The following is a 72,089-nucleotide window of genomic DNA, read 5'->3' on the forward strand; positions in this document are numbered from 1 at the left end:
AGTGCACGAATCAAGATGTGTAGGTTCGAAGGAGCCCAAGAACAACATCGCCCTCAAAGCATCGAGAGACGAGCCTGAGTCGGAATCTTCTCTCGACGACGAGGAAATGGTAATGATGGTAAGATGATTTAAGAAGTTATACACTTCTAGAAAAACTAACCATCCACAGGGTAGAAAGAAAAGAACGATCCGCTGCTACCATTGCGACGAAGAAGGGCACGTCAAGGACAACTGCCCCAAGCTAAAGAACAAGGATAAAGATAAAGGGAAAAAGCCTGTTCAAAAGCGCAATGCCCTAAAAGCGACGTAGGACGATACATCGTCCGAATCGGAAGTCGAAGCATTCTCCGGACTCCCACTGATGGCGAGTCATCAAGACGACGATTGCGATTCAAGTTCCTCCGAGATGAGCATCGAAAGCATCGATGAAGGGGGAGCTTCGTCGGAAGAAAGCAGCAGCTCAGGAGGAGAAACGGATAACGAGATCGACAAGGTAAGTCAGGTACGATCTCTTCCTCCGGATAAAATGTTTAAGTTCGTTAAACTTTTAACAAAAGATTGCTGCAAATTAGAAAATGAAAATAAAAATTAAAAAGTAATTCTAGCTAAGTCTTGTCCCTTAGAAGAATTAGATAAATTAAAACTAGCAAATGAAAAATTGAAATTTGAAAATGATAATTTGAAAATTCAAGTAGATAACTTGAAAAACTATGCATGTTCATCTAAAACCAATGTTAGAAGATTTAATAATTTAAATTGGTATTATAGATATCACCAGGGACAAATTAGGAATATCTCTAGAAAATATGTCCCTAAGAAATTTTTAATCAACCCAGTAGGCTGGAACCTTTATTGGGTTCCTAAATCTTGCTTAATCTAAATATTAATAAAAGTTAGCACTTTCAGTGAGAAAATTAAACAATGAATTTCTTTATGAGGCTTTATCTAAGGAAATGGTTGTTGCTCCAATAACCAAGAAGGCCTAGTGCCTCGCCACGACCTGGAAGCCAAAATATTGAAATAAATGTTTAATTAACTTTCTGTCAAAGCATTAAAATTAGAATTAATTAATGCTTTCAAAGTTTTTCAAACATTTTTTCAAAATTTTTTTTACTTAGATTTTTTTTGAAAATTCTCTTTAACACTTAGAAAAATTCTCAGAAGATTTCTTTAGTTAAAGGTTATAATGAAATTGAAAATTTCTGCTTCAAGTTTTTTAGAAAATATATTTTTTTTTGCATAAATGCCTAAGTTAGAATTTTTTTTCTTATAATTTCCCTTAGAAAATTTTACTTATTTTTTTCAGAAACTCTTTGTGTGAAAATTATTGCAAATTTTTAAAGATCTCAAAATTTTCTAAGTCTTTAACCCTTAGATTTTTTTTCTTGAAACCCCATTTTTTTTGTGATCAAAGGGGGAGAAGGATTAGTATAAGTCTAGGGGAGGTAGACCAAAATATTAACTTATTTTATTTTTGCACTTAAATTGCAAATTAAGTTAATTTACTTAATTCTATTTAATGTCTATTTTACCCTATCTTAACTTGGGTTGATCACACCAAAAAGGGAGAGATTGTTGGAATCCCAAGGTTGTTTTGTTGTGATCAACAAGTTAAGTTAGGTCCTGTGTGTTTCTAACCTTGTGTCTAAGTGTGCAGGAGCTTAGGAGCACAAGTAGTCGAGTGGAAGACGCAGCTAGCGAGAACGACGGCAGTCCGAGGGACGAGGTGTTGCGGAAGAGTACATCGGTTGACGGGAAGGAAGCGCGCGTTGGTTCCGAGGGACGAAAGCCGGAGCGGAAGATTGCTCGGGGAGCAAGAGACGCAGCTAGCGAGAAGGACGACACATGGTGCGTCCGAGGGACGAAGACTGCGGATGAGTATGTCGACGGACGAGAAGGGAACACACGGCGATTCCGAGGGACGAGAAGCCGGAAGGAAGCCCGCTCGAGAAGACCAGAAGTTGGGTTCAGGTGAGCCCTTTTTCGGATGGCAGAGATCACCTAATCAAGCGGATCCGGAGCAGAGGACCCGAACGAAAGTCAACTAGAGTTGACTCAGCATCCGGGGCGCCCAGAGCAGTCCGAGGCGCCCTGAGCAGCCCGGGGCGCCCGGAACCTGAATTTTGACCGAATTGAGCTTTGACTCGATCTGAACGTTGGGGGATAAAATTTATCCCCCCCAGGGCGCCCGGAACTCTTCCAAGCGCCCCGACCAAGGCTATAAATATAGCCTTGGTCCAGAAGCTTTCAATCAACTCAGAAATTTACATTCCAAACACTTGTGCGCTCCTGTTCTAGTTTAGCTTCTGTCTTTTGTGCTTTCACTGCTGTAAGAGGCTTCTCCGCCTGAAGGAAATATTTTAGTGCACGTTCATTTCTTTGATTAACAACCTCCTTGGTTGTAACCAAGTCAAGTTGTGAGCCTCTTCTTTCTGTTTTATTTACTGCCAATTTACTTTATGCAAGTGTTAGCTTAAGTGTTCGAGAAGGGTTGTTCGTTTTGATTTTACAGGCTATCCAACCCCCCCTTCTAGTCGGCCGCAATGGTCCAACATATTCATCTCCTTCTAGCCGACCACCAAGGGTCCTACAATTGGTATCAGAGCAAGATTGCCTCAGAATGACTAATCGCCGACTGAAGCAAACAAGAAATGGCCGGAGCTAGCATCTACCCACCAACGTTCGAGGGGGAGTTCACGTTTTGGAAGCGATGATTGGTGATATTTCTTAAAACATATTTTAATATTTTATTAATAATGAAATATAGTTATAAAGCACCAAAGAACACGAATGGAGAAGAACTCAAAGAACACCTCTGGAACAAAAAGTAGTGCGACGATTTTACGTCAAATAGTAAGGCTGAATTTCATCTTATAAGCGTACTACCAGTTGAGGATCTCGACAGAATCGATAACTACCAAAGTACAAAAGAACTTTGGGAAAATTTCTTGAAGCTCCACAAAGAATCGAAAGAAGTCGAATCCAACTCCTTGATGAACATCGAGTCGTCATCAGAAGAATCCGAGACTGAGGAAATTATCGGAACAACTCTTATAGCCGAGTACCTACCTGAAGATAATGAAAGCTCATCCAAGATGAGCATCGATGAAGGGGGAGAGTCTTCGAAGGAAAGCTACGATGAAGGAGGAGCATCAGAATACGAGGTAAGTCAGGTACGTGCCTTATCTCCTGAAAAGTCGTTTAAATTTATTAAGATTCTTTCCAAGGATTTAGTAAAATTAGAAAAAGAAAATATAGACTTGAAGAGATAATTAGCTAATGTATGCCCCTTAGATTTGTTTGATAATTTTAAAATAAATTAAAAATATAAATCGAAAGTTTGAAAAATGAACATGCATGTTTGAAACTGAAAAACTTTCAAAAATCAAAATTTAGAAAGTATGGAAGGCTAAACTGGTACATTAGAAAACACCAAGAATAAATTACAAAAGCCCCCAGAAGTTATGTACCTCCCAAATTTTTAATGAATCCAGTAAGTAGGTACCTATACTGGGTTCTAAAATCATATTTAGGTTAACTACTTTTCTAGACTTAGGAATTTTCAGAAAGAATATTAAATGTTTTAATTCTTTAAGAGACTTTGTCTAGAAGTGGTTGATGATCCAATAACCAAGAAGGCCTAGTACCTCACCACAACCTGGAAGTCAATTACTGAATTGAATGTTTAATTGACTTACTATGAAACATTCAACTAATGCTTCAAATTTTTGTTAGAAAAATTAATTTAAAAATGTCTAATCATTAAAATTTATTTAAGTTTTTTTAAAAAAAGCTAATCTAAACCATCTTTTGAAATTTTTATGAACTAGTGATCAAAATGAAAATTTTTAAATTTTGCCAAAAAAATTTTATTTTTCCCTTAGACCTTTTAGACCTTCCAAGTTCTATATGTAACGTACCCCACCTTTAATGTGATCAAACAGGGGAGTAGTAAAGATTAAGTCTAGGGGGAGGGTAGTACAATTTTATTTTTTTTAAAAAAAATTGCACTTAATTTAATTTTTGTACTTGTAATTTTTTGTATAAATTATAACTGCTATTTGTTTATGGTTTACCCTAACTTAACTTGGGTTTGATCATATCAAAAAGGAGGAGATTGTTAGTACCCCAAGGTAATTTTGATGTGATCAACCAAGTCAGGTTAGGTCCTATTGATTTTTTAACTCTGTGTCTAAGTGTACAGGAACTTAGAAGCACAAAAAATCGAGGAAAAGACATAGCTAGTGAGAATGACAGCACGGGAGAGAGCCGACTGGCTCGGTGCGTCCGAGGTATGAGATGCTGCAAAAGAGTATGCGGGCGGACGAGGAGGGAGCGTGCGGTGTTTCTAAGGGACTAGAAGCCAGAGTGGAAGATTGCTCGAGGAGACAAGCAAAAGATGTAACTAGCGAGAAGGACAACACGGGAGAGACTCGACAGGATCGGTGCATTCGAGGGACAAGGCGCGACGGAAGAGTACGCTAGTGGACGAGAAGGAAGAACGCGGCGATTCCGAGGGACGAGAAGCCGGAGCAGAAGTTTGTTCGAGAAGGTTGGAAGTTGGGTTCGGGTGAGCCCTATTCCGGATGGCCAAAATCACCCAAGTAAGTGGAACCAGAACTAGAGCGGAAGACCCGAACCCAAGCGAGTGGAGCCAGAGTAAGAACCTGGACCAAACAAGTTACTTCCACACCCAAGCGAGCTGAGCCGGAGCAAGAGCCCGGACCAAACAAATTAACTTGGTCCAGGCGCTCAGACCATGAAGTTTATCTAAATCATGATAATCGTGATCTGTTGTGACGGGGATAAAGTCTTATCTCCCTAGAGGCGCCTAGGGGTCTCGACTAGGATTATAATACAGCCCTGGTCCAAATGGTTGAATAGAACACTTGTAATTGATTCTACTTGATTCCAGCCTTGTTATTGTGAGCCATCAATGTTGTAAGAGGCTTCTCCGCTTGAAGGAGAATTTGGCAATGAGCTTCAACTTCCTTGGATTAACAATCTCCCCGGTTGTAACCAAGTAATTTCTTTGTGCCTCTTCTTTTTAATTTTTCGTCTTTAATTATTTTTATGCAAGTGTTAATTCTTATTAAGCCGTAAAAGTTCGAGGAAGGTTCACTTTGTGTTGCAGGGATATTCATCTCCCTCTAGTCGGCCGCCAAGGGTCTTACAATTTTTACTTAAAAAGGAAAGTAATTAACTTAACGATCTTAACTCAAATCAAGACGCGGATCAAAACAAATCCTCTCTAAAAAATATCAAAAATATGAAAATTACCCTAAATGCCTAAAAAAATAAAATTGACCAAAAATAGCAAAAAGGATTTAAAATTAAAATTTAGGGCTAAAAATTGATAGTTACAGTTACACCTGTAACAAATATAGGTTTTCAAATTCTGATGTGTGACGACAAACAGAGTCTGATTCCGAGTCCCGAGTCAAAAGTTATGCTCGTTTGAAGTTTAAAGACTCATATTGGACTTCAACACAGGTTGATCCTGCATCAAAAATCCTCTTAGGTTATTGGCACGTTAATTTTTGCCTAGCAATCAATTGTTAGTCTTTGGCAATTGATTGCTACACTGTGATTTTTATCTTTGCTCTAACATGTCAGTTTAATGACTCATTTACCTCAACATTAGTCGATTGCTACTCAAACCAATCAATTGTTGTGTCTACTAATCAATTGCTAATTCATAACAATCGATTGGTAACCCTGAATGTGACTTCTACTACAGCGGGACTCAATTAATCAATCGATTATGGAACCTACTGTATGTTGCTACAGTTCCATCAATCGATTGATAGCCAGCTAGTTGAACCCCATAGTTGAGTTCCAACCTCTCTGTTAGCTGCTATAGCTCCAGCATCGATTGGTAGTCAGCCAGTTGAACCCCGCAGTTGAGTTCTAACCTCTCTGTTAGCTGCTATAATACCAGCAATCGATTAGTAGTCGGCCAGTTGAACCCCACAATTGAGTTCCAACCTCTTTGTTCACTATTACAGTGCCAACAATCAATTGTTGGGTTCCAACAATCGATTGGTAGTCGATCAATTACTCCCTCAAACTCTAAATTTGGTGTTTAGGGTTCAACAATAAATTGCTACTTCTTAGCGATCAATTACTACCTTTGTTTCGATCTTTCCAAAATTAAATCTCATCTTATCTAGTATCCAGTTGACCACAACATACAAGACTTAACATTGCATAACATCTGTTCAAACTTGACTTATTGGGACTTGGTCATTGGCAAATATCCAGTATTTCTGACCTGTTTGAACTTCTTATCTAATGCCTATCATCCGGTCAATCATGACATGTTAGGTCTTCCCTCATTGCCAAGTGTTCGATCTTCCATGGTCCACTTGGACTTCATTTCTCATGTCAAGTGCTCAGTCCTTCATGACCCACTTAAACTTTCCTTCTCATATCAAGTGTTCGGTCCTCCATGACTCACTTGGATTTTGCTTCTCATGCCAAGTGTCTGATCAATCATAATCCACTTGGACTTTTGATCACCAAGTATCTAGTCAATCATGACTTATTTAGACTTTTGATCACCAAGTGTTAGTCAACCATTACCTACTTAGATTTTTCTCTTGCCAACTCTTAATTAAGCTTTCGACTACCAAGTGTATCACTTCAATGATCCACTTGAACTTTTCTCTTGCCAACTTCATGTTGGACTTCTGAGTATCAAATGTTCGGTCAACTGTGACTCACCTATACTTCTCCACCATCAAATATCTAATCAACCTTGACCTACTTAACTCTTCACTTAATCAACTAACATATTGATCGACTGTCAAGTATTCAATCAACCTTGACCTACTTAACATCTCACTCGACCCACTAATATTGATCAAATATTGAAATTCAACTCGAGTAAACTCAAGCTTGGTCAGCCTAATTAACTTTAACCAAAGGTCAATTGCATTAACAAATATATCAACCAACCTTAAATTCGATCAATTATATTGCTCAAATATGATTGCACCAATATATTGCACAAACATTAAAACACCAATCCTTGGTCTAATAGGACCAAGCTAGGGCATGATTAGACCAATAATCTTCTCCTTTTCGATGTTTAAAATATATTTAAATTTACTCATTCATCAATCAGATTCCATCTTCTATACTGAAATTAAATAGAGATTCCTAACTCAAATGCTTAATTTCTTTCCTTTTAGCGTACAACAAGAAGGTCATTCAATGCTTATATGTCCTTCGAGATTTAATGCCAAACTTGAATGAATATCTATAGCTCTCACTTCTCTCCTTTGACATACAAAAGGTCATCCTTTCATTAAAATTCCATCCCTTTATCCCTTCATCTCATCAGAGTGGGCACCTCCCCTTATTTCAATCTTCTCCTTACAATAATTTTCCTTAGGGAAATTTCACTTCCCCTTAAGAAACATCTCTCTCAACCCCTGGCTAATTCAAGTTCTTTCAAGGTGGTCCTCCTCCTTAAAAGATACTTCTCCTTATACACTATGATTCTCCGCCTTAGTTAATGAGGTTCACACCAACAATTGCTCCTTGAGTTCCTAACCATTAGGAATAACTAATTTTGTGTCAAGAGTTAGGAATCACACATGTATCTAGAATTCAATTTTGAATTTTCTCTAACACATGTTGATACAAGACCACTTAAGTAAAAAAAAACAAACTATCTTTCATTTTGCGTTCCCTTTAATGTCCAAATGCAACAACTTGTATCATTTTGAACAAAATATTAAAATTAGGCCCTAATTCCAAATTTCACCTCTCAAAAATAGCACTAAGGAAAATTCTCCTTCCTCCCCTTTAAGTAATCATTTTCCTTAGTCTAGGTGAACGAACTAAACCTCTCCCCTTATTTCAACCATGTCCCCCATAACAAATCATTTTTCTTAGTCTAGATGAAAAACCACTCTCCCTTATTTCAACTCTATCCCTCTTATTCAAAACATTTCCCCCTTTAGAAATTTGAGTTTTACCAACAACATCTCTTAGAATTCATAAAGTTAAATTAGGACAATTGCCTAAGTGCTTAAGAGGGTTGGGGGTGTAAACATTGATGGAGGAGTTAATAATCTAAAAAAAAATGCAAGGTTTTAGTTGAAACTAAAAATATGGAATGTTTCAATTAGACTCCAGTTGACTGAAATACCCTTCTAGTTGACATTTTACCACGCTACTGGTCAGTTAAATTTTTTTTTACTCAGTTGACTATGTTTTGTATCCTCTATTAGTCAAACTTTGAAAAGTTATGAAAGTCACAAAAGTCATATAAACATTATTTATGTTATTATATTTTAAAAAAATCTATAAAAGAATACTTCTTATTTTTCAAAGAATGTCAAAAAAAAAAAAATCTTCCACCTATAGTGCTCTATTCAATAACTTCTATCAACAAATAGATAATGTTAAAATTTTTAAAAATATTTTTTTTAAAAAAATTAAAAATAATTTTAAAATAATTTTTAATCATGATCTTGGCGGCAAAAAATCACTGACCCAGGTGCTCCACATGATCAGACTCACAGTCATTTACAGAGAGATAAATCACAGTTAAATTTTTTTTTTTTTTTTGCCTTTTGAACAGTGACCATTGCATGGGAGAGAAAAGGAACCTTGCAAGCATTTCGTTGTCAATAATTGACCTATAGACTTCTTTATGGCAATACCCCATGCAATGACCATCTGTCCATCCCATGGAGACATTTTTAATCATGATCTTGAACTATATGCACATGATTTGTAGATATACTTAGCTCAACTAAATACATCACATCAAATATCTTGAACTTAAATTATCATCCTAACATCTCACTTGTTTTTATATTGTTTAAATACACAAGTTAACTCTAGATTGTAATTAGATGGTCTTGAAATTCTTCCTTAACTAAGGTTATCATGCAAGTCTACACTAAGACATATCCAATTGACATTCCTACCTAGGATATCAATTATTGCCATCATCCTTAAGACTAATTACATGATATAACTTGATACATATAACTTGTAATAAGTATGGCATAATTCAAATGCATACAAGTTATGAAATATGATAAGTTAGAACATGCATTAACTACAAGATATAAATTCATTTAAATTGAGAGAATTAAAAAATATGTTGAATTATATCATGTATCCATTCCTCATGTGACAAGATTTCATCAAGCATCATAAACATTTATAAATGTTTTTCCCTAATGCATATGATTTCTTCTAATAATGTGCCATAGATATAAGTTACAACTTAATCCATTTATTGCACCTAAAGATTTATAGATTATCTACCAAATTCTATTCTTCATGCATCTTAGATATGAGCCTCTAGCTAATTATCCATCTTACTACATGAGACAATTCTAATGTGTCAAGTTAACTCAAATTGATCTATTCACTCATCCAAAATTTGTTGACACGCACTAGAACCTTCTAAAGTAGGATTAGGATATTCATCCTATCTTCATTCATTTAAGGGTTCCTAAAGTACCAATAGATTGAGTCAATTACTCTTCCAAATTTAATTGACACATGCTAAACTCATTTAATACGATGGAATACACTCTTGGGGATCCAATACTTGTTACTTGAATTTTTTAAGTATTCACAAAGGATAATCATCCTTGATACCTTTCTAAGGACTCTCTTAGGCCTCCTAGAAGCCTTAAGCTTCTTTCTCCCTCTTCTATGTTTGAGCACCTCCATGAAGCCCTCCACCCTTTATATTGGTTGTTCATGTGCACTAGTCAAGGAGGAGAATGCGTGCACATTCTCCCTAGAGTGCCATATTGTTGCCTTAATCGCTATCATAGCCAGATGAGTGATGTTGGCTATGCTGCATGTGCTTGCTTGAATTGAGTGCTAATCCTACTGATATAGTTCCGAATCTGGTTTACTTCACTCTGAGTGAATTATATTCAGTTGGGATCTTGGGGGAGTTTGCCTGAGTAACAAACCAACTCAACCGGGATGAATAAGGTGGTTTTAGTTGACTGATAACTAGCTGAATGGAACATCGGTCAAAGAGCCAAAGTTGAGTTGAGGTAGCTTTTACAGGTTAAAGGGGAGCATTTGGCTTAGTTTAGTTCAATGCTTTGCGGTGATAGAGGATGCAAGAATCCTAATCCTCCTTTTCGAAGACTGTGGGTGCTGAAGTAGAATGTAAGCGATTTGTGTGCGACGTCCAAAACTGAACTGATAACACAGGCAGCACAAGACTTCGAGTTAATCACATATCAACAACGGCCTCAGCACGTTGAAATTTGAAAATAAAAAATAAAAAATAAAATAAATTCTTGATTACAATTACCATTGCATACTTCATCCAATGTAGGATCTCCAAGCTACGGAAGATCCTACAGAAGGCAATATAGTACAAACTAGGTAGCTGATATATAAACTTTATGTGATTCCAAATTACAAGTAAATAAAACGCGACTCCATATGCAGATATCGTACTAAATTGACTGAATTATAACATGCGTTACTCTATCACGCAAGTTCAAAACAATAAAAGTAACACTCATCAAACTGGAAAATATATTTGCCCGAATATACACTATCTAGCATTTGGCTGGTTTAGCCTGCACTGACATAGCTCGCAAATGGCCGGCAATTTGGGTGAAGGATGGTCTGTGCACTGGATCGGGAGCCCAGCATTGCTCCATTAACCTTCTCCATTCTGGGTCACACGTAGCAGGCACTGGAGGCCTCAACGTGTTATTCACAATGCCTCCTACGGTATCAAATGTGCATATTGCTTTAGCGAAAAGGATGGAAAGAAAAATTTGACAAACAAGACAAGGAATATTCATAATATCCAAATGTGACATTGGTTTGACAAGAAAGCTTTCAAACATTACATACGATGTAATTCTACATGAATTATATGGGATAAAAAACCCCAGCAATAAATACGAGCTATTCTAAAGAACTGAACAAATTAGTATACCTAGTAGAGTTTGCCACTTTAACCAAACACCAAGTCCAGTTTTACATATCCAGAATAAAAATAACTGTATCCAACTGAGAATGTGTATGATATCATAGTACAACTTCAGAAGGTTGGTTAAGGGTGCTTAATGTTTTCATTAAAGATACAATCATGAATCATTTCTACTGCAAAATCTTCATGCAGCCCTTAAATAAAAACTAGAAGGAAGTGTAGTCAGGCTTGGAGGCTCTCCGAAAACAGAGAGAACGCCAAGATGTGCATAGTCAACCCATGCCAGGTGATTTCAATTACCAAGTCTCCTCGGACTTGCACAGTTTTGCTTTTACATGCTTTGGCAAGAATACCATAAAGATAGGGAAATCTCAAAATTATGTTTTGGTTTCAAGATCATTGGTCCACTTTTTGAATCCAACATTTCCAACCAACATGACAAACTTCTAAATTTATTTTACCATTTTCACACGATGTGGTGGCGGGGTAGGGTAAAAATTAAAAATAAAATTCTAGTTTTCTTTTTTTGAGAACTTGTTAAATTCTTCTTATTATTATTCTTTCTATCTATAAAACCTAGTAAAATTTATGCCAACTTTTAACAAATTAAATTTTTGTAATGGCCTAAAAGAGAGAGACCACTAAAGTCCCCATAGTTCTACCTTACAGCCCAACTTTGACACTGATTCAATACCAGAAAACCCTATTTGCCCATAGTAGATCAATAAATCCCTATTTTCTACATGTCACACCTGATAACCACGGTCAGCTCACTTCCCCTGAAATCTAACTCACCCTTGTTCAACAATGAATCCACATGTCTTTCCTCTCCCAGTTACAACAAGAAAGAACTAGTTATGCCTCACCAAGCTGCAAGATCCAATCTTGCCTAGTTTACTTGCATTCTAATTTTAGAGTACCACCTCAGTCTTCTATCCAATATAAACAACCCCAACAGCATCTGTCCACCTAACATTGCAACCCCACTCACAAATAGCAAAGAGGGAGCATCATACAGTATCCTGTCCAATATCCATTATAAAGACAGCTTGATCCAGTTCAAGGTAGAAGTGCAAAAGGTAGAAAGAGAGGTAATTTGCTTCATTTTACCAGTTGAGAGATTGAAACCTGTGGCAACTTCATCAACAAACTAGGTTTGCATATACATCATTTTTTCTGAAAATTACTTTGTTTAGTTTTTTGGTTACTTTATATATAACTAATAAACTCCGCCCATGATGACCAGTCATGGCCGGTCCCAAGCCCGGATAAAGGAGGAGGGTTGCGTTAGGTTGCCAGCCAGCGTCAAACTATGGCAAAATTTCATGAATGAATCCATTAAACTATTGTGCTAATGCTAGGTTGTTCCCCGGAAGGAACGCGTTGCAAGGTCCGACTGTAACGTCTCGGCAAGGACCGCTACATCTCCAGAACTCGGGTGTAGTGATAAATATGCAAGAGTTCGCGTTACAGGGTCCGACTGTAACGTCTCAGCAAGGACCGCTACATCTCCATGAGAACTTGGGTGTAGTGTTAAATAGGCAAGAGTTCTCACACCATAGGTTAGATAAGAACAAATATGATAGGAAGACTAATAATCTAAGATTTGGAACATGGAATATAGGAACTCTCACTGGTAAATCAATGGAGGTAGTAGATATGATGATTAGGAGAAAAATTAATATTTTATGTGTACAAGAGACAAAATGGACAGGTGAGAAGGCAAAGATGATAGAGAACTCGGGTTTTAAGTTATGGTACACTGGAAAAAGTAAAACAAGAAATGGAGTGGGTATTATTGTAGATAGTTTGTTAAAGGATGAAGTTGTAGGAGTAGTTAGAAAAGGGGATAGAATTATAACCCTTAAGATAATAGTGGCGAAAGAAACTATGAACATAATTAACGTATATGCACCACAAGTAGGATTAGATGAAGCTACCAAATTAAGGTTTTGGGAGGACTTAGATGAAATATTACAAAATATTCCACCAAATGAAAGGATTTTAATAGAAGGTGATCTAAATGGCCATGTCGGAGTGAAAAATGAGGAATATGAGAGAGTACATGGGAGTTATGGGTTTGGAACGAGAAATGAGGAAGGGAAAACTATATTAGATTTTGCGATAGCATATGACCTTATATTAGCTAATACGTTTTTTAAGAAAAGAGAAGAACACTTAGTCACATTCAAAAGTGGGAATAATAAATCGCAAATTGACTTTCTTATGGTTAGGAAGAAGGATAGAAAGATTTGTAAAGATTGCAAAGTCATCCCTGGAGAAAGCTTAACTACCCAACATAGGGTAGTAGTATTGGATATACGCCTCAAACATAGTATCAATAGAAAGAAAATATATACAATTCCTAGAATTAAGTGGTGGAAGTTAAAGGATGGGAAGCAACATATATTTAAAGAGAAGGTAGAAGTACAAGCATTAGGTGAAATATACGATGACTCTAATACAACATGGGATAAGATGGTATCAAAGTTGAAAATAATAGCTAAGAGTGTCCTCGGTGAGTCAAAGGGGCATGCACCGCTAAGTAAAGAATCTTGATGGTGGAATGAGAAAGTGAAGGAAAAACGAATAGCTTATAAGGAATTATATATTTGTAAGAACGAGGAAAATTTAAAAAAATATACAATAGCCAAGAAAGAAGCTAAGAAAGTAGTGAGTGAAGCAAAAAATGAAACTTTTGAACGGTTATATCAAAAATTGGATACAAAAGAAGGGAAAAGATATTTATAGAATAGCTAAAGTGAGAGAAAGAAAAACAAGAGATCTTAGCCAAATAAAATGTATTAAAGATGAATGTAATAGGGTATTAGTAAGCGATGGAGAAATAAAAGAGCGGTGGAAGAGGTATTTTCATCAACTTTTTAATGAAGGTTTAGGAGACCAACTTAACTTAGGTAATTTAATTAGGTCAAATGAACATCGAAATTTTAATTTTTATCGTAGAATTCAAACTTCAGAAGTAAAACAAGCTTTAAATGAGATGCACAATGGAAAAGCCATTGGACCAGATGATATTCCGATAGAGGTATGGAAGTGCTTAGGGAAACAAGGTATTGAATGGCTTACAAAATTATTTAACATGATATTGAAAACGAAAAAAATGTCTGATCAATGGAGGATAAGTACTCTAATTCCCTTATATAAGAATAAGGGAGAAGTACAAAATTTGTACAAACTATAGGGGTATTAAACTAATGAGTCATACTATGAAACTTTGGGAAAAAGTAATAGAAAAAAGATTAAGGAAGGAGACCATAGTGACAGAAAATCAATTTGGGTTCATGCCTGGAAGGTCGACAATAGAAGTTATACATCTTCTTAGACAATTAATTGAAAAATATCGAGAGCAAAAACAAGATCTATACATGGTATTCATTGACTTAGAAAAGGCATATGATAGAGTCCAAAGAGAAATTATATGGAGAATTTTAAAAAAGAGAGGTATTAACGTAACATATATTGAACTAATTAAGGATATGTATGAGGATGTAACGACCAGAGTAAAGACTTCAGGCGGAGTAACTGAAGCATTTCCAATAAAGATAGGGTTACATCAAGGATCAGCTCTAAGTCCCTATCTTTTTACATTAATTATGGACGAACTCACTGCACACATTCAAGACACAGTACCGTGGTGCATGTTGTTTGCAGATGATATTATTTTGGTAGATGAGACACGTGAAGGAGTAAATGCTAAGCTAGAATCTTGGAGGGAAACACTAGAAGGGAAAGGTTTTAAGCTTAGTAGATTAAAGACGGAATATATGGAATTTAAGTTTAGCAATATTAGAAGTAATGAAACAATTGTTAAGATAGGAGAGGACGAGTTGCCTGGAACCGAGCGATTTAAATATTTAGGATCATTTTTACAAAATGATGGAGGGATTGAGAGAGATGTCTTACATAGAATACAAGCAGGATGGGTGAAATGGAGGGGAGCGTCGAGTGTTTTATGTGACCGTAAAGTACCTCTTAAACTTAAAGATAAGTTCTATAAAACAGCAGTTAGACCTGCTATGTTATATGGAGCTGAATGTTGGGCTATGACTCGAGCACATGAGCAGAAGATGAGAGTTGCAGAGATGAGGATGTTAAGGTGGATGTGTGGACATACGAGGATGGACAAAATAAGAAATGAGAGCATTAGAGAGAAAGTAGGAGTTGCATCTATTGAGGAAAAACTCAGAGAGACACGTTTAAGATGGTACTGACATGTACTTAGACGACCAATAAATGCTCCAGTTAGGCGATGTGAAACTATGATAAACATACATATAAAACGAGGAAGAGGAAGACCAAAAAAGACTTGGTTAGCAACAATAAAACAAGATAAAATTTATTTAAATATAGATGATGATATAATAGGAGATAGAGCTCAATGGCGTAAAAGGATTCATACAGCCGACCCCACTTAGTGGGAAAAGGCTTGGTTGTTATTGTTGTTGTTGTATATATAACTAATATCTCTAATATACATCCCCAAAAAATACAGCGCAGCTTAGTCCCGCTACCTAAAGTAAATTTCTTTTCTTAATTCTGTATTTTGTTTATTGTGCTACTTAACAAAATAAGGATCATTACTTGTCAACATTCCGAAATGATGAGAAGCAGCATCATCATTCTCATCACTGAGAGATGTAAGGGATATAGATGTCAAGTGTAGGAGTACAAATCTTAGTGTTAAAAAGAAGGATGGCACTAGAGTCATCAGGAAAAAAAAAGTCTAGCAAAGTCACATTAGTTACTAGACAAAGAAAAAGAGTTCTTAATACACATATAACTAGAACAATGCCAACTCAAACCATCGCCTATATGAATTAGTACAAAAAGATGAAAATGAACAAGTTCATGAATAACTGAATAAAAATGAGAAAGAAATTAATAGATTTAACATAGTGAGGTGTCTTCGACTTAAAATAGACAAATATATGGAAGTGCACTAGCATCTTCTATATATTTCGGATGGTGAAGAAAAGATAATAAATGTGAAGTTGCTTGAATGTGATTTTCAACAATGCATTAACTAGAATATAACTTACACCTGAAACCAAACGGGATCCTCTGGTCCACTGATCGTGATTGGTGGACTATGATGGACCCCATCTGTTTAAATGATGGGATCCACCGTGCTCACCTGAAACACACCCTTACATCTATGAAGTTTCCTGGTCAGACAGCCTCTTTATGTATTTTAGAGAGGTTTTTGGTACTCTCGTCCAAATGGGAGATTATATTGACCACATTTGTTGAAATATTCTTTTCCTAGATTGTTCCCCAAAACATCTTTAGACTAAAAGAGGTGAAAGTACATACTCAAAGAAGAACTATTAAGTTGAAATATACTAAACAAAAAAGACAAACAACAAAGGAAATCCCTGAACCCTTACCAGAAAACCAACCTCAAAAGCAAACAAAAAAATTCAAGAATCATGCCAATATTAGTAGGCCCAATAGACAGCAAGAACTCATATTCATTTAGTCATTTATCCCCTAAAATCAAGTCCAAAGATTTAATCCAAAAAGGTCACTTGATGACATCTTTGAATAGACTTGCGGAAAAACTAAAAACAATGACAACCTTGCTATTGTACAAGATAGCTCTTACCTCCCTTAATTAAACTTTTGAGGTCAAAGAACCTAAGTGAACCATAGTATGCAATGCCAAAAGAACCCTCTAATAACTTTACTATTAGAAGAAACATTCAACATGCCACAGATCATGTAATAACTAAAGCTTCTATCTCATTTAGCACCTTTTGAGACTAAGTGTCTTTAAGCAAATCTCCAAAGGATCTACCTAGCAACATGCCTCCTTAAATAACATTCAGCAAAGCCACTAACCATGACTAACACATAATTGTCGCACTACCTTAAGAACCCAAAACAGCAAACTAAAATAAATAAACAAGAAGATAATTAGAAATGAAAGATTCCCTTCTATCAATTTACAAATTTACTTGTATGGTGTAAAATTAGAAATTTTAAATTGAAAGTTTAGATTAGAAGGTTTAAATGTTATAGAAATTATAAGTTTCTATTTTAAACTAGTAAAGATAAAATAGAAAAAAATGTATTTTATGTTTGTAGAATTAGGAGATGTAGATTGAACCTTTAAAAAACCTTAACACTCCACCATCCCTTGTTGAATGATCATCCAATTAATAAAATTTTAAATTAAGTATTGAGATTTATTCTCTACTTGAGATTGTTGGTTTGTGGTGTTACATCAGTTGGTATCAAATTGAATTTCTAAAGGGTGTTTGACACCCTGCCCTTCCCCTACATTGCTTCATCCCAATCACTTGCACATCTTCCAACACACCCATTTACAAATCGAGCACCACAACCAACGACCACATCAAGAAAGTCTTAATTACCTACTAAACCTTGCCTCCCTCAACCCACTTTCCTCTACCCCTCTCCCTCATGGTGATTCTCACCTCCTCTAGTCGAACCCAACACTAGGAAAGTCTTTGCTAGTTTGTTCTTAGATCCTCCTGTTGAACCTCCTCCACCTTTGCACGCCTACCCTTCCTCTAAACCAAACAAGGACAACTTCCAATCATCTTCAAAACCATTGCCCCGTGCTTCTGCCACCACTAAAATGGAAAGATCTCTTCGGCAGCAGATGAGCCAAGCAAACCTTATCACCTCCTCATTCTTCTTAAGAAACAATAATAGAAGAAAATCCCTTAGCTCATCCATAATACCATTTCTCGCAGCATATCACACTCGTGCAATTTTTTGTCTAATTTATAGCCAAGTTTAGTTTGCCAAGGAACAAGTAGGCAAAGCAACATGACCTCTATAGCAATATGATTTAGGACCTTTTGCACACCAACCATGACAAAGAAGCCTCTTTCTCTAGCCCATTGGTTTAGGTGGGCTTACCCACTCAACTCTAACACCCTGTGGAAGAACCGGCCAAAATCACCTAGGAAACCCTCTTATTGACTTTTTGAACACCCAACAAACATAGCTCAAAATCTTCCTACACTGCATGCTGTTCCGAAGGTCTTCTCAATATACAAGGTGAGCCATCTTGCTTCCTCTCACAAACTGCTACAAGACCAAGCCATAACAAGACTTTCAATTCCTCTCTTCAAAACCAAGCAAGTCCATCCATTCTAAAGATCCAATTAGTTACCAAGACTATGTCCACATGCCAACAACAAATGACCAAATATGTTTGTGATAGTTTGGTTTTCATCGAAATTTTATTTCCTGTAAAACTTCCAAGATCATACATAGGACATGATACAAGATTAATTTAACCCAATGCACAATGCATTGCAAGGGGGGAATTATTTTTAAATTCCATCACTTAATTAGACCAATCCTAGTAGCAACTTCAACAATGGATATGTCCGAACAATTTATATTTTGAAAGTTACTTGGTGTTTATTTCTTAATTTGTTGCTAAATTTAAAATTCTACAATTATTTTCTCATAAAATTTGTACATATCATTGACCTATCCATAAAAAAGCATATGCATCTGTCTTTGCTTTTGACCTAAATAACAATCATCCATTAAATTTTAGTACATAGTATAAACTCATCATTCAAGAAAAGAGAAAAAAAAAAGTTGATCGCATTACTTCATAAGTACTTGATACGCTTAGAGTGACACGATGCGAGGAAACAACACTACTTCTATGAAATAAATAAGAGAAACTTTGGCAAAACGGTCACAAACTACATTTATAGGATGTGCTTAGATTCATGATATCTAGATCGAATTATCTAAATAGTTGCAATGAATATTATACTTTTCACAAATAACTCCATGGATAAGATATAGCCTCAATCAAGGTTTAAAATCTCGACCTATACCGAGGTTTTAGTCTTGAATCGGAACAATACGATTCCGATATAGTATTGCACTGTACCGGTATAGTTTGATATTTTTAAAATTTTAAACATAAATGTATATTAATTTTATTAATATTTGATTATTAAATATGCTTTATATTTTGATATATTGAATTTATATTTCAATATTTTCTGATAAGATAATGCCTATTAAATTTTTATAAAAAATATTTTAAAAATAAGTAATTCTCAAAATTCAAAACTAAATTTAAAAGTATAAAATCATTTGAAAGGCTAAAAATAATTATAAAATTATTTGAAAATCTTAAATTATGTTTATTGTCATTGAATATTTTTAATTTTAAAAAAAATATTTGAAATATTTAAGAATTATATTTAAAAAAAATAAATTATTTTAAAATTTATACTTAATTTTAAAATTATTTTAAAAAATAAATTATTTTATAAAATATTTATTAAATTTTAAAATTATTTAAAAATTTTGAAATAATTTTTAATATTTTGTTAGTATTATTAATAATAGTTTATTTATAAAAAAAATACATATTTAAAAAATAAAAAATTAACGAAACCAAAAAAACTAAAACAAATTGCAAATACGATGACACGCCGATGCCATCGCGACACCGCGACTCTTACGAAAGGTTTTAGGAATATATAAAATTTTATTAGAAATTTTTAGAATTTTAAATAAAGTTTTATATATTTTAATAGGATAATTCAATTAGGATTTTAAGAAATATATTTGGCTATTTATTCAAGTTAGGGATTGATCGGATCCATTAAAAAAAATAATAACATAGCTAAGAAATAAATAAATAATTGTTATATATTTTTAAAATTAAAATAAATAAAATATATAATTAATTAAATAATTTTATTAGGGTTTAATTAAGTCTTTTTGAATTATCCCTATTATATCTATGAATTGATTGAGCAAACTAAGTTCAGCTTTAATTTAAAAAGAAAACTCTCAATTTTAATTAAAAACCGGACAACACAACCTCGGCACAGTCGCGAAGGTCATGCAACCCCTATGGAGCGGTCGCTAGATTACACGACCGACTCAACTGTAGTCATGTGACGTCTGCGCAGTTGTTGGTGGCCTGGTGGCAAGTCGTGTCAATGCTAGCTGACGAACGGAACAAAATGCTTTGCCCATTTCAACCGACTTGGCACAAGATTTCAATCCTTGGCGTCAGTTGCATTATCATACGATCAAAATAGGATTAAATCACTCCCCCTAAACAACAAGGAATCAAATAATGTGTTGTGTCGATCAACACTAGCGGAATCTTTCATTTCGCCCATGGACCGACATTTACATGGTGTCGAGGAGATAGTCGCGGTCTTGAGGCATTCACAGTGAGGCCGCAAAGACTAGGGGTGTCAAAAATGAACCAAACCCAACGACCCAACCCAAGTCGAAGTGAAAAAAATCAAGTTCATATTGGAAATTTTCGGATTCAAGTCGACTTCGGGTTGAAGGGTTTCGGGTTGAAAATTTTCAAGTAGGGTTCGGGTCAAGTTCGAATTGAGAGTTTAGTGGATTTTCTGGGGTTAAATCAAATTCTATTTTGAAAATTAAGATGTTTTTATGTATATTAATATCAATGTTAGTATGATAATGATGGAGTATTGAGAAAAAAAGTAAAGAATTATAGAGAAAATAGCAAAAAAAAAGTTGTTTTGAATCGGGTTTTTCAAGTTATTCGAGTCGGATTCGGATTGGTCAAGTTCAGATTTAAGGGTTTCAGGTTTGAATTCGAGTTCGGATTGAGATTTAAAAAAAAAAAAGACCGGAGCCCGACCCACCCGAATTGACATACAATCGCGACATTGCAGCATCCTCTGCGTGATAGTCGAGACCCCACAAGGCCGCAACTTCTCGGAGGCAATCACAAGTTTGCGGCATCGACTAAGGCTTGCGCGATTTTTTTAAAATTCATTTATTATTTTTATTTTAAAAAATTATTTATTTTTATTTTTAACCATTAATTTAATTTTTTTTATTCATTAAAAGATAACTCTTTCATTGTTAATGTTTCTCTTCATCATGTCCACGAGGGTAAACAATGAGAAAAAAATTCTTAACCTCTTTAACAATGTGTTTTTTTTCGCTCTATCCATGAAAAAAATCTCTCATTAATTGTTTTTCTCTGTTAATCTACAAAGTAAACAATAAAAAATAACCTTTTTAAGATAGAATAAATATATTATTAAAAAAACTAAATATAATTTGGATAAAAATCAAAAGATGCCTCAACTTTAATGAATTATCAAATGGGCGTTCCTTTTATAAAAATTATCAAATGGGTGCCCTATTGAACAAGAACTACCTAAAATACCCTTAAGTTGTCTAGCAGGTTCAAATTCTTTATTTCTAAACTGGATTTTAAGATTTAGAGTCTGAACATAATTAATTCATTGTGTAGCAGCTAGCTACATACCTACTACAATAGCTTATTGATCATGTGTTATTTTTATCAATTGAGGATGAAGATCTAAATAATACTATGCTTTCAGATTACAAAACAAACTGAGGGGACCCATAGGACCCACTAGATATAAAATTAATACTATCTGAATATGATCTATTATGCTACAACATATAGCAACTAGTTTTTATCGATTGTTAGCTACTACAACAATGTCATTGTCTTATGTTAATTTCGATCAATTGAGTGTGAACACCGGAATAAACAAGTATTCAATACGGCAAATTAAATAATAAGCGTGATTGGAGAAATAATATTATTTGATGTTTCGGGAATTTTTAAAAATTTTTGAGATTTAAGCGGAATCCGTATGACACGTTTAAGGGGATGAATCGATTTGGTTAAGAAAAAGCCTGTTTAGATATCCAAATTAAAGTGAGAGTTGATTGATTTAATTAACCCAAAGTTAATTAACCCTAAACCCTAAGGTATAAATAAAAAACCCTAAGTTCTAACTCCTTAATTACCCATTCTTCTCCTCTTCTCCCGATCTCCTCCTCCTCCTCTACTCGTCGCCACCGACGACTCGCTTCCCCACCCGATCGTCGGTGTCGCATCCACGGAGTGCTCCGCCATCGCCGCTATCGATGGATTGTCGTCCACCCGCTACCCCTACTGTGAGAGTCTAGCATGGCAACGCCACAGTGTCATCCTTTCTCACAATCGTGCCACCGCCATCACCCGATCCGAAGCTCCTCCTCCACCCCCAACCTTGCCCTCACCGTGACGTTGGGTGTGTGCCACCAGATCTCGACGGCACCCAGGCATCCCCGGCTAAGCAACCACTGGATCCAGCGATCGCCTGAGTCTGTTCGCGGTCGATCTGTTCCCTTGGGCACCGATGTCGTCTCACCTTGCCTTCTCGTTGAGCGATCTGTGGAGAAGCAACTCGAGCTACTACAAGCTAGGGTCCGATCGTGTGCCATCATCGGAGGGTGACCATCCAAGGTGTTCCCCATCCAGATCTTTAGGGATTCATGGATTTAGCATAGTGAGTTATCTTTAGTTGTTCTTCTCTAATCCGGACTAATGAGAGGCATCCAATAGTGTATTATCAGGTTCTTGCTAAACCGATCGTGGATCTCATCGGCGCATACTACTGTTGGGGATCTAGATGGGAGAAGAGTTTGCCGACTGGAGGTAAGTTGTGTTCTTGATTTCTAAAACTTCAAAAGCCTAATTGTTCTACTAGTTGGATGCGGAAGCAACCCATGGATATGGTTGATTAATTTCTAGATTTGGTATCAATAGGATTAAGCTAATCCGGAAGTTGCGGTACCCGATCATTGTTCATACACTCAGGTGAGCTTGTTTCAGTGACTTTTTCTTTGAATTCCTATTGAGAATGATCTGTTCTTTATGAATTTCGTATGGGTTATTAGATTACGTTTAGATGGATTCAATTGGAGTATGTGATAGAATGATGAGATCTAATAAGGTTGAGATAGGTAGTGACTGGGTTGATCCAATTAGAATTCTTCATCGGAATTAGTTTTTGAATTAATTAAAAGGTTGATACATTAAATGTAGATCCTTAGTTTTGCCTCGTATCCTGTATAGGATTCGAGCTGGATGTGATCTTTTGGATTTGAAGACATTTGGCACGATCTACATATAAAGGCGGGTACTTCTTCCTTGGTCTCTTAAATTTGTTGAACTTAGTGCATGGTCGTTTTTGATTGATGGATTAGGTCACTTTACCTTAAATATGTTCGTTTGTTATCCTGCTTGATACTTATCTGCTTGACCTTAGAGATGATCTAGTTATTTTATATACAGTCTTGATTAACTGAGTTAACATGCTGATTATGCATATGATGTTGAGTGTACATATGATTGATATGTGTTGTAGGAGTTTACCTTGATAACTATCCATTTGTATATTGGGTGAGTTATGTGTCTGGTATGACTATTGGAGGTTTCTTGCTTAATATACCTATGTGGTTGTGTGCATGTATCTGGTAAGACTATTGAAGATGTCATGTTGATTATACATACGTTGTAGGGTACATACGTGTATAATGTGTACGTGTCTAGTATTTGTTGTTTAGTAAACACCAGTTGAATTTACCTATATCTATAAATATAGGTGTTGGAGGGATTATTGTACTAGAGGTGTTTATAATGATTGGGATGTTGCATTGATGAGGATCGTGTCGGTATCATGATTATTTATATCATGTTCATCATTGCACTGCATGCAGGTGACCATTAGCTCCCTTGTGGTATGAGCTAGTCGTCGGTCATATATATATATATATATGGCCACCAACTCCCTTACGGTATAAGCTAGTCATCAAACATGTTAGTGCCGCACACTCGGCCACTCATGAGTAGTGATAGCTGGAGCAGTTGCCACTTGTCCTGTCATACCACCCGACCACTAAGGGATAGTGATATCTGACGTTGTGAGGGGGTCGTGGTATCTTAAGAGGTGGGTGGGATGACCATGTTGCATGCACGTGCATTTTGCATATGATGTGCGATGCATCTTTTGGAGATATATCTGCATTTGCTTGTGATTGTTGTGTTGGTACCCCAAGGTTGTTTGATGTGATCAAACAAGTTAGGTCCTGTTGTGTTTAACCCTGTGTCTAAGTGTGCAGGAGCTTAAGAGCACAGGAAATCGAGCAAAAGACGCAGCTAGTGAGAAGGACAACACGGGAGAGAGCTGACTAACTCGGTGCATTCGCGGGACGAGGTGCTGCGGAACAGTACGCGGGCGGACAAGAAGGAGGCACGAGGCGTTTCCAAGGGACGAGAAGCCGGAGCGGAAGGTTGCTCGAGAAGACCGGAAGTTGGGTTCGGGTGAGCCCTATTCCGGATGGCTGAAATCACCCAAGCAAGCGGAGCCGAAGCGGAAGACTCGAACCAAGGAGAGTAACACCGGAGCAAAGGGCCCGGACCGAAAAAAGTCAACATTGTTGACTTTAAGGTTCGGGCGCCCGGAACCCTTCCAAGCGCCCGAAATGTGATATTATCCAGATCGTGTTTGACCGCGATCCGTCACGAAGGGGATAAAGTTTTATCCCCTTCTAAGTGCCTAGAACCCTTCCAGGCGCCCCGACCAAGGCTATAAATACAACCTTGGTCCAGAAGCTAAACAACAACAATCAATTTGAATTTCAACACTTGTGCGCTTCACTTTGTTAGTTTAGCTTCATCTTTTTGTGTTTTCACTGCTGTAAGAGGCTTCTCCGTCTGAAGCAGATACTTAGTGCAATTCATTTCCTTGGATTAACAAGCTCCCCGGTTGTATATAAGTGTATGTTCCAGCCATGTGGGATGTTGATTATTACATGTGCGGCCTTGTGACCTTGTATCCAGATTTCATTGTCACTGTTATAGAGGAGATGCTATCCGTTTTCCAGGCACGGACTTCTCTAGGGCGTCACAACAACAATGTCACTGTCTTATGTTAATTTCGATCAATTGAGTGTGAACACCAGAATAAAACGAGTATTCAAATGCTAAAACAAATAAAATGGACTTCGCACGACCCACTATATGTAAAATTAATATTATCTTAATCTCTATGTAGAAATTAACAAGTAGTTACTACAATATGTAATAGTCACCTAATAGTTACTATAGTAATAGCAACTAGCACATGGCTATTATAACAGTGTCATTATCTTATATTAATTTCAATCAATTGAGAACGAATACTTAAATAAAATAAGTATTAAAATATTAAAACAAATAAAGTGGACTTCATAGGACCCACTAGATGTAAAATTAACACTATCGAAACATGATTCGTTGTATAACAATTAGTAAGTAATTGCTATAACATATAGCAACTAGCTGCTACATCAATATCATTATCTTTTGTTAATTTTAATTAATTGAAGGTGAAAACCCGAATAAAACAATAATTCAAATGCTAAAATAAATGAAGTTGACTCTATAGGAACCATTTAATGTTAAATTAACACTATCTAAACATGATCCATTGTGTAACTAGTAAGTACTACGTGTAACAAGTACGTCGGTTGTGCTTCAAACCCTATATCTTAAAATCTGATTCGAAAACAAACACTTTAGACCGACCATGCAACTTAAAAATATTTTAGGTAGTTCTTAATCGTTAGACATTCATTTAATGATTTTTGCAAAAGAAGTACTCATTTGACAATTTGTTAAAGTTAGAGCACCCTTTTGATTTTTGCCCATATATTGTTAACATTATAAAATATAATACTATGAATTACATTTTTATATATAATTTAGTTTAACTTAAATTGATTAAAAAATTTAAAATTTAATTTAATTTAAATTAAATGTACTTGATCCTGTCATTTTTCACTTGTAGATTTAAACAAATCCTAAATTAACTTTTACTCAACAAGTATTAAATATTTTACCAGATAATATTAAAATTTAAACTCAACTTTTAATATCTCAAACATAATCAAGATTTAAAATCTCGACCCGTACCGAGATTTCAGGCTGAGCTATTGTATTAATTTTATGCAATTTGACAGCATGCCTTTCTCAAAACTTATAAAATAATGAATAGGTAATTTAAAGTATTTTCTAGACGTAAATATCAAACATTTATATCAACAAAAATGTGTTTCGTTTAGAAAAATCTAAAAAGTAGAGATCTATATATGTATATAGATATATAGGTATATATAGCTTATATTGAATTCTAAAATCAAATTTATTTAAAAAATTCATACATTTATTAAAAAAATTAACAAATGTTTTTTTAAGAATTATTTAAAAAAAATAAAAATGATTTTAAATATTTTTATAAAATTAAAAATAATTTAAAGTTTATTTTTAAAATTATTTTAAATTATATAACTCTATATTATATAAATTATCTATTTTTTACATTAATTTTTTTATATTTTAATAAAAATATATATTATAATTATACTAATTAATTAACCTTTTTTTAATTAATTATTATTTTATATAATATATAATTATAATAATTAATTAGAAATGAGATATTATATATGTAATATAATGATGTTAATTAAAACATTTAATAAATCCTAACTTTTCCCCTCCCTCCTAATGATTCTCGCGATTCTGCTGTCGCCTCCCGATTTTTTTCGCCTCGCTGCCGCCACAGGGCTTGCATAACGAGTCTGTCACGACTACAAGGCTCACACAACGAGTCCATCGCGACCGCAGGGCTCGCGCAACGAGTCCATCGCGACCGCAGGGCTCGCGCAACAAGTCCATTGCCACGGTGTTCGGGCAACGAGTTCGCCTCGGCTGTAGGGCTTGCACGACAAGTTCTCCACAGCCGCGGGGCTCGCGCAACCCCTCCTCCGCGGCCACAGGACTCGCGTAATGCCTCGAAGACCAGTCGTGGGCTCGGAACCTATGGAGCATCGATAGTGGTTTCGGTGTGTGGGCGAAATAGTAAGTTTTACCCGTTCCACCCGACACGGAACGAAATTTTAAACACTAAAGGTAACTCAATAATAAATATCTATAATAATCAAATATTAATAAAAATAAATAAATAATATATTTATATTTTGAAAAATATCAAAACTATATCGACACGATACAGTACCGAAACCATATCACTCCGATCGTAAATCGAAACTTCTACACGACTCAAAATTTTAATCCTTGCTTAAAAATAATAATCAAAAGCTAGGCATGTTAAGGCATTGTCTCTACTTTTGACCGGCTAAATGAAATAAATAAGAATTTTGATTGATGTAAAAAATATTTGTTGTCAAATGGTCACAATTTTTCAAAATGAAATTCATTAAGATCCACTAAGAATTTTGGCAAAGTATGTTGGTGCAGGGTACACCAAAATCGAACCTAAGTTTTGGTGTTGTCAAAAGTTCAAGTTAAGTCTTGTTGTGATATGATAAATTAACTAAGTGTGCAAGCTATTTACTCAACCAGTAAAAAGCCCTATCGTGGCTAGGCAGGAAAATCTTAGCAGATCATGGAAGTTGGAGTCGATAGGTCTGGAGGACCTGATATTGAGACGAAGTCCTAGTGAGCCAATCCGATGCTAAGCTGAAGTCCGAAAAGGTCTGGAGGACCCGATGTTTGACAGGTAAGTTGAGGTACGCAATTAGAGTGGATCGACGAGGAGGACATGTTTCGGGAAGGAACAAACCCTAAGTCGCTGATCCAACTAAAAAATCAGTAGGTCTCTAAGTTGAGATCAAGACAAGACTTACTGTCTTTCCTATTCATGCATTATTACTATGCTAACTTTTTGTTACAAAGATATTTTATACTACTACGCAAACTAACTCTGTTTTGCGAATCCAAGTGAATCTGTCGACCGAATAGGAGGATCGGTCGACCGAATAGGAGGATCGGTCGACCGAACCAAGCTGACATGGCACAGAGTCTGGTCGAGCAAAACAGAGCACTTTTGGCATTCAAGCTGAATCGGTCGACCGAACTTATTTTGGAAAATAGGCCAGAAGATCGAATCTCAGCAAACTTGGAATCAGGAGGTTCGATCGATCGAACCCAAGGTTCGGTCGATCAAACCCAAGGTTCGGTCGACCGATCAATAAATGCTCATTAATTGTGTGAAAATCCGATCTTAGAAAAGAAGTGAGCTTGTTCCGTCGACTGGTAGGGTGATCAATCGACCGAACGAGGCTTATAAAAGGACCAATCTGCATCGAGAAGAGATCTTTTTGTGCAATCCTCTGTTACACTTTGCTCATACCTCTGCTTTTCATTGCTTCTACTTCACGTGCAAGCTACTACGCCAAGAAGTGCCGACAAGCTTCAACTTGTATTTCATTGTCAGTAAACTTTATATTTTTTCTTGCATTCTTTACAAGAAGATAGTAGTGTGTTATTATCATTCTTTTCATTGTACGAATTACTTCTTTTCGAAGGTTTCAGAAAGAAAAATTATAATGAATTGCCCAATGGTACAATCAAGGATCGCGGGTTTTGGAGTAAGAGTCGACATAGGCTCCAAACCAAAAAACCACTTGAGTCATCTATATTGTTTTTTCTTTTCCGCTGTTTACTTTGATCCTCTTTTTCATAAAAGAAAATTTTTTTTTTTAATGTGCGATATTCATCTCCCTTCTATCACAAAGTACTCAAGCCAAACCAAACTAGACAAACTAATACCAAAACCTGTCATATAATGACCCCAGCAAAATTAAAGACTTGCTTAAAAAAATTATGTTCCACCGTACTTTACAGATCAACTGCATAGTAATTAAAAATTTTAACAATAATTCTTATGTATGGCAAATATTTTAATTGATTCAAAATCAAACTTAAGCAAAAAAAATTCAAGAAGGAAACTTTTCATCTACTTTCAATGAAGCCCGTTATATAGTCATAGAGATAAAAGATAACATTGAGCATAAAAAACCAAGATGAATAAATAATAGGCTATTTTAATAAATGTCCTGTTACAAAGGGAAAAGTAGTGAATCTAAACATGTCCTGTTACAAAGGGAAAAGTAGTGAATCCTAACCTATGCATAAATTATCATTAACAAAAAAATATATAAACTTAAGTTGAGATTAAAGTAGCTTATCCAAAAGTGGCATTTACTTTAAAAAGGCAACATTTAAAGCCTCTACTTAAATTATTGCTTGCTTAACATAACTCAACTCTAAAAAAATCTATGACAGGACCGAAACCTCGGCACGGATCGAAATTTTAAACCTTGGTTTGTGTGTCATCTTCTAATCTTTTGCTAAGCGAAATAGATTTAAGAAAATCTTTGTGATCCACCAATCGGAGGAGCTTAGAGTTTTTTGGATGAGCTAGTGCAAATTAATGGGAAAAAAACAAAAATGGCACCTCTTTGTTATCAAATCGTAAAGGGAACGCCCCATTTTGATTTTTTATCAAAAGGCACCCCACCAACTCGCCTTGTAAAATGATGCAACTACTCTCCACTATATTGTTCCCATTATTATCTCCTGTCTATATTTTCTGCATAGATCTTGAACCAGGGACGCGTTGTAACAGCTACGAAACCGTAGCTACCATAACTAAGTGGCACACAGTTGTAGTAGCTACAATTTCATAGCTACTATATAGTTGTAGCAGTTACGATTTCACACTTGCTACAATGTGAAAGGTAAATGAACAAAATTGAACTTGCATTATAGATTAAGATTGACTATGCAGATCAAAGTGAGATTTTTCTATATATTTTGCATCCAAATAACAGCTACGGTTTCAGACTTACTACAACGTGAATAGTAGATGAACAAAATTAAACCTGCATTGTCGATTAAGATTGACTATGAAGATCAGAGTGAGATTTTTCTATATATTTTGCATCCAAATAAACACACCATCAGCAAAATTCCAAAAAATAAAGGTAAAAAACTATAATGAACAAAATCAAACACTAAAGTGATAAAGGGCAAAAATTAAAAAGTCGAAGAACTCATCATTCATGCTATAGCAGCTACAAAATCGTAGTTGCTACAGCATGTGTAACAGCTATGATTTCGTAGCTGCTAAAACACGACCAACCAGTTCAAAAATTAGACAGGAGATTTAGTCAGAAGATAACAGTATTGAATAGTATTAGAAGGTATTTGGGTAATTGTACACTGGGATGACGTACCCTTTTAATAAAAAAATCAAAGGGGGTGCCTGTTCTTACTCTCTTGCGTTCATGATCTGAATTGTCTCATAATAACTACTATAGTAGATTATTTAAACCATATTATGAGAAAATTAATTTTAATGTATGTTTATTTTACTAACTTATGTAAACATAAAATCATATTTTTTTAAATTTTAATGCAAGTAGATTTATCTTTAACATTATTATTTCTACAAAATCATGGTAATACAAAGCATGGTTTGAAAAGTCGATTATGAAACGAACGATATTTACGGTTACAATAGTGATACCATTGCGACCTCACTAGGGGTGTAATCAAGTCAAACTCTTGAATGTTTGAGTTTGGCTCGTTTATAATCAAGCCGAGCTCAAGTTTTATTTAACAAATATATTCATGGCTCACAAGCTTATTCGAGCTTTTATCGAGCCTAAACGAGCTTAATAAATATAAATTATAAATTTAAATATTCATTAAAAACTAAACTATATATTTAGAGAAAATTATAATATTCTTATTAAAATTTATAATTTTATTCTAATAAATAAATTTAATATATTTGTCTATATGTTTCATAAGTAGAGTGTAAAATCTATAAATTCAATATCAAAACTATTTTTTATTTAAAAGTTTATTCATAAACTTAACGAACATGTTCACGAGCTAACGAGCCGAATATTGTGAAGCTTGAGCTTGGTTTGTTTATCTTAACGAGCCTCATTAAATAAGCTTTTATAGAATCGAACTTCAAATAGCTTATGAGCGACTTGGTTAATTTACACCCCTAAGCCATGCGAGATCATCGCAATATCCCGAAGGGTGTTGTGACCCTACAGCGACCCTCCACCGGGTCACGACACCTCCGCGGAGTGCACACGACCCTGCAGTGACTTCTGTAGTAACAACTACTATCATGATTTTTTAATATCAAATTTTTTTTTAGATAGATACTTTTATTATAAATAAATTATTATTTATATATAATAGTTATAAACATATTATATAATTAAAAAGAATTATTTTAAATTTTTTAAATAATTTTAAAATTTTTTAAATAAGTTTAAATTTTTATAAAATAATTTAAATTTTTTAATATATATTGAAATTAAATGTGAATTTAAAATAATCAAAAAAAAATTCTAAAATATTTCAAACAAATTTTAAAAATTAAAAATACATTCAAAAGATAATTTAAGCTCATATAGAAAATCACAAAGATCAAATAAAATTATGTAGGAATAAGATAAATAAAGAAAATAATAAATATTTAGTTAATCTTATAATTACTTTATCAATTTAATCATGCATAAGGAAAATATAAAATAAAATTAAGCAGAAATCATCCACTTGAACAAAGAATTGAATTTGCACTAGCTCATCCAAAAAACTCTAAGCTCCTCCGATTGGTGGATCACAAAGATTTTCTTAAATCTATTTCGCTTAGCAAAAGATTAGAAGATGACACACAAACTAAGGTTTAAAATTTCGATCCATGTCGAGGTTTCGGTCGTAGAGAATCAACCAGAGTTAGGGCATGAGTTTGGAAAAAGTGGGATTAATTATATAGGAAAGTTTACAAATAATTCCATAAATTTTTTGAAATTACAATTCAGTCCTTAAGTAAAATTTAATTATAACACTATGTTTCATTTAATTAAATATAATAAAACAACTTTTACTATGGAGATTTCATCTTCCCCCGGAGAAAGTTGGTTGATGAGAGAAAGAGGAGTGGGAATGTCGGGTGTGTATCGTGGAGAATAACAAGAGTTAGGGCGTGAGTTTGGAAAAAGTGGGGTTAATTAAATAGGCAATTTTGCAAATAATTCCATAAATTTTTAGAAATTACAATTCAGTCCTTAGGTAAAATTTAATATTATAACACCTTGTTTTATTCAATTAAATATAATTAAACAACTTTTACTATGGAGTTTCCATCTTCCCCAAGAGAGTTGGTTGATGCGTGCAACCCTCGTATCGGTAATTAATTGGCACACTAATCTATCTAGTGTTCCCTCTTGCGTTGCAAGGTTAACTAACTACTAAAATTTATTCAAATGAAATCAGTAGACACATGTTCTTCAATAGTACACCTTAAGTCTAGCATGCTCTTCATAACAATACAAATGTGATTCTAATGAGCTGGAATAAGTCAAATACTACATTCAGCTAGAATTCATCAAGTACCTGACAATCAATATATTTTCCTAAAACAAATTGGTTGTTTAGTTAAATCACTGGTATCTTGACTGTTTTAGAATAAGTCAGAAACTGATTCAAAGTACCAAAGGAAAGAAAAAACAGTAAAATACAAAAGTAGAAAAAAGTTCACTTGTATTATATTACTTGAATCACATATCTTGTACTATTTTTCACATACCTATGATTGCACCATAATGCATATTGGCATAAGGTTCTTCCCCGGTGAGAATTTCCCACATGACAATGCCAAAGGAGAAAACATCTACCTGCAGCCATCAACAGATTTGATACCAAGGATAGGCGGAAATGCAAGTGAGCAAATTCTAAGCAAATGCATCTCTGGGTAATCTGAAACTCTTTGATTTAGAAGAGCAATCTGACAACCCACACAAGTGAAACAAAAAAAGAATCTTATTGATTGCATTAGATTTAAAGATGAAAATTAGTTAACCAAAGAAAGATATATTTTCTATATCTTGAAGCTGAAGAAAATTTTACATTGTTAAGTGAGGTGTATTTCAAGGTCAGCTCCAAGCAATGTAAGTGTAAAAGATGGCATTTTCTATTCATGATAGAAACTGAATGAATAAAAGAAAACAGGGTTACCTTCTCAGACACCTTATTGCTGCTTCCATTTAATAATTCTGGTGCCATCCATGGTAGTGTGCCTCTAACACCACCAGAGACTAGAGTATTTCGCTTAATTTTTGACAAACCAAAATCACCAACCTAGATAACATGAATTACAAAGTTAGCCAACATTTGAAAAATCATCAGCATGATCAACTTTCCTGTCCATGCAAGGTCATCTTCTCCATGTCCCAACAAATGGATAGCATAACCAAATAAGGATAGAGAATAATATTAAGATTAGGGAGCACACCTTACAAATTGGACGTGATTGATCTTTAAGATTTACAAGTAAGTTATCGCATTTCAAATCAAAATGAACAATGTTTTTAGAATGCAAATATTCCATTCCAAAAGCAGCATCCATTGCTATGATAAGTCTTTTACGACGATCGAGATATCTGTAAGTTAATGCACCCCAAAAAGGAAAAATGATAACTGATATGATACAAAAGAATCCATCAATAAGGAAAGGTCAAAATATCTTACTTGTCCTTTCGTAATAAAACATGTCGAAGAGAACCATTAACCATGAATTCTGTTACAGTTGCCATGGTTCCACCTGGCCCATCTTTTACAACACCATAGAAGGCAACCACATTAGGATGATGAAGTTGGGAAAGAATCTCAGCTTCTCGCCAGAACTCCTTGGTCTGAGAGCAATCACTTATTAGTGTGGCCAAAAATATCCTGTTCTGTGTTTCTTTTGATCGGTCAGTTACTTTAATACAAGTATATTGTCAGTCAGCAAAAACAAAATTGGCGTACCAATCTCTCCTGCTCAGATGATCTACCAGTAAAGCAGCTCTTCTTTATTCGCTTTATAGCAACGTCAGTACCCCTCCATTTTCCATGGTAAACAGTGCCATAAGTACCAGAACCTAGTTCACGTAGCTCTTCAAGATCCTCATTTTTAATTATCTGATAATGTGAAATGTTTAGAATTATATTCTGGCAACAAAAGGTGGTTCCTAACTACAAGAGCAGAAAAAGACAACTAAAGACTCCAATCGTCTTAAGACCAATTTATTTATTCCGAGTTGATTTCATCAACTCTGGCCATAAACTTGCTCACGTCTGCCATATAACCTTCTTCAAAAGCCAAAATGAAGTAGTAGACCATAATATTACCATATATTGAGACCTGGTAGCCTTGGTTATAGCAAGACCACTTTGGCATATGATTACAAAGACAAATAGTATCTATTTTCAAAAATACAGCAGTAAGACAAGAATAGTACCTGCACATTACTAAGGTCCAGATCATAAGCAGAAACATCTAAATCTGGATCAGCAACCTCCCCACCATCATATCTTAATTCCTAAGATCAAAGAATATAAACAAAAAGGAATTATTATACCTAATGCTGTCATAAAAGAGTCTGGACAGATAAAATAAAAACAAATCTACGGAATTTATTGTTCACCATACAAAATGGATACCTCATTTTCCGAAATACAAGTCCTTAATGTCTCTCCAAACTTTGTAAAAGGATTCTCCACCTGCAAACCTTCACCTTTGTGCAAAATGTTGGTATCGTCTATCATTGCACTAGATGATTCTTGCATTTCCTCAATAAATTCAATTTGTGCATTGATCTGACCAAAATCAACTTTCTTATTATCCAATTGTGCAATTTGGGATTGGTAACTAATATGATCTTGATCCATCAAAGAATAGTCTTTATGGTTGAATTCATTCTGAGCCAGATTTCTGAAGAAAGACCAATGCTGAGGGTCATGGTTTTGCATGTTCACAGTCAGTCCAACATCATATTTGTGAAGGGGATTTATATTTGACAAATCCTCTTTGGCCTTACTAAAGATATCAGAGAGAAGATTTGGAGGGAATCGATCATTAATATCGATAAGAATATCTTTCCTCTCGGGAGGTCCAGAAGATTCCTCCAACGAGTGACATCCAATGGTGTTGTCACCATAAGAAAGAGATACAGCCTGTTCACCAACATCAGCACTATGTGTGATCTTAGTATGTGTGTCAACCCAGGGATTCTCAGGAAGAACAGTACCTTCAAGAGGTTTAATGGAAGATCCATCAGCATGCGCATCTTTTATATCAACAATACTTATGGGCTTGTCTGTGTGTTTGCTCATATTGGATTCCTGTAAGATCCTTTCCTCATGAACAGCAGGGTTATCAGACATAGACTTTGAAGGTGCAATTTGAAACTCAGGCTTTTGAACCATCCTCCCTTGTTTATAGCATGGTTCATAGCCTGAATTATGCATATTCTGAGAAAACTTAACAACTTCTGATCCATGTGGAATGGAGACAGATTCCAATTTATTAGCTTGACTAGGTGTACTGACCAATTGTTTATTTTTTTTCAAACTGCATGAAATCATCTTTAATAGTTTCATTACTTTGGCATGGTGGTTTTGCAAATAATAAAGACTTCGCAGAATGTGAGACCAGCTCTCCCTCAATTATGTTATCAGCTCTTTCAGTAATGGGTTCTTGAGCTGCAAGCAAGCACACCTGATTTATTAAATATTGAGAGCCAGGGGAATCATCAGATTTAGATAATCAGTTCAGGAACTCTAACTGCTCCCTGGGATGACTTGCAGATTGGTAACCTCAGAAAGGCTGTGAAGGTGAATTATTGAAACCTACATCAAATGCATCAGCTTCATCAGCAATGTTACTAGGTTCCAAACCGCCATGACAGTAGTGGTCATGATCTTCATTTAGGTCAGAATTGTGACTAGCATTCATAGAGTTCACTGATGATACTGGTGTAGCATCTAATTGCTTCCCTATGTTTGCTACAGGAAGTGTTAAATTCTCTTTTTCAGAAACGATATGCATACTTACTGCATGGATATGACTCAAAAAGGAAACATCATGCTGCTGCATGGTTGAACTAGGTTCATGAATGTGGGAGCTGATATGCTCATCCTCCACTTTTTTATATGAGAAACTATCAGCTGCTGAACTCTGATCTCTTGTTGCAGTCTCTTGATCAAACGTACCTATACCAGAGTAATGATCTTGTGGCACACCTTGATTGAAAGATTGTTGGTCTGGTTGAATAGAAATGCCAAAATCAGTATAATTTCTTGCATATTGATAATCATGGAGCACAGATAGAGGAATGGAGGTGCTGTTATTTGAATTTTGGTATATATCAGGAGGATTGATGGGATTGTCAACATAGTGCTCACCTTCAACATAACTATATCTATGGTTATCAAAACCATGTGAATGACTATGATAGTCAGTAGAAGAGCTTTGCTGCAGTCCTGAAGGAAATGTAGTGGAAGATGCTACAGGGGCAATAACAAAACCAGATGACTGAGTCATACCAGTGTAAGCATTAGATATTTCAGACTCAACATTGAGATTAAGCAACTGGTCTAGATCACTTAGTGAAGTGTTTGCTAATCCATGTCCATATGACGATTTTCCAGAACCAAAATCAATGCCATTGACTGCAGCAACAAACTGGATCTCAGAACCACCCTCCACAGAGCCTAAGCTGAAGCGTCCATTATCAGTATCATCTGAAGCAAATAGAAACATCCTGAGTTTCTGTGATCCCTGACCACCTTCAAGAAGACTATACTCATCAATCATATTTAGCAAATCTTCATCAGATGAAATGGATATAAGAGCATCCAAGTCTTCCCCTGGTAGTTGATACTTAATCATATGAGGTCGACTGTATATTTCCATTGTCTTTAGCACAAGCTCCTCCCACGAAGTATCCCTGCTTATTCGTAGAATACGTGTATCACCTCCAACATACCTCAGTTTTCCATCACTGGGTCTAGGTAAGATCTTACCACCATAACTGCATAGAAATTTCATCCTTTTTGATGAGATGTCAGAAGCTACTGAAGAAGTATATCCAAGTGAAGTTGTTCGGCCACTTCCCTCACCAGATGATATCTGCATCATTGACCTGGATGATGCATAATGACCTCTATGTTCGGTACCAGCTAAATTTTTCTTCTCAAAATCCTTTAGCTGACGGTTATCTAAGGTTGTGGGCACTGAACCATCCAAGGCACTTTCAGACCATGTTTGTGGTATGCTCGACACATTTTTAGTGTCCATGTAAATGGTAGTTATAGTCTGATCTTTAGCTGCATTTTGAGCAGTCGGTTTCTTGGACATTGCTCGTTCTCTCATAAATTCAAGGGCAAACTCCTCACCTGTTTGAATTGAGTAATTCAGAACAGGCCTTGGAACACCTGATATGCTAACCTCTGGCAATCTAACATTAATATCATCAGAATTTGGTGACGATTGTTTAGGTCTCTGGTTTGCAGATCCAACTCCTGTTCTGGCATCCATTTAATAGTGACGATGTATTCAAGAGCTCGCCCAATCAATCTAGTAATTTGATTTCATAGCTGGCTATTGAGTAGCAATTGAATGGGAAGAACCCTCAGACTAGACCGCCATGTAACATGATTGAGCTTACAATTTTTCCATGCTTCCATTTTTGACCAAATACAAAATCTCTTTTGAGGGAAATAATTACAAGAGTTTAGATGTTTGTAAATACAAATGCTACTTACAATGAGAATCCTGTGAATGGAGCAAATCGAACAGTCAAATAGTTTATCCAGTGAACAGATTTAGTAGGAGAAAAAAATAATAAGAATAATTTACATTCTATGTTAATGAAATTAGTAAGAAAGGTAAGAATAAGAAAAATGATCTTTCAAATCTAAAGCAAAGAAAGGTCACATGCAACCAAAAATTGTTCACACTGTAACAAACTTGTTTTCTTTACAAATTGACAGCAAAATAAAGACTCAAAATCTCAGATAAACCTGATTGAAGATACTAAACAATAAGGCAAGGAAACTAATTCCCATCATATATTACAAGCTTATAATGATAAAGAGGATTCTATATAAAAGTTACAATAGGATGATTGAATTGTCTAGAACAAAGGAACATGATTCCTTCAACTCTTGTTTTTCTTTTTTCTTCTCAACATGTATATAAAAGAAAAAAATGTTGTACTTGTGAGAAATTAGATGGATGAAGGATCTTGGTTCTCATAAGTTTATCAGTGTGATGTCAGATTATGCTTCTAGAAGTGATCCCTATCAAGGTTCATAGATATTGTAAGATGCCTCTTTCAATTCTTGTTTCCTACCTATGGATATAATAAAAAAAGGCAGCCCGATGTACGAAACTCCTGCCATGAGGGGTCCCGGGGAAGGATCCATTGTACGTAGCCTTACCCTGCTTTTTGCAAGAGGCTGTTTCTAGGATTCGAACCCGTGACCTTTTGGTCACATGGCAACAACTTTACCGTTGCGCCAAAGCTCCCCTTCTACCTATGGATATAATAGTAAAGAAAAAAATAAGAGAAAGATTATGGAACTTGCATATATGCTAAATCAGATAGGATTTTAAAAAAGGAAATTTTCTTAAATTACATTTTTGTGTGCACAGCACAAATGTGTGACCATATTAACCAAATTTGTAATATAGACTTACAATGTCACAAGTAAGTATTCACACTCACTTCAAGAATCATCTTTACTAAATGCTACCTGTCCTTGTCACGCAACATTGATGAAAACATGCTAAGGGAGCACATCCCACATTCAGGAGTAGGAAGCCACAGCACTGATAAGTGTCAAAGACTTCCCTACATTTTGAGGAGCCTTCTGAGATAGGGAAAAGTCATGAGATGTGCAGGCCACCCATGAGCTAATAAACCTAACCTTAACAAAATGTCAACTATGTCTGCAATGATTCAGCAAAACTTTGATCCCTCAAATTTTAAAGTATAAAGGGCAGCACGAAATTGCAAATATGATGTAGCTCATTGAAGTTTGAACTGTCCAAGTTATTGTTCCCTCACATACTACTAAGAATAATAAGAAAGGATATTATTTACCCAATTGGTGCCGTAGGATATTGGCATCAGTCCACATAATCCCAATATATATATATATATATATATAAAGGGCATCATGAGATCAAACGATACTAGGGCATGGGATCACATTACAAATCAAAGTTACATGCAAACTGAAGAAAAATAATAAATAAATGTTCTTTAAAAGAGATTTTCTATTGAATAACATGACGTCCTGGAAGGTATCCTGATCTACCTGGATTTCAATATGGAAGCTCATTTTAATTGCAAAAAATAAGGTGAGGGGGATAACATGCAGAAAACACACCAAAAAATTCAGCATTTACTGACAAAACTAAACTAAAAACATTTTTTTCCTAACAAGAAGCAGTCGCCCTCAAATTCGCCATCAAAAAGTAGTCCCAATAAAACATCATGTTTCACAAATGTTTCACCATTAGAATCCGATCGCATACCAGATCAATCAGAACCCAGAAGTCTTCAATCGAACAAGGGACAGAACTTAACAAAACTAACAAAGGCGACAAACCTGAAAAATCTAGGGCAAGGTCGATCCACTTCTAGAAATTCGATTTTAGCGGCGAGATGGAAAATCGGATCGCGAAGGGTAGCAGAAATCGGTTAAGGATGGTCCAATTCAACACGATGAGGCATCTTCCAGTGCGCTCCGTCGTTTCAACTCTCTCGTAGTCTTGGAAGAGATCGCAGCAGTGTACTGGGACAAGTGCCCAAATGTAAGTAATGAAAATATATATTTATACATATCACACAAAAAAAAAACCACGGGCCGAGGAGATATAGATCCGGTCCAAGTCCAGCTGAATGGCTTTTCATGCAAATTATCCGAACCGGTGCGGATTTTGGATTGAAATTACTAAACTAGGTATAAAATGTGAACGTGTTCGATTTTCCCGACGTCGATGCATTCTAATACGGTTGTAAAAAGGTAATTACGTTAATTTTATATATTCTTCAGAGGTTGTAGCTAAGTTAGATAAAGAATGGTAAATCATAAAGTTAATTTATAATATATTGATAGATGATTATGAAAATAATTATTTTTCAAGAGCATGTGTTCATCAAGATTAAACAGTCTTATTGTTATAAACATGCACATCTCTATTATGTGGCATTGAACTTTGTGTTTACCATATACTTTTCTATTGTTATAAACACAACGTCATCATGAACGGGACCTAAAATAAGTAATGAGGACACATTGGACTATTATTGTCTTAGAAACTCATGAGACTTGAAATGGGTACAATCAGACCTATTTAGGTTGATCAATGGATTTCATATTTATAGGGATGGAAGGAGTCCAATGGTATTCTCTATTACTTATTTTGACATCTCGGGAGGTGGTACAATGTTATGTTAACTTTCAGCTAGAGCATGATCCTAATCTCTAAGAAATTAGACTCACATTAATCCTGATATGAACCAAACTAGGTGGAGGATCTAAATCAGCACTACCATTGGCCTGATCTGATTCAGAGAAGGCCTAATGTAGGCCTGATTTTCTAGAGACTAATGAAAGTTAGTATAACATTATAGCACCTTTGGAAAAGTCTAAATAAGCAATGAAAGACATCATTAGACTCTTTGCAGTCTTAGAAACCTATAGGATCTAAAATTGATCCAATCAGATCTGTCTAAGTTCATCAGTGAATTTTGATTAAAATCCACTGATGGGTCTAGACAGGTCCAATTAGGTCTTATGAGTTTCTGAGACTGTAAGGAGTCCAATGGTATCCTTACTTATTTCGATATCTCCAAAAGTTTTATAATGTTATACTAACTTTCAACTACAACATGGTATAATCTCTAGAAAATCGGGCTCTTGTTGGGCCTGATCTGAATCTGACCAGGGTTGGAGGATCTGAATTAGCACTATCACAACCCTGGTTTGATTCAGATTAGGCCCAATGTGGGCTTGATTCCCCCATACCATGACCACATTCTAGTTGAAAGTTAGAATAGCATTATAATACATCTAAATAAGTCAAAATAAACAATATATGGTACTCTTAGACTCTTTGCAGTCTAAAAAACTCACAAGACTTGAAATGGATCTAATCGGACTTATCTAAGTCCATCTATGGGTATCTACATATGGACTTAACTGGTCCAATTGGACTTATTTCAAATCTTGTGAGTTTCTAATACTCTGTCTTCCATTGCTTATTTCAGATTCTATTCATGATGGCATGGTAAGTATTTCCTATTTAACCATTCTAAATTTAAAAAAAATTAAACATACATATGAGCACGATAAGTATGCATATGTCAATCAAGTCAAGCATTTATTAATTTATTTCTAATAATAAATTAAAATTTTAATTTGATATAATTCGTATGAACTGTAAATTTAGAAATCTAGTTTGACACATTTTGATTTTTATTAAATTTATTATTTCATTGAGATATAATTTTATTAATTAGTTTCATAATTATAACGTACTTTATTATAATTTGATTCATGACTTTTAATTTCTTTATTTGGATTTGATATTTTATTTTTAAAAGTATTAATTTATTTTTCCAATTGTATATTTTTTTGAATTTTTTATTTAGATTTGAGTTAATTTTTATTCCATAAGTAAATGAAATTGGATGATAACATTTCATTTCGGATTTTGTTAAGTTTAGATTTAGCTTATTAAAATTTATAGATTTATTTTCTTAAATTTTGATATTTAATTTTGATTTTTTCATATTTAATTTTAAATTTTTAGAAATAATTATTTTTTAATAATTAAAATGTACTTTATTATAATGATTTTTAAAATTTATTACAATTTTGTTCATTTAAATCTGAATTATTATTTTTATGTTTTGAAATTTTACTTTCTCTGAATCTTTTTAGAATTTGATAAATTATTTTCTAAGTTTGTAAAATTTGATTAGGATTAGGATTGCAAGTTATTTTTAGAATTATCTTGAATGATTAATTTATTATTTAATTATAGATTAATTAAATATTTAGAATTATAATTGATCAAGCTATTTTTTGAATTATCTTGAATAATTATTTTTTATTTAATTGTGATTTAATTAAATTTTTAGGATTAGAATTGATTAAGTTTTTATAGAATTATCTTGAATAATTAATTTGTTGTTTAATTTCGAATTTATTAAATTTTTATGATTAAAATTGATCTAGTAATTTTGAGAATTATCTTGATTGAATAATTAATTTGTTATTTTATTATGAATTAATTAAATTTAAATTATTTTCATTACATTTATCTTTATAAGTAATTAAGTTTGAATTATTAAGATTAATTAGAATTGAATTATTCGATTTAGATTTATCTTGATTGAATAAATTAAATATTTTATTAAGATAATGATTAATTTTATGTAGATCTAGTTTGATTTGATTATTTTCTTAACTAAGTTTATAATTAAAATTTAATATTTATAAATGATATTTTAATATTTAAATTAATTAAATTATTTTTAGGATTATCTTGATTAATTATATTCAAGGTTCTAAAATTCGCCTAGGCGGGGACTAGGTGCCGCTAGGCGGATTCCTCGGTATCCCTTGTTTCATGTGGACTGTGGACAATGTTATATGTAAATATAAATATTGTCTTAAACAATTTCATAGCAATGAAGATCTAACTATGTATGCTGAAATAAATACATACTTTTCGATACCAAAAAATGAACATGCAGTAAGTTATCATAATCATATACTAAACAGTAGAACATTGGAAAATAGTAGCAATAGTTCAATTCAAGATTACAATGCATTGTGAACTAGTAACCACTAAGCAAAATATAATTGTTAAATAATATAAATCATGTCTTAACAAAATGAGTTCAAAATTGGGAAAACTAATAATATCTCTACTCATATTTATTCTGCTTCTTCTTCTCCATAATTTTCAATAACTTGTTCTTCATCGGACACAAACTCAATATCATTATTGTGATCCTCGTCTTCTTCTTCGGATTCAAAATCATCTTCATGGAGTTCTCTCACTCTGGAGCTTCTTCGGGGTTGTAGATTTTCATCTGCTCCACTTGCTTCATCAACCATTTGCCAAGTGAGCCCGGAACCTAGTTCAACTTCATCATCTTCCCCACCATCCACAATCCAACCTTGTGCATTTGAAGCATCTTTTGCAAGAAGGACATCAACATTTCTTTCTTTTTCTCTTTTTTGTTTGTTCAACAATCTAGCATTAAATTGGACAAATACTAGATTGTTCAACCTGTTGGCATCCAACCTATTTCTTTTCTTTGTGTGAATCTAAAAAAACAGAGAAAGTAAATACTATAGTTAGTACCTGAATATAGAGTATAGACGTTAAAAATTATAACTAATTTAATTAAAGAGTAGACTGAAAGTTTAAAACTTACTCCTTCAAATGTACTCCAATTTCTTTCACACCCAGATGAACTTGTAGTTAATGAAAGTATCCTCAATGCCACCCTTAGCAAGTTAGGTGTGTGAGCACCGTATGTACTCCACCATGCACATGGATCAAATGTATCATCATTTTTTTCACATGCTTTTGCTGCCAATGTTTTTCCAAATAACCCAGTCTTATTTCTATATTTTGGAAATTCCTTGTTAATAATTGTATCTTGTAAATCTAACTCATTGGCATGCAAAGTTTCCATGCATTCAAAAATCCCCATCGCGACCTCCTCATAAAGAGCAATCGAACTATCTTTGTAGTAAAAATAAGGATTCAACAAAAATACAGTGGTATGCAATGATGTATCAAGTCTATCCTTCATTTTTGACTCAATAATGACTATGATAGGCTGATAATTTGATTCCACGTTATTCAGAGCTACCTTGATATCTTCTTTAGCTTGAAGAAGCTCCCCATATAGAAACCCCATCGATGGCTTTCTATCTCCATCTACCAATCGAAGAACTCTTACCAAAGGAGCAAATATTTTCAAACAAAGTGTTACACCATTCCAAAAACTCATGCTCATCACTGTAGAGTAAGTCATTTTTCCTTTGTTTGTTTTTGACCATTTACATTTCTCTCACATATCACTTGTAAACATGGCCCTTAAACTAGCTTTTTTTTCAATCAAACTTTGCAATGTGAGGAAATTTGATGCAAACCTGGTAACTCTTGGTCGAACTATGTCTCTCTTCTTCGTGAAACTTCTCATCAATGATAAAGTCTTATGGTGAGCATAGATGAAAATGGTAAAAGCCTTGGACTGCTCAATCACCTTTTTATATCGTGGAAGTTTGCCAATACTTTCAAGCATTAGATTAATAGTGTGAGTTGCACATGAAATCCAAAAGATCCCGGGTCGTTTTTCTCTCATCAATTTAGCTGCAGCCATATTGTTGGTGGTATTGTCTGTAACAATCTGAACAATATTCTGAGCTCCTACTTGTTCAACACACTTATCAACATACTCAAAAATAAGTTCAGCTGTATGTGCCTCCTCTGAAAACTCCTTAGACTCTAAAAATGTAGTACCCTCCTTGCAATTAACACACAAATTTAATATGCTTCTTCTTTTTCTATCACTCCATGCATCTGTCATGATCGAGCATCCATTCTTTGCCCATTCTTCTTCATGTTTCTTCAGCAATTGTTTTGTTCTTTCAACTTCGGCTTTCAATAGTGGCTCCCTAAGTTGATATTGAGTTGGAGGCTTGAATCCTGGTCCAAATTGACCCACTGCCTCCATTAGTTGCTTGAAGTTATCATTATCAACAGCATTGAATGAGATTCCATTTTCATAAACCCATCTCCCAACATATTGTTGAACTTGTTGAGTTCTCTCTTTGAAAAGAGTTTCATTTATATTTTTTTGCCGAAGTACTTTACTTCCACTGGAGCCTGCATTTTCTGGAGCAATTGCTGATGCATATCTATCCATGGGGCCAAGTGGAAGAGGTTTTTTAACTTCATCCATCCCTTCAATTTCAAGACCTTCTTCTTCATCTACGGAAATAGCCACCTCTGCTCTACAACTTTGTTCTTCCATTATTTTGTTCTTCTTTCTGTTCCTCCCTTCTAAAATAACCTGTTTGCACTTATTTTTGTCTTCTTGAGATCCTTTTCGACAACCAGATACATTTCCAGGTATATTTCCAATGTGCTCCTTTATTCTATACACTCCTCCTGACATTGCTTTTCCACATAACTTACATTTAATTTTGTCGAGGTTCTTAGGATCAATCAATATCCCAAACTCCCATCCGATGTCATTTGACTTTCTTCTAAGAATCCCAGATTCGGGTTGAGTGACAGATGCTGTCGAAGATGGATTGCTTGCCATTGATAACAGTCTAACAGATAATCTGAAAAAATAATTTATAACAAGACATAATCACATAACATATTAAGTTATTAACATGATAATAAAATTTAATTATACCATACAGACATACAATACAAAATATTTCAATAACATTAAGTCATTAACAAGTCTGAGAATATTTTTTTATATATCTTAATCTAATTAATAAAATTTATTCGATATTTGTTTAAATAAATTAAATTTTAAATATATTTTTTATATTTTTAAATCTATTTTATACTTTTATAAATTAATAATATTTATTGGAATCTTTTAAATTTTAATTTATTTTTCATATTTTTAAAACTGATTTATATAAATTAATAATATTTATTAGAATTTTAAAATTTTAATGTATTTTTCATATTTTTAAAACTGATTTATATAAATTAATAATATTTATTAGAATTTTTAAAATTTTAATGTATTTTTCATATTTTTAAAACTGATTTATAATTTATATAAATTATTAAATTAATAATATTTATTAGAATTTTTAAAATTTTAATATAATTTTAATATTTATAAATCCGATTAATATAAATTAATAATATATAAAATTTATAAATATGATTTATATAAAACATAAATTAATAATATGTATTATATTTATTAAATTTAAAATATTTTTTATATTTTTTATTTTTTAAATCTGATAAATGATAATATTTATTATAATTTTTAAATCTGTTAATATATAAATTAATATTTAATATTATTTATTTAAAAAAATTAAGTATATTATTTATATATTTAAATCTGATTATATAAGTTATAAAATTAATAATGGAATCTTAATTATATATATAATTTTATATATTCAAAATTCTTTTATAAAAATTAATACAATTTATTATAAAAAAAATAAATTTAAAATATATTTAATTGGGATGATATTTTTATTAGGTTTTACGAACCAACCTATTATTGAATTTGAAATTATCCCCGTTAGGAATTGTTTTAATTTAATAAATCTAAAAAAAAAGAAAAAGCAAAAACAAAAAACGCCGTCCCCCTCTCGCGACTCGCACGACGCTTCCGGCGGCTGCGGACGCGTCCGGCGTCGCCGGAGACTGCGCGACGACAGTTAACAACTTAACGAAACAAAACTTATCGGAGCCCGGAGCGACGAAGCCTTGAAGCGGCGCACGCAAACAAATGGCAGACGATGAGGACGAAACAACAAATTTGGAAGACGAAAAGGCGCACGGCGAAGATGTAAACAGTAAATTTGGAACAAAATATTAAACGTTTAAAACCTAAATAACTCGGTCGAGGCCCGCCGAGGCCCGATGAGTTCCGCCGAGGCCCGCCGCGGGCCGCCGAGAGCCGCCTAGGCGGCCCAGCCGCCTAGGGCACCCGCGTTGGAGGTTTCAAGCTAATATTTTTATTAATTAAATTTAATTTTGAATTATCAAAATTATTTAAAATTTTCAAATTAATATTGTTAATTAATTTCAAAATATTAAAATTAATTATTTTTAAATTATTAAATTTAGATTTATCCTCATCTAATTTATCATGCAAACTATCTAATTTGTCACTAGTAATACTAACTAATTTATTGCAAAATTTTTTTTATCTAATTTATCAATGCATTCGTATTCTTATAAATAATATTACTAAAATTTTCACAACTCTTAATTATGTGGACTAGCCCTCCGTCTTCTTCACCGGGCATTTATTTTGTAGTGTTTAGATCTCTAGCATTTGAAGCACATAATGTGTTCTTTGTTCCTCTAAGTTTTTAACATTGGTTCCTCCTTTACCACTAATGATGTCGTCTGAATCTTATAAGTATAACATTTATTTTTAGAGTACTTCCTCTTCTTATACTTAAAACAAATAATATGAAATTTGAAATACATATTTACAATTATACCTTTTAGATCTTCTCCTTCTCAATCTTTAGCCTCCTTGCTCTTTTGGTGATTAGTCCAACGAGAGCCCTCCAAGTTTTGATATCAATTGTGTTTGTGCAATATCTCTTGGATCAGGTTGACTAAGTTTAAGTTGGCTCAAGCTTGAGTCTTGATATTTGAGTTTCGATGTTTGACAATATATGGAGATTACAAGAGCAATCATCCGATTGGGGAGACTGTTGGAGCAATTCCCCTTTGGTCAAGGTTTGACCAGTTTGATATGAAGAAGAGTCAAGTAGGTCAAAGTATTTGACCGGATACTTGACTAGGAAAGTTTTAACTAGAGGTTAAGTAAGAGGAAGTCTTGGTGAGTGAAGCCAGACAGTTGGAAATCCTGGTGAGTGAAGTCGGACAATGGGAAAATCCTAGTGAGTGAAGCTAGGTAAAAGTCCTGGTAAGTGAAGTCAAGCAAATGGAAAGTCCTGATGAGTGAAACTAGGCAGATGGAAAGTCCTAGTGAGTGAAGCCAGACAGATGAAAAGTCCTAGTGAGTGAAGTTAGGCAGATGGAAAGGTCTAGTGAGTGAAGCCAAGTACATGGAGATCTAGGTGGGTCAAGGTTGATCAGATACCTGGTATTGGGAAGTCCAAGTAGGTCAAAAGATTGACCGGATACTTTGCACGAGAAAATCCCGATGGGTCAAGAGTGGCCGGGCATCTAGTGGAACTCCAAGTGGGTCATAGAGGACCAGACACTCGGCACGAGACGACAAGTCCAAGTGGGTCAAGGTTGACTAGACACTTGGCATGAGGAGAAAATGTTGGAACCCCTCGGTCTTACAGAAAAGTCCAAGTGGGTCAAAGGATTGACCGGACACTTGGTGAAGAAGTCTCAGCAGGTCAAGGTTAACCGGATGTTAGGCACGAGGAGTTCCAACATGTCACGATTGACCGGATGTTGGATTTGAGTACCCTTGAGCTTGAGTTAAGCAAGTCAAGGGTGGTCAATCGATCAACCGATCGATTGGACCAAAGCCCAATCGATCAGCTGATCGATTGGGAGAATGTTGCGATAAATAGCAACTCAATCGATCAGTCGATCGATTGGGGGTGTTTATCACACAAACTGAAGCCTCCCCAATCGATCAGTCGATCGATTGGGGGCTGAAAATTTCATGTGACGCGATAAAGCTGAATCAATCAGTTGATCGATTCAGGCTTTTCTAGTGAAGAGCACAGAGGCGCTCTAAATCAATCAGCCAATCGATTCAAGTCTTCCCAATCAATTGGTGAATCGATTAGAATACAATCGTTGTGTAGAATGCAGGTTTTGGATGGCCGAGATCGTTGGGATCTGACGTGACAATCGATTGGGAGGAGAGATAACCATGATTTTGGCTATATTATCTTGATTCATAATGCATGCTTTTGATGATTTATTCATAGCTTAATCTCACATATACATTATATTTCATAATTGCATGTGATCTTGGACTTAATTGCAATTTAGCCAATTATCATGGTATTTGATGCTAATCTTTGATTACTATTTTGTAGGCATCAAAAGGGTCATGGACCCGATCAAATCAGACCACATTTGGGCTCAAATCAAGGGCTTAATGAGACGATCAAACCTTAGAGCATTATGAACTGTCCATTGAAGATTGGAGAGATCTGAGTCATCCGTCAAGCATCTGGTTCATCCGACCTAATGAGGAGCAGATCTCGTCCATTGATGAATGTCCAAAAGTTTTGATCCAGATCTGACCTCATCCAGCCGTTGATTAAGCCCCGGATTGTTCTAGACCGTCCGATCAGATGAGGAGGGGTTTAAATCCAGCGAGAAGCTATAGTGAGAGCTGGGCTCGGCTTCCTCGCGACATTCCACTGTAGCTTCTTCTTCTCCACCGCGACGCCGAAGTCCCCGTTCCAAATTCCAGATCAGTGAGCAATTCTTCTTCATCGCCGACGATTCCCGAGCTCCGGCGATCTTCGTCCGAGGTCACAGAGAGCGGTCGAAGGTGTTTCCCAGTCCGCAGTGCTTGTTTTGTCCGCCGCAATCCAGCTCGAGGGTGTTTCCCAGTTCTGGATTTCCATCAGCATCGGATGCTCTCGAGGGTGTTTCCCAGAAGCTTCTGATCGCATTTCCTCCCCATTTCATCAGTTGCATTCGACTGGATTTGATCAGTCAATCGAGTGTGCGCAAAATCCAGATTCAGCTGCTGTTTCTTCGTACGTTGAAAACTTCAGCCGATTGTGAGATCGAGGGTGTTTCCCAGATGCTATGAGGAGTCTGTTGGATTAGTTGGAAGTTTGTTTTGTCGTCGGTGGTCACCCGAAGGGTGTTTCCCAGAGGTTACTCTGTTTCCAACAGATTGTTGAGGTTTTAGCTTCGGTTTTGGTTTGTGAAATGTTTAGGGTTTAGTATTCTTTATGTTTTCTCTTGGTTTGTTCTCAAACTAGCTCAGATCCTCATATCTGATTTATTTCTTTGCTATTTCTATTTGTTTGAATCCCTTTTGTAATGCCAATTCTATTTTGATTTAGATTTCTGCAATATCAACCACACTAAGCTACTAACTTAGTTTGTAATCTGAATTTTATGTATGTAACTAATTATAGCTAACTAATTAGTTTGCAATCTAGTGTTTGTTTTGAATTGGGAATTCTGATTAACACTAGTTGTTTAGATTGGTATTTAGCTAACTAACTTTCATTCTATGCATTGGAGTTGTGGTACTATGTTTATGTTTGAATGTAGAATGAGTCACTTAACATTTTCATTGTCTACCTCTATTAATATTCTTGATTGAAACTTTGAATTTAAGTCTTGGTTAATGAGTTGAATGTTGAAATTGATTGTGTTAGAGAATGGAATGTTATTTTCGGTTCTTGTAATTGCAATGAGAACTTAAGTGTGAGTTTAAGCTATTGAGAATGTGAATGTAGAATGCTTGAAAGTTTTATTTCTGTGAACTTGAATGGAAGGTAGTTTAATTAACTCATTTGAATCAATGATGCTTAATTGTTGTTAGCTTGATGATGTAAGAAGTCGATTTGTGAATTAATTCTAGAATTAACACACATTCACTAGTTAACCTTGGAAAAATACGACTTGGGACTCCTTACTACACGTGTTTCATTTAGTTTATGTGAGTTTCAATCTTTATTAATTTGGAGTGCCTCGTGACATGCAAAAAGGCCGACACCAAGGAGCCCAAATCGATTGGAAGCCCTAGAAGCGCAGATATAAAGGCGACGAAGTATTTAAATGTTGTAACTCTTCTTCTCCAGCTCACGCGATTTTCTTCAAGACTCACCGCCAGTTCTTGGAAGCTCTTGGGGATAAGTGTTGTTGCACTTCCAAGGTTCAAGAGGCATTCTTCAATAACAAGATTAAGCAAGGAGAGGTTTTTTTTTGTATACTTATATTTCCTTCTTCCGTGTGCTGTATCTTATTGTGTGAGTCTTGTACAAGGTTTCTCCACCTTCGGTAGTTACCGAGAAGGAATATTTTTCATAGTGGAGAGTGTGTTGTGCGTGGATCTTTGGATTAGTCACCTCTTCTTGAGGTGGATACTAAGTAAATCCCTTGTGTTAGCATTGTGAGAGTTGCTTGAGTGTTTTCCGCTGCAACAACATCATCAAAGCAAGCAATCGAAGTGCGACGAGCTATTCACCCCCTCCCCTCTGTTATCAATCGACCCTAACAAATTGTAGAATCGAAAAGAGCACTAATTAGGGATTGAATAATGCTTGTCACTTTTTTATGTTTTTCGAAAACTTCTTTTAACTCTTTTCAAAGCTAGAAACGGAAAATAAACAAAACAAAACAAGCACACACAAATACACACTTCGTTTTTACTTGGTTCACAGCCTGACGGCTACTAATCCAAGGCTCGCAGTCGTGGACCACTTTCGATATGCAATTCACCATTAATCTCTTTCTCAAAATAAAAAAAACTTTGTTTCTTACAAAGAAATAGAATCAGTAACAAGTTCACCATCTTGAACAAATAAAGCATGAAAAACAATTAAGAAAGCAATTACAATGTTATACCGACAATTGATGATATGAACTTAGCTTGGTTGTCGAAGCAATGTCTTGATATAGCATTGGCATTTCGGAGTCAGATAGAATTGGTGAACTTAGAAGTTGATATATGAGCCTCATCCATGGCCTTCTTTTATAGGACCAAATCGATCTACAATTCAGCATAGAAACCAAATCCAAATCCATTAGATCGGTCTACTGACCTAGACTTAGCCACTCCCATTGTTGGAGTGTATACCGAAAGCCTAAGCTTTTGTAAACATTTGTTTTGAATAAAGAATCACATTTGGTCAAATTATCTACATTTGTTTGTAGTTGTTCAATTAATTTATATTGTAGATAACATAGCATGTGGTGTCACATGCAGTAGATGATGTTATAAGTACCTTATAAATTATAAACAGTAGCTCACGACCAAAATGGAAAGGAACAAATCATTAGAAGGTCGTAGTGTAATTAGGTATCAGTTTATCTTGACTATATAATTACACTAGTACACTTAGAGTGTATTGAGTAGGACCATTTGAGGTCGTTTCTTTTATACTGACTTTATAAAGGAACAAAAACCTCAGTTATTATGGAAGTGTGTGCTCTTAATCCTAATATAATAACAAGCACATATATTTGATATTTATTTCTTTAATTTATCAATGGGTGAGATTTAGTTCGATGAATCAATAAGCCCGATAAATTGGGAAATGGTATCACTTATAGTGTGTGTTGTTGATTATAGAAGGAAGTTGTGTCCTAGAGATACTAGGTTGATAATGTCATCAAGAGGAGCTCATAAGGATTGTGGCAGGTGGACTTAGTCCGACATGATGATAAGGTTGAGTGGTACTACTCTTGGACTAAGATATTAATTAAATGAGTTGTCAGTAACTCACTTAATTAGTGGACATTCGATATCTTAAACACAGGGAGACTAACACACTCATAATAAGAAGGAGCCCAAAAATGTAATTTGGGATTGGTACGGTAGTTCAATAATAGTTCTCTAGTGGAATTGTAACGACCCGCCTTCTACTAACTAGGCTGTAAGGCCGATCATCATATTAAGCTGTGCTAACTACTCGCGGACCATCATAAAATCTAGATGCGGAAGCTGTACTAATTTGAAATTTTCTAAGCTGCTAACATTTCTTGATTCTATACATGCTAAAGGGTGTAATCTAAAGTATACCTAGCATATACTACATCCCCTATGGTCAAGGAACTGAAATAAATGTTTTCCAGCTGTTATCAGACCTCCCAATCGATCCATTGATCGATTGGAACGTCGGATCGATCCAGGGATCGATTCAGCCGGCTACTGTACACGGGACGTAGGTTGGATCGATCCAGTGATCGATCCAGCACGCTACTGTGCTCGGGACGATATTCTGGATCGATCGGCTGGTCGATCAAGACTGACCAATCGATCCAGTGATCGATCCCCGAACCTTCTATTCGCGATAGAAATTGCTGGATCGATCGGCTGATCGATCCAGAAACCTACAGTTCGCGGAGCAATTTGCCCGATCGATCAGCTGATCGATTGAGACCCCCCAATCGATCCACCGATCGATTGGGACCCCCCAATCGATCCACCGATCGATTGGGGGTTTCTGATTTTGCAGTTAAGCTCTAATTTCAGCACTTGTTCGTGCCAAAATCTCACATTTCACTTATACAATCCATAGAATATATTCTAATGACATAAAGCTAGCATTCTAAACTGGATATAAAGCATGGTTTACTAGTTCGTAGCATTTAACAATTAAAAGTGCGTGAAAATAGAAATACTAAAAGTTCAATTGTTTAAGCTTGCTAGATCCCCTAAGGATCTTTTATTCCATGTTCCTGCCACACACACCATCTCGATCTGCATTGACCTCCAGCCTCCACTGCTAGTCCATTTTCCTTTTACCTGTATCTGCAGTATAAGGAAAATAGTATCTATAAGCTAAAAAGCTTAGTAAGAAACCATCTACCTCACTAAAACATGCATACGATGCAATTATAATTTTAAATCATGTTGTTTGAAAAGATATGCTAAGTATACTGAATAAACTAAACATGGCATGACATATAAGCATACAATCATGGCATGACAACTAATCATATGAATCAATAAAGATAACTGAACTGAACATATAATAAGCTAAACTGTAGCTAAACTGATACTGAATTCCAACTCAACTAACATAACTAATTTGAGCTTTGAAAACTAATTCATAATAAGTGAAAATACATAATCATGCTGTTTGGGCCCGGCAACTGTACTTGCTGTGCGCGCATCCCTAACTAGACCGGGTTTGCAAGTCCCGAATTTAGTAGGGTTAACTAGGTTATCTAAACCTAGGGACGACTGTGGGAGTCCAACCCAATGGATATCTGATCCAGTACAGTGCCACTGAAAATAAAATACTGAATATAGCTAACTGGTTTAACTTGTTGTTTCTAGGTTATCTGAACCTAGAGCTAGGTTGTCTGAACCTAGAGGCGACTGTGGGAGCCCACCCATTGGACCGTAGTCCCATATAAGCTAAAATAAACTGATTTACTGATTTAAATGCTTCTAATACATTTAACTGAGCTATTAAAATGCCTAATTTGCATTTTAACTTAACTAGCTATTTTATCGAACACCTAGTGTGCCCCAACTCTCCCCTCTATTAGGGAGACCACTTCTAGGCACCCGACAACGTCTAGGAACCCCCACTGAAGAGGGAATACGTGTCCGACCCATCTAGAAGTACTCACTAAATCCCTAAATCTGCGAGGAGGGTCAAATTCACCCTATGCGTCGATAAAAAACTACATATAGCTAAACTAGTGCGTATAAAACCAAACGGAGCTACTTATACTGCAGGTGAGGGGTTTCTTACCTTGTGTGCTAGATTTCTTACAAATCTAATCGCTAGAAATTTCGGTGGAGACGACTTCTCGACGATTCGCTCGCGTCCACGTGCTCTACTCGCGGAGGGGAACGTCCTTGTGCTGAAATCGTCGCCGGAAAGTGACCTTGGGACCCTAGGGATGGAACCCTAGTTCTCCTTGTGGTTGGCGCCGAGAGAGGGAGGAGAGGGAGAGGTGTTCGGCGTGAGGGTTTGGAGGGGAAGAGGTTGCCGAACCAAATTAAAAATAACCCAAACCAACTTAAGTTTTTAATTTATATTAAGTGGGTATTTTGGCCTAACTCAATTATAAATATATTTGATTTTCCTTTCTCTCAGCACGGCCCTGCTGGGTTCACCGGTTACTAAGGCTAACTAAAGGTTTAGCGGACCCGAGAGGTCCCGGGTTCGATTCCCGCTTAGGCCATTTTACCTTTCTAATAATTTTTGCTACTTCCGCTACTCGGAAAATTCCGGAAAAAATATCTAATAATTCCAGAAAAATCATAGAATATTCCTAAAATAGTTTTGAGAATTTTCGGGCGTTACATTTACTGATTTTGCACAATGGTTCTTCATAACTATTTTGATTTGGATGTTTTTTCAATGTGTAAGTTGCCTCTTCTGCTGTGTGACCGTGCCAAATGACTTTGACTAATGGTACTTCCTTGTTTCGCAATTTCTTAACCGCTCGGTCTATTATCCGAATAGGCCGACTATCATATGAGGTCTTGGCGGATCCGGAGCTCAATCACCGGTGGCATCCGTATGCTTCTTCAAGATATAGAGACATGAAATCGTTGTGGACAATGACATTTCTGTAGCTCTAGCTCATATGCTACCTTGCCCACTCTTAGCGATAAGGTATGGTCCCACATATCCGGGACTAAGTTTGCCCTTCTTCCCAAAATGCATCACTCCTTCATGGAGCTACTCGAGGAACACCGTATCCCGATCGAAAACTCTAAGGGTCTCAGCCTGTATCAAGATAGCTTTTAATATCCTCAGGATCTGCAACAGCTATACCGCTGGTGGTATCTGCTACTAGATCCGTCTCAAGTTCCAGTCTTCTGTTCACCACTCTCATACGAGCTGATTGGAGATATACACCTCATAGAGAGCCTCGTGAGGTGCCATGCCGATAGTGGCTCGATAGTATTTGTTGTATGCAAATTCGCTAAGCTCGGTATTTGCACCAACTTCCCTTGAAGTCTAGGGCACACGCTGGGAGCATATCTTCGAGTACCGATTCACTCGGCTGTCCATCTATCTGAGGATGGAATGCTGTGCTCAACTTTAACTTAGTGCCCAACGCCGACTGTACACACTCCGAAGTGTGATGTGAATCTGCTGTCAATGATGGTTCGTGGGACTCCATGTAGTCCGACGACCTCCTGGAGATACAACCGAGCTAGCTTCTCCATGGAGTAGGATATCTTGATAGCTAAGAAGTGGGCTGATTTAGTCAACCTGTCGACTATTACCCAGATGGTTCTGGGCAGTCCCACTATGAAATCCATAGAGATATCCTCCCACTTCCATTCTGGAATCTGTATAGGCTGCAGAACTCCTCCTGGTCGCTGATGTTCTGCCTTGACCCTCTGACAGGTGAGGCAGATGCTAACATATCTGGCGATGTCTCGCTTCATCCCGGGCCACCAAAAACGTTTCTTCAGGTCTTGATACATTTTGGTGGAACCTGGATGCATCGCATAGGGAGTCTTGTGAGCCTCATCTAAAATCTGTCTCCGTAGCTCCTCCTGATCTGGAACACAGAGTCTGTCACCAAAATACAATACCCCGCTATCGGACACTCTGAATTCTCTACTTTCTGATTCTGCTAGCCCTTGCTTGATTTTCTGAATTTCAGGGTCCTGCTCCTGAGCTGACTGAATATCACCAAGCAAGGTAGACTCTAAGGTCATAGTAGAGAGCTGTCCAACGATGAGTTCAAGATCGAAATCTACGATCTCCTTCTGTAGGGGCGGTGACATGGCTGTAAGAGATAATAAGGTAACACTGGATTTTCTGCTAAGTGCGTCGGCTACCTTATTGGCTTTCCCTGGATGGTAGAGGATGTCTATATCGTAGTCTTTGACCAGCTCAAGCCATCTGCGCTGTCGCATGTTCAGATCCTTCGAGTGAAGAAGTACTTGACTCTGATGATACACTCTGCACCGAGCTCCATATAAGTAATGTCTCCAAATTTTGAGAGCAACACTGCTACAAGCTCAAGGTCATGAGTAGGGTAATTCTCCTCATAATCCTTGAGTTGTCGGAGGCATAGGCGATCACCTTGCCATTTTGCATCAAGATCGCTCCTAGTCCCAACTTAGAGGCATCACTATAGATGTCAAAGCCGCTGGTGTCTGGTAGAGCCAAAATGGGAGCACGGGTCAATCTCCTTTTAGCTCATTTGTTCTCACACCCTCCGTCCACCGAAATTTCTGCTCTTTCCGGTAAGAGCATGGGGAGGCTATCTGGAGAAGTCCTCTACAAACTTTCTCGTAATATCTGCTAATCCCGAAAGCTCCCGATTTCACCGGCGTTCTTAGGTCTCTTCCAGTTACTTACCGCTTCTATCTTGCTGGGATCTACCATAATACCATCCTTTGAGATGATGTGACCCGGGAAGGACACCGACCTAGCCAAAATTCGTGAACTTGGCGTATATGCTGGTTCTACTGAAGGGTCTGCAATACTAGTTTCAGGTGCTCTGTGTGTTCTTCCCGAGTTCTGAGTAGATAAGAATGTCATCGATAAATACAATAACAAACTTATCTAAATACTCCCGAATACTGTTCATGAGATCCATGAATGTAGTTAGAGCATTGGTCACGCTAAAGGGCATGACTACGAACTCGTAATGTCCGTATCGGTTTCGAATGCTGTCTTGGGTATATCCTTAATTCTCTGATGATAACCTGATCCGAGATCTATCTTAGAGAACACTGCGGCTCCCTTCACCTGGTCAAACAGGTCATCGATTCGGGAAGGGATACTGTTCTTGATCGTGACTTGGTTCATTGATCTGTAGTCTATGCACAATCGCATGCTTCCATCCTTCTTCTTCACGAACAATACAAGCGCTCCCCATGAATGACTCGGAAGTATGAAACCCTTGTCAAGCGACTCCTGTGGTTGCTCACAAGTTCCTTGATTCTCACCTGGAGCCATGCGATAAGGCGCTTTGGAGATAGGATTTGTACTGGGAATGAGCTCTATCTCAAAGTCAATCTCCCGTCGTGCTAAGCCCGGTAACTCCTCGTGGAAGCTGGTAGTCACATCACTCGAACCTCTGCTGTTGGTTCTTGTCTGGTGGCGTTGACTACGTGTGCTAGGAATCCTATACATCCTAAATCCAGTAGTGTGCTTTCATAGATGAGAGAAACTTCTTGGCCTTTCTCTTTGGTTCCCGTCAGATTCAAATTGCAGACCCTTGAGTTGGAAAATGACTTTACGACTCTATGGTAGCACCGTATCCGATCGTAAAGTTCATTCCAAAGATACCATAGTCGGTCATCTCTAGCACTATCAGATCACAAAAGAGCTCTTTGTCCGCTAATGACCGACACTACTCGAGCCAGTGCGTGGATGCCATGATCTCTCCCGAAGGTAGTGCCGTCAAAAACTCTGAGTACCTCGATGGTATTTCTAATTTTTCGGAGAACATCCTGGCTATATATGAATGGGTTGCCCCAAGATCAAATAGAAAGAGCACTATCTTGTAAAATGCTAATCGACCTGTGACAACCGCCGAGGCATTGGCTCCCTCTCGTGAGTGAGTAGATCCTTGCATTCGTCGTGGCTGAGGGGGCTTCTGCCCTGGCCGATAAGTGGACCTTCTAGAGCGGCCTGCATCTAACCGAGCTGGCTGGCCTGCATACTGAATCTACTGTGGCTGAGGAAGACCGGTCTTGTTCGGGCGCTTGGTCATGTGCCCTTCTTGTCCACATTCAAAGCATCCTCGTGTGCCCTTGCGACAAACCCCGGTGGAATTTCCCACAAGTAGCACACTTTGATAACTTGCTAGATGACCTCCTTGGGTCACTCCACGATTTGCGCTTCTCTGGAGTTCCCTTCCGAGCTAGAGCCCTTTGTTTTGAGTGTGAGAATTTCCTTGGCCTTTGGACTCTGAGGAGACTTACTTCTGTTGCTTTATGCTGTTCTGGTAATGCTCTGTGGTCAAGGCACTGCTCACTAACTCCTCTGTGGTTTGTGGCCTATGTATGCCACCAGCCACGTTCACTGCTATCTCTGGCCTCAGCATCTTGAGCATCAACCAGATTCGTTCCTTCTCTGTGCTGACTAGCTCTGGGCATAGACGAGCCAACCTGTTGAATTTCTTCACGGCTTCCTCAACTGAAAGGTTGCCCTGACGAAACTCAGTGAACTCGTCGTAGTGGTGGTTTGTAACCCGTATGTGAAAGAACTCCTCAAAGAACTCCTTCTCGAAGTCAGCCCATGACATCTGGTTCACTGGGCGCTTCGTTCTGATTCTTTCCCACCACATGCGTGCGTCTCCTGTCAGGCAGAAGGAGGCACACTTCACCTTCTCGTGTTCTGGCCAGTCCAGAAGCTCCATCGTGCTCTCCAGTGTTTTGAACCAGGCTTGTGCATCCCATGGTTCACTAGTGCCTGAGAAGTTCTCTGGCTTGACTCGCTGCCACTGGATCAGATAGGCTTCCTTTCTTGGCTCAGCTGCTGGGACTGCTGGTGCTGGTACTGGTGCTGGCGTTGGCGCTGTAGGCTGGGCTGGTGGAACCTCTAAGACTTCTGGAGTCGTCAGATTCGGTTCCGGGGTGACTGTGGGGGTACTCTGCTGATTAGCCTTCTGTTCAGCTAGCTGCTGCTGTAACTGAGCCACTAATGCTGTAAGGTCGGGAGGAGGCACTGAACTGCCTGCCTCTTGCTGGGGCTCAGTAGCTAGTGCCCTTCTAGCTGGGCGTCCTCGTGCCATTGCTAAAGACATAGAGGACAGAACATGAATAACTATTACAATCATAATTATATAACTATCGTTATCATGTTATATACTATCACATACTATCATGCAGCAGTTTATCTATAAACATAAACTATAACAAGGAAACAGAAAGCATAAATAAAGTAGAGGTATTCTTACTTGGAAGCTGTAGGTTCAATGCTGATGTGTGTGTAGGAAGTATGGAACACTGCTCTGATACCACTCTGTAACGACCCGCCTTCTACTAACTAGGCTGTAAGGCCGATCATCACATTAAGCTGTGCTAACTACTCGCGGACCATCATAAAATCTAGATGCGGAAGCTATACTAATTTGAAAATTTCTAAGCTGCTAACATTTCTTGATTCTATACATGCTAAAGGGTGTAATCTAAAGTATACCTAGCATATACTACATCCCCTATGGTCAAGGAACTGAAATAAATGTTTTCCAGCTGTTATCAGACCTCCCAATCGCTCCATTGATCGATTGGAACGTCGGATCGATCCAGGGATCGATTCAGCCGGCTACTGTACACGGGACGTAGGTTGGATCGATCCAGTGATCGATCCAGCACGCTACTGTGCTCGGGACGATATTCTGGATCGATCGGCTGGTCGATCCAGACTGACCAATCGATCCAATGATCTATCCCCGAACCTTCTGTTCGCGATAGAAATTGCTGGATCGATCGGCTGATCGATTCAAAAACCTACTGTTCGCGGAGCAATTTGCCCGATCGATTAGCTTATCGATTGGGACCCCCCAATCGATCCACCGATCGATTGGGGGTTTCTGATTTTGCAGTTAAGCTCTGATTTCAGCACTTGTTCGTGCCAAAATCTCACATTTCACTTATACAATCCATAGAATATATTCTAATGACATAAAGCTAGCATTCTAAACTAGATATAAAGCATGGTTTACTAGTTCGTAGCATTTAACAATTAAAAGTGCGTGAAAATAGAAATACTAAAAGTTCAATTGTTTAAGCTTGCTAGATCCCCTAAGGATCTTTTATTCCATGTTCCTGCCACACACACCATCTCGATCTGCATTGACCTCCAGCCTCCACTGCTAGTCCATTTTCCTTTTACCTGTATCTGCAGTATAAGGAAAATAGTATCTATAAGCTAAAAAGCTTAGTAAGAAACCATCTACCTCACTAAAACATGCATACGATGCAATTATGATTTTAAATCATGCTGTTTGAAAAGATATGCTAAGTATACTGAATAAACTAAACATGGCATGACATATAAGCATACAATCATGGCATGACAACTAATCATATGAATCAATAAAGATAACTGAACTGAACATATAATAAGCTAAACTGTAGCTAAACTGATACTGAATTCCAACTCAACTAACATAACTAATTTGAGCTTTGAAAACTAATTCATAATAAGTGAAAATACATAATCATGCTGTTTGGGCCCGGCAACTGTACTTGCTGTGCGCGCATCCCTAACTAGACCCGGGTTTGCAAGTCCCGAATTTAGTAGGGTTAACTAGGTTATCTAAACCTAGGGACGACTGTGGGAGTCCAACCCAATGGATATCTGATCCAGTACAGTGCCACTGAAAATAAAATACTGAATATAGCTAACTGGTTTAACTTGTTGTTTCTAGGTTATCTGAACCTAGAGCTAGGTTGTCTGAACCTAGAGGCGACTGTGGGAGCCCACCCATTGGACCGTAGTCCCATATAAGCTAAAATAAACTGATTTACTGATTTAAATGCTGCTAATACATTTAACTGAGCTATTAAAATGCCTAATTTGCATTTTAACTTAACTAGCTATTTTATCGAACACCTAGTGTGCCCCAACTCTCTCCTCTATTAGGGAGACCACTTCTAGGCACCCGACAACGTCTAGGAACCCCCACTGAAGAGAGAATACGTGTCCGGCCCATCTAGAAGTACTCACTAAATCCCTAAATCTGCGAGGAGGGTCAAATTCACCCTATGCGTCGATAAAAAACTGCATATAGCTAAACTAGTGCGTATAAAACCAAACGGAGCTACTTATACTGCAGGTGAGGGGTTTCTTACCTTGTGTGCTAGATTTCTTACAAATCTAATCGCTAGAAATTCCGGTGGAGACGACTTCTCGACGATTCGCTCACGTCCACGTGCTCTACTCGCGGAGGGGAACATCCTTGTGCTGAAATCATCGCCGGAAAGTGACCTTGGGACCCTAGGGATGGAACCCTAGTTCTCCTTGTGGTTGGCGCCGAGAGAGGGAGGAGAGGGAGAGGTGTTCGGTGTGAGGGTTTGGAGGGGAAGAGGTTGCCGAACCAAATTAAAAATAACCCAAACCAACTTAAGTTTTTAATTTATATTAAGTGGGTATTTTGGCCCAACTCAATTATAAATATATTTGATTCTCCTTTCTCTCAGTACGGCCCTGCTGGGTTCACCGGTTACTAAGGCTAACTAAAGGTTTAGCGGACCCGAGAGGTCCCGGGTTCGATTCCCGTTTAAGCCTTTTTATTCTTCTAATTATTTTTGCTACTTCCGCTACTCGGGAAATTCCGGAAAAATATCTAAAAATTTCAAAAAAATCATAGAATATTTCTAAAATAGTTTTGAGAATTTTTGGGCGTTACAGGAATGAATTATTATTGATAAAATTAAGTTGTGTGTTCGGGGCGAACACGGGATGCTTAATTTTATCGGGAGACTAAACCAATTCCTCCTCTCGGTCCCTATCGTATCCTCTTATTTATAGAGTATTATACCCACCTATACCCACCTTCTATACACACCTAAAGGGGGCCGGCCAAGCTAGCTTGGGAACCAAGCTAGGGCTGGCCTAAGCATGAATTGGGGTGGCCGACCCTAGCTTGAACCCAAGCTAGAGGGGCCGGCCATATTAAATTAAAAAGAATTTTAATTTTAATTTTTATTATGTGGAAGATATAATTTATTAAAGAGAATTAAAATTAAAATATCTCTCTTGTAAAATATTTACAAAAGATTAAAGAAAGAGATTAGATCTCTTTCCTTATTTGTAGATTGGTGAGATATTTTATTTTCTCTTTAAAAATTATTCACATGTTGTAAAATTAAAATTATGGAGATTTCTTTTTATCAACCATGAAGAGATTTTTGAAGAGAAATTTTTAATTTTAAAATTTCCCGAAACAAATTAGGAAGTTTTAATTTGTTGATTAAAACTTGTCTAATTTATTTCTCCATGTGGTGGCCGGCCACAATTCAATTAATTAGGAAATTTTATTTATTTTTTCTTAATTAATTGTTGTCAAAGAAATTAAGGAAATTTTATTGTAATTAAATTTCTTAATTTGCCTAGGCCAAGGAATATAAAAGAAAGGGTGGGGGTGCCTTCATGAGGTGAACCTCTTTTATTTCTCTCCCTCTTTTGTTCCTTGGTGTGGCCGGCTATCATCATCATCCTCTCCCTCTCTTCCTCTTGTGGTGGCCAAAACATCCCTATTGCTTGGAGTTTTTGTGGAGGCCGGATACTACTTGGAGAAGAAGATTGAGAAGGAGAGAAAGCTACCATCTCTTGGAGCTTGGTTGGTGTTTTGATTTTCTTCCTTGGTGAAGCTTCCTTATTGTGGCCGAACCTAGCTTGGAGGAGAAGAAGGTGGTTGGTGGTTTCTCATCTCGGAAGATTGTTGCCCACACAACGTCCGAGGTTAGAAGAGGAATACGGTAGAAGATCAAGAGGTCTTTCTAGAAGGTATAACTAGTAATTTTTCCTTTCCGCATCATACTAGTTATTTATGGAAATAATACCAAATACAAGAGGCTTACGTTCTAGTATTTCGAATATGTTTTTTCGAAGTTGTGTTCTTTTGTTTTATTTTTCCTTGTGATTTGATTGTTCTTTTCGGTTAACCTAAAGTTATTTTAGGAAATTAAATATTAGATTTCTATAAAAGGTTTTGTCTAGTCGGTGGTGGTTGCTCCCATATCCAAGAAGGCCATGTGCCTCGCCACGTCAGTACTGGGAACCGATTATGGAAATTAATATTTAATGGAATTAATAACTTAAGGTGATTTGGGTCAAACGTGTTAAGTTCCGCAGGAGATCCAAGTCAAAACCTAAAAGAACAAATAGATTAAGTTTTGGATCAAACGTGTTAAGTTCCGCAGGCGATTCAAAAATTTAATTTAAAAGAACACATGGTAGCTAGGAAAAGGTTCAGACCTTTGTACAAAATTTTTGTACAGTGGAACCTCTAGGCTTTCCGAGTAGCAACCAATAATTGGTATCAGAGCTAGGGTTTTGCCTTTGTGTATTTGGTATTAGGTTAATTATGCACATGTCATACATAATTTAGGCAGGTTAATAGTAGGATGTGCTAACTTTGTGGATGCAGGATCCAACTATTATGACTTTTAATTATTATGTGTGTGATTGGACCCTTGGACATGTCAAGGGCATTTATATGTGTGTGCATGATTGTATTAAAATACAGCAGGAGCTGTATTTAGTTTTATTAGGATTTTATTTTTGATCTAGATACATGTACATTCCTTTTATGGAATATAGGATCAAAAATGTAAAATTCTATTTATGTCGCGGATCGAATCTTGCAAAGCGTGGAACCTTCTAAGGACCAGAGGTGCAGCGAAACTAGGAGCAAGATGGAGGCGACAACTAGACCCGGTGGCGGTGGCCAAATATGACAGCAGCTTGGGATGACAACACACGGAGGACAACTAGAGATAAAAGCCATAATAGTTGAAAATTAGATTTTCTATTTATTGCTTTTATATTGTGTTGTGTGTGCATGTTAGTTTACAAGGTTAGTAGGCTAGCATAGTTAAAATTCCTCATTTATAAATAACTAAGTGGGAGAGGGATTTTTAAGTAAATCCCATGGTCTCCATTACTAGTTTGTAAGTGATGCAAATAAGTTTGCGCGTTGGCTCTGAGTGCCTTCCTCCATAACGGATGAGCTTGTTTGCAGATCACTAGAACAGACTTCCATTTTTGGATGACTATAGGAAGTTAATTAAGAGCGTGTGATCTTCCCCAACGGAAGGGGCATAATCTTATTAATGGACTTAGTGTCAAGTAATGGTATACACTTAGACCTATTTAGAGGAGAGCGAGGGAATAGAACCCCAATTTTACAATCCCAAAGAACCCTAATAGCAGTTAGCTCAATTCGGGTTCAACAGTTTGGTCCAGTTCAAGAATTGATCTGTTCAGTGGAAGTTTTTAAAGGAGATTTCGATTCAAGGTATCTTTGGCTTTGATTCATTGTGCTTCTGAGTTTCCTCTCTCCTAAATGCCCCCAAATTTTCTTTGTTGATGTAGCTTGTACTAACGGTATATCTCAGATTTTGATGAATGACAAGTAAGTTAAGTTAGGTGTTTTGTGATCTAATTATGTTACCAAGTGTGTAGGAATTGACAAGTCCAAAGGACCAAACACCATGTTGAAATCCAACTAGGTTTGCAGGACTGGATAGCTGGTGCGAAGTCTAGATAGTAGGTCAATAGGCCGACAAGATGTCGGGCAAAAAGTTTGGTTGGGGCTGAGGGACTGGACAACAGGCAAAAGTCCAATTGGGTTTGCGGACCAAACAACTAGCACGAAGACCTGGTCGGTCAGAAGACTAGTCATCCAACTATAAGATAGTAAGTAAAGGTAAGTTACTAGAGGAGAGTGGCTCTGTGAGGACTTGCCCCAATTGAGGGACAGTAGGCGTCGGTTCATGTTAGGTCCATTTTGGATCCCTAATATGAGACCTTGACTAGTTCTTGGTCCTGGGAGAACAGGAGCTAATTACTACTTTTTACTTTCACCGTGCTAAACTTGTTTTGCAGGTTAGATGTTTTAGTTTTGGACTAACATAGCTTGCAGGACAAAAGGAGTAAAAAGCCTTCGGATGAATAGTACCCGAAGGCGCCTTCAATGACTTAAAGGCGCCTTCTAAGGGATAAAATTTGGACATCATCGTAGATAAGACCCAGTGACTTCGGTAACAGATTTGACCCATTGGAGGCACCTTCAACGCCTATGGAAGGCGCCTTCCATGGCCTTTATAAGCTAGTCTCTAGTAAGCTCCATACAACAACTACTATACGAGCTACTATGCTTCAATTCAAGGTTTCGACTGCTCCGAATTCCTGCTATGACTCTGCAACGAAGTTGCTGCGCTCGATGACTGCTCCGAGGACTTCCAATCACGGCCGACAAACCGACACAAGAGCGCTCTCACATCGATCCCTAAGTGTTGGTAACAAATTTTTTTGTACTTAATTACTGAAAAAGGAAAGTGTAGCGTGTTACACTTCGCCTAAATTCTTTGTACTCAATTCCCTCTTATCGGAAGAGGTATTTTAGTGAATTGTCCATCGATAGGTCCGCGGGACTTGGGTCTTCGAATAAGAGTCGCCGAAGGCTCCGAACCAAGTAAAACCGACCATTTTTCTTGTGTTCGTTTTCTTCTTAATTTTCCACTACGTACTTATCTTTTAAATTTAAAAAAAAACAAGTATTCAAAACCACGTGATTCACTCCCTCCTCCTCTCACATGCGACTCGATCCAACAAGTAGTATCAGAGCAAGTTCTGCTCTGAATTGGTGCAACCACCAATCAAGTTAGGGGGAATTACTTTATTTTCTTTTCGAATTTTAGTTTTTCATACTCAATTTGAATTGGTAGAACTTACCCTTTCAAATAACGATTTTTGTTCAATTTTTAACTCGAAGTTAGTGCAACACCACTCGAGTTCCTCGAAATTTTATTCTTCTTCTCAAACTCTGCTAATCCAAGACCAAGTCTTGGTACCTTTCTTCATTTTTCTATCTATAGTTCTAAATGGCCCAAAACAAAGGGTACAACACCATTCATCCCCCACTCTTCAATGGGGATGACTTCCCATACTAGAAGAAGTGGATGGAGGTGTACCTGAAACCTAACTTCGACCAATGGTTCAGTGTCACCAAAGGGTATAAGGCATCAATTGACAATGCCGGAATTCCAATAGACTTAGAAAATTAGAATCCAGAAATGAAGAAGAAAGCCCAGATTGATTTCAAGGCCCTCAACATAATCCAATGCGGGTTAACAAAAAAGCTGAACCACGTTGGCCCACACGAAAATGCCAAGGAGCTATGGGACAAGCTCATAGAACTACACGAGAGAACCAACGACGCAAAGGTAACGAAAAGAGATCTATATTTAAATAAATTATTTAATTTAAAAATATAGGAAGGTGAGACTACTAGTCAGTTGCATGCGAGGATAAAAGATATCCTTAACGGACTTTACACAATCGACCACCAAATGGAGAACTGGGATCTTATAAGGTATGCACTAAATGTATTTCCTCCAAATGCACTGTGGGCATCCATCGTGGATGCCTATTAGATTTCAAGGAACTTATCCAAGTTAAAGTTAGATGAACTTTTTTGTGAATTGGAGCTACACGAACAGACTAACGCTAAACCCGAGAAAGGTGTTGCTTTTATTGCAGGAACATCAAAAGAAACGAACATAACCAAATCAAAACCTGAAGTTGAGTCTGACCAAAACTCAGACGATGAAGAATATCTGATGAACCTAGTAAGGAAGATGTTCACCAGGAGAAAGAAGAATTTTACAAAAAGGGACTTGTAGAAGATCAACTCAATCTCAAACTCTAGCAACAACAAGATGAACGTCACATGCTTTAGATGTAACAGAAAGGGGCATTATAAGAATGACTGCCTGAATCTGAAGAAAAAGAAAGCCCTCAAGGTAACTTGGGATGAATCATCTATGGAGGAATCAGATGGTGACAAACCAAAGCACACCAACTACCTCATGCTGATGGCTTACGGACTAGAATCATAAAGCGACTTAGAAGACGGGTTCGAACCCGAATTAAGCCACGAGTCCGCACTCGTTTCTGAAGGTTCCAATGAGGTACAATTTACTTTAAGCAAGAAGTTTTTTAAAATAATATCATGTTTAAATAAAAAATTAACTATGTCTGAAAATAAAATAAACGAACTAAATCTACAAAATAAATTACTTAATGATTAATTGAACTCAAACTCAATAGTTAAGCCAATTCAACCTGAAACTTTCACTCAAGTTGCAAAACTTGAGGAGAATAATTCCAGATTGAAAGGCGAAATACTTGAACTAAAAGAACTACTAGAAAAATTTATAACTAGGTCCAAGTACCTTGACATGATACTTGGATCACAAAGAGTTGTAACAACAAGTCCGGTCTTGGATACAAATCCAGCTCAACTAACAAAACTTTTATATCACTTATAGATCCAAATAAGAAACTAACTAAAGTCTGGGTTCCGAAAGTGTGTCTAACCACGCAAGTAGAACTCAATCAATTTTATGTACCTAAAAATGAAGTCCACTATCTAAAATCAAATCCAACTAAAACTATAAATTCAAAACTGAACCTAAAAAATAATTCAAAATCAAACTAAAATAAAAATCTAAATTCTAAAATAAAATTAAATAAATCAAACCTAAATCTAAAAGGTAAAATAAAGTCAAACTCAAACAGACAAAATAAATTCAAATCAAATAACTTAAATTATCATCAAGTCCACTATAATTATAAAAATAATTGACATAAACTGAAAACCTAAAAAGATCAATAATTTAGGGGAAGACTCTAAATTAGCTGGCACCTCTAAAATAATAGTTTACTCGACTGGGTAATTTGGATTAGTTAAAAAGAGACAAAAGTTTAACTTGATCAACGGTACTGGTGAAGTTTTAGATGATAGTAGGTTAGGAATGTTGGAATGTATACTAAAAGCCTAGCTTTTATAAACATTTATTTTGGAATAAATAATCATATTGGTCAACAATGTCTACATTTATATGCTAAGTGTAGTTGTTCAATTAATTTATATTATAGATGACATGGTGTGTGGTGTCACACACAGAAGATTATGTTATCGATTTTTTATAAATTATAAACAGTAGCTCACGACTAAGATGGATAGGAACAAATCATTGGAATAGTCATAGTGTAATTTGGTATTAGTTTATCTTAACTATAAAATTACACTAGTACACTTTGAGTGTATTGAGAAGGACCATTTAAGGAAAGTTCTTTTTATACTGACTTAATAAAAGAACAAGACCTTAGTTATTATGGAAGTGTGTGCTCTTAATCCTAATATAATAACAAGCACATATATTTAGTATTCATTTCTTTAACTTATCAAAGGGTGAGATTTAGCTCGATAAATCAATATACCCAATAAATTAGGAAATGATATTACTTATAGTGTGTGTTGTTGATTATAGAAGGAAATTGTGTCCTAGTAATCTAGGTTGATAATGTCCCCAAGAGGAGCTCATAAGGATTGTCATGGTAAACCCTGCAGGTGGACTTAGTCCGACACGACAATAAGGTTGAGTGGTACTACTCTTGGACTAAGATATTAATTAAAGAGAGTTGTCAGTAACTCATTTAATTAGTGGACATTCGACATCTTAAATATAGGGAGACTAACACACTCATAATAAGAAGGAGCCCAAAATGTAATTTGGGCTTAGTGCGGTAGTTCAATAATAATTTTCTGGAGTTGAGCAACAACTTCAAAAAGATTGGTCTCAGTTGTTTTGGGCTCCTCGTTCTCCTGAGCTCAGTTCTCAGTATGAGTGGTACGGGGATGTTCTCTTCTTGCCATCTAGTCATGTAGAGGGAAAACTTGAAATCATCACTATACTTTCTAGATATATCTTACTTAAGCATGATTCTTAACTTTAAACACATATGAGCAGGTACTTCTAAACATTTCTCTATTCTGCAAGCAATAAAGGAAAAGCATAAAAGAAAGTATAAATACATTCTTACTTGAATGCGGCAAGGCTGATGCTAATGTGTGTGATGCTGGAGAATGGGAACCTCTTTGATACCAACCTGTAACACCCCCGTCCTCCCTGCTTTCTAAGAGTTGGGTTACTTTCTTTCACTTTTACTTCTTCTTTAATTTAAGCGCTAGTCTACTTGGCAATAATTAAATGAATTCCTTTTACTCTCTAAAATGAATCCACATACAATGCATCAATTAGCATACCTCACGTGCTAAAAGTATCAATATGTAAAAACTAATTAAGCATTTCTTCATTTTATTACTTTAGAATCTCATGCATATTCCTTAAAAGACATGGAATCATAATATCCAACAAACATTAACTAAAACTAATCTATTTCATCACTAGCAATAGAAATACTAAACAATATCCAACATATGCAAAATTAACAATTTATAAAATCTTCTTAATAATGAATAGAAGTAAACTCTCTAAATTTTCTTAGTAATTTAAAGAAAAATCTTAATATGTTCTTAGCAAATTTCTAAGGCTTTCCATAGTCCAAGCATCACATACACCATCACGCATCCCCTTGTCACCTTCCTTCAAATTTGTTTTCCTTTTCCTTTATCTGCAGTAAGAGGAAATGCAACTAATAAGCAACAAGGCTTAGTAAGTACTACCTAGCTCACAAAATTCTCGAGATGTGCAAGCATGTTTTTAAAAATACTTTTCATGCCAGAATCTTTACTACTACTTACACTGATGGTAGATGTAAACATGCATAAATACTTTTGTACTAATAGAGGAACTAAAACAGGTTTAACTCAAGGAAACATGCATATACAAGCATTTAACTTTCTTAAACATATACAAGCATTTACCTTCCTTAAACTCGCTTTTTTCTTAACTTAACTTGAAACTTGGAAATTCTTCAACTTGAAAACTTTGCTAAAGCATATACTTGAAAATAAATAGCTTCACTTGGGATCCCTAAGGCGTAAGTACCATCTTATGTGTATTTCCTAATAGGTTGGGGTAGCGAACCACCAATCCTAAAAGAGCAGACCTTGGTCTACCAAGGGCAAGACCTTGGAATTGGACACCCGGATTTATTTACGACAACCTTGGAAGTCGGGTACTGGCATTTCAAAGTAAAATATCTTAATTACTTCTTCTTTAAATGTCTTGGCATTTTAACAAGCACCTTGTGTGCCAGAATCCCTAAAGTCATGACTTTGGGATCTACTTAAGGCCTCGGCCTTTTTCTTTCTTTTCTTTATCTTTCTTATACTTCTCCTAAGCCCACAATACTGATTGTATATTCTTCCATATGCATCTACAAGTGAAATCAACTAGGTAACACACAATCATGCATAGAACACAAAAGAAATATGCAAATATAATATTTCTACGACGAGAAATCAACGGAAAACACCTTTTACTGCAAGTGAGCAGTACTTACAATGTTATCTTGAACTTACTAACGCGAAACCTCTCTAGGATTTCGGTGAAACTTGAGATCCTCGCGCTTTGCTTACGTCCACGCGTTCCTCTCGTCGAGACGAGTCGAAAAATATCAAAAGCTCCCTCGAAGCTTGTCCTAGCCGGCCACCACAGGAAGCCCTAAGCTTCTTTTGTTTTTTTTTCACCCAAGCCAAGGAGGAGTCGACGCACGGGAGGAAGAGGAAAGATTAGGTCGAGAAAATCCCATTATTTCACTTAAGTTCTTCTATTTATGCCTAGGGACGTATTTATTTTTACTAAAAATTATTCTGCTCTCTTTATTTTCAGCACACCCTTGCTGGGGCACCTGGTCATCCTAAACATTCTTAAGACTTTGCTTACTAAGAGGTTTCGTGGTCGAACCTTGGCTTGACAATTTTTTGCCGCAACTTTGTTTCTTTTGGTAAAAATACCAAACGACCTCCGAAAATTCTATAAAAATACTCTAAAAATTTCTAAAAATCTCTAGAATATTTCTAAAGCATTTCTAAATATTTATAAGTACTTTTAGAACTCAAAACAAGGAAATTTGGGGTGTTATAATTCTCCATACCTTATAAAAAGTTCGTCCTCGAACTTAGAATAATTCTGGATATTTTTGTCTCATACTGCCCTTACGCTCCCAAGTAGCTTCCTCATGCTTCTGATTTTGCCAAATGACCTTCACTAGTGGTACTTCTTTGTTTCTTAGTCTCTTAACTTCTCTGTCCACTATTTGTGTAGGTTTGCTCTCATAGCTAAGATCCTCTTGGACCTGTACTGACTGAGGCTGAATCACTTGGCTGGGGTCGTGGACACACTTCTTTAGCGTGGCGACATGAAATACATTGTGTATTGCGGACATGTCTTGTGGTATGTCCAGCTTGTAAGCTACTTTCCCAATCCTCTCTGTAATCGGGTAGGGTCCTACGTAGCAAGGACTTAACTTGCCCTTTTTGCCAAATCTCATCACTCCCTTCATAGGAGCGACCTTGAGAAAGACCGAATCCCCTACTCGAAATTCAAGTGGCCTACGGCGTGTATCAACATAGCTTTTCTGCCTACTCTGGGCAGTCTCAATTCTCTGTCTGATCTTCTGGATAGCCTGAGTGGTCTCATCTATCATCTCAGTCTGAATGCCCAGCTCTATTTCCATTTCTTTCTTTTCACCTGCTTCTTGCCAGCAGATGGGTGATTTGCACTTCCTGCCAGCAGATGGGTGATTTGCACTTCCGAGTAATAGTGGTCTGATAGCTATTGTTGTAGGCGAATTCAGCTAAGTACAGATATTTGCACCAACTATCCTTAAAATCTAATGCACAAGCCCTGAGCATATCTTCTAAAATTTGATTTACTCGTTCTGTCTATCCATCAGTCTGAGGATGGAAGTCTGTGCTGAACTTGAGTTTGGTGCCTATTGCATTCTGAACACACTCCCAAAAATGAGAGGTGAAGCGCCCATCTCTATCATAAACGATGGATTTCGGAACTCCATGAAGTCTGATCACTTCCTTAACATATAGCTGTGTCAATTGCTCTATAGAGTAGGACACCTTGATGGCTCAAAAATGGGTAGACTTGGTCAATCTGTCCACTATCACCCATATCGCATCATATCCATTAATGGTTCTTGGAAGACCCGTTATAAAGTCCATGGATATTTCCTCCCACTTCCACTCCGGTATTGGAAGGGGATGTAGGACTCCTCCTGGTCTCTGGTGCTCCACTTTAACTCTTTGGCATGTCAGGCAGGTGCTGACATATTTAACGACATCTCTCTTGAGTCCAGACCACCAGAATCTCTGTTTCAAATCTTGATACATCTTGGTGGAACCAGGATGCATGGAGTAAGGTGTACTATGAGCCTCTTCTAGAATCTTCTTTCTTAGTTCCTCATCATTGGGGACACAAAGGCGGCTTCCCAGATAGAGGATTCCACTGAATTTTCTTCTTTTTGTATCCCTTTCTTAATCTTTTGGATATCTGGATCCTCACTTTTCTTTCTTTGTACATCCTCAAGAAGGGTTGACTTTAAGGTCAATGCAGAGAGTTGCCCATAAATAACTTCAACTCTAAAGTCTGATAATTCCTTCTGCAGTGGCAATGCTAATGATGACAAGGACATCTGGGGTGCACTGGATTTTCGGCTTAGTGCATCCGCCACTTTGTTAGCTTTACT

At 36.4% G+C, this 72,089-nt stretch overlaps 1 protein-coding gene and 1 pseudogene across 1 annotated transcript; both read right to left on the reverse strand.

Moving 5' to 3' along the window:
• Positions 1-10,373: 10,373 nt before the first annotated feature.
• LOC121978293 lies at positions 10,374-39,330 on the reverse strand. Its single transcript, XM_042530657.1, has 11 exons — positions 39,108-39,330; positions 35,341-37,263; positions 35,091-35,205; positions 34,149-34,942; positions 33,947-34,027; positions 33,474-33,626; positions 33,195-33,358; positions 32,959-33,106; positions 32,682-32,804; positions 32,254-32,341; positions 10,374-10,738 (listed from the first exon to the last, which is right to left on the reverse strand). The coding sequence occupies exons 2-11, from the start codon at positions 37,024-37,026 to the stop codon at positions 10,566-10,568; spliced, it is 3,525 nt and encodes a 1,174-aa protein (XP_042386591.1). The 5' UTR covers positions 37,027-37,263; positions 39,108-39,330; the 3' UTR covers positions 10,374-10,565.
• Positions 39,331-42,961: 3,631 nt separating this feature from the next.
• LOC121977577 lies at positions 42,962-44,131 on the reverse strand (annotated as a pseudogene).
• Positions 44,132-72,089: the final 27,958 nt, after the last annotated feature.

This window comes from Zingiber officinale, chromosome 4B, assembly GCF_018446385.1.
Source record: "Zingiber officinale cultivar Zhangliang chromosome 4B, Zo_v1.1, whole genome shotgun sequence".
Lineage (NCBI taxonomy): Eukaryota > Viridiplantae > Streptophyta > Magnoliopsida > Zingiberales > Zingiberaceae > Zingiber > Zingiber officinale.

Coding starts and splice junctions, on each gene's coding strand:
- LOC121978293 (XM_042530657.1), bottom strand. CDS start 37,026: ATGGATGCCAGAACAGGAGTTGGATCTGCAAACCAGAGACCTAAACAA. Junction 34,943..35,090: donor TGCAAAACCACCATGCCAAA/GTAATGAAACTA, acceptor TGCATAATTCAG/GCTATGAACCATGCTATAAA. Junction 33,359..33,473: donor CATCTGAGCAGGAGAGATTG/GTACGCCAATTT, acceptor GATTGCTCTCAG/ACCAAGGAGTTCTGGCGAGA.